Below are 72,089 nucleotides of genomic sequence, written 5' to 3'. Positions count from 1 at the left end.
CAACTGAAGAACTGCGGGTTCGGGCAGCCACAGCCTAGACACGGCTTGAATCTGCTTTACTGGTTTGCTCGTGAATACATAGCGTTCAGTAACAATGACATTTTACCCAAAACCAGTCCGCAAAGGGGAGACTTTGGCTTTCACAAGTTCCTCAACAGGATTGAGGATGACAACCACATTGTGCCTCTTCAGAATCTTCCGTACTATGAGGTGGGGAACCTGAATGCTCGTGGTGCAGATAAACTACCGGTTTATGTCAGAGCAAATAAGAACAGTGATGCTGACAGTAATAAAGATCGCATCATAGTGCGTATGGACAACTATGGTGATATTGAGAGAGTGTATATCACTGAACACAGCGACCAGAAACGCTTCGACAACAACAAAACCTATCGTGTCAGCAAGGGTCTCCTCCAGATTATCAAAAACATGACTCGAGAGCAGTATCTCAATTCTGTCTCCAATCCAATATACTATCAACACAGAAGTCAGAGTGGTGTTGAGCCGCCACCACCACAAAATGACTCGTGGTGTACCATTCTTTAAATAGGGATTTTATTTACTCAGCAAGGTTGTAGTTTAGAGTTATTTGCTGTTTTTTGGTATAATAAAGTATTTACGGTGCAATTTCAGGTAGATTGGGACACTTTTGGGATTTCAAAACTGAATAATATCTTGTTTTAAGTTGACATTAGTGTGTGGTGCATCATAACATACAGTTTTATTATGGACTTTGACAATATAATAAATATCCAATATAATAAACTCAATCTGCAGATAAGTTTTTTCTCTGGGTTGTCCTATAAATTGGATAATTGTTGTGTTTTAATCTTATCTTGCATACACACACACACGAAATTGTGTCATCATGTGTTATCTTTTACTAACCCTCAGGTTGTTCCACACCTGTATAAATGCATTTGTTCTGCTAAACATAAAATAAGATATTTAGAGGAATGTCTGTAACCAAACAGATCTCATCCCCCCATTTACTGCCATAGTAGGGAAAACAAATACTATGGGAGGATAGGGGGATGAGATCTGTATATATCTTCCTTTGTGTTTAGCAGATCAAAGAAATGTATACAAGTTTGGAACAATCTGAAGGCGAATAAATGATGACAGAATTTCATTTTTGGGTACTATCCCTTTAAATAAACTTGTCTTATTCAATGCTCTCATTCCATCCAAAAACAGAACTTCCAGTAAAATGAGAACCCTGAATGAATTATCTCACCTGAAAGACACCAGGTTTGGCCAACCATACCCCAGACATGGTCTCAGTTTACTGTGGTGGTTTGCCGATGAATGTGTTGACATCGACCAAAACGGCAGAATGTTTGCACTCTGCGACCTTAAAGAAGGACATTTTGGCTTCCATGAATTTCATAATGAAGAAGATCTTCTTCCAGATACTGATCTCACATACTATGAAGTGGGCAACCTGAGCAACCATCACCACCATCCGGGCACATTCCCTCATATTGTCACTCAAAATTATGATTCTGATGATCCTGACAGCAATACAGATCGAATTATTGTTTCCGTCGATTCATCCCGGAGGAAAGTCTGGTTTGAGCAGATTTATGTGACAGAGCATTCAGATGAAGATGGCTTCGATGAGAGCTGCACCTATCGCATCAGTCAAGGACTCATACGGATCATTCAAAACCTAGAACGGTCAGACTTCATCAGCGAAGTTATTATCAGACGGCGTCGTCGAAATCGCAGATAGCTATGTCTCTCAAATTTTACTTTGATTCCAATTACATAGATTAACCATAATCGAGTCTAAAACTAAAGGCCTGTGAATACAAATTGATAAATATGTTTGTTCAAAAAGGTGCAAAATAATTTCAGGGTACAAATTTATAAAGTAATGTTATTTTGTGTGCTTGAATTGTTTGTTCTGGATCCTTATGGAAATGTATTTTTAATCATCCCATCATAATAAATAAAATAATGTATGTAATAATTCCCAAACTTTTATTCTAACCTTAATTCAAAAGTTTTCCCTTTAAGTTTCTTTCTCCTTTTTATCTTTTTGTTATTCTCTTATGTGTGGCACTGTTTGCATGTCCACTTTAATTGGCTGATATCACTTCCTATTCATCCACTACGTTTTGTTTTGTTTTGTTTTGTTGGAGACATGTAACACCAAAGATATTTTTCCATGAAATGGTTTCTGACCTCAGAATAGAACCCACTTATGAAACCTTTATAAAGTAGTGTTCACAATAATTTTAGTCCTTGAACAACATCATTGGTTAAAATATGCTAAGGCTCCTAACTGAAGGAAAGTTTGGAACTCTCAAAAGTGTAAAACATGGCTTGAACCTATTGGTTCGGTCATGACTACATAGAAGTCAGAAATGGAATTATTAAACCTAATTTCCATCCTAAAGAAGATGATTTTGGCAGTGTGGGCAGGTGCCAAGTCTTGCTGGAAAATGAAATCAGCATCTCCATATGCTTGTCAGCAGAAGGAAGTCTGAAGTGCTCTAAAATTTCCTGGCTGGGTTAACTTTTCGCAAGGCTACGCTGTATCCGGGAGGGGGCGTGGCCAGCTCGAAATGCATTTTCAAGTCCACATTGAATCTTGCAACACCCAACGCGCTGTGTGTAAATGAAAATGCAATCCCAAATGTTCAACCTGTTAATGTTAATGCATTTAGGGAAAATAACATTTGAATTTTCATTTTGCTACAGTTTTGCTTGACTATCTTAAACATATATAATCAATCCGGGGAATGCATTTTATTTTTAATTTTGCAACTTAAAGAGCGTTAAAAATATCCATTGAAATAACATATTAAAACTAGTGTAGGAACTGACAAATGTAATTGATATAACTGAATTTTTATTTTCATTTTGCACTTAATGTTGCACATATGTTATTTAAAATGTATATTTAAATACACAATTGCATTGCCATTTTGCGTATTGCATTTCAAATTGAATATAGCAACCAATATGCTTCCATATGATAAGCGCTTGAGTTGTAAAACACGTCTGCAAATACAGTTTACATGTGGCTTTTCGAATGCTTTATATAACGCATATTTCATAGATTTTGCTCTTAGATACTGATTAATGATAAGTCATCAATTGGATTTAGGGATCCGGGATTAAATCAAACCAAAAGTGCATGCTCATGTAAACGCAGTGAGACACACATCTCACACCATCGATACGTGCCCATCATGCCCATTCAAACAGCACCGTTAGGTAGCCTACAGGTACATCTAAAAAAAATTGAATATTCATGAAAAAGGTAAAAAAAATGTGTTACTCATTTCAGAGAGTGAAACCCATATTTAGATTCATTACACATAGAGTGAAATATTTCAAGCCTTTATTTCTTAAAAATTTTGATTATGGCTTACAGATAATGAAAACCCAAAATTCAGTGTCTCAGAGAATATTAGATAAGATCAATAAATAAAAACATATTTCAGCCTGTGGCACTGCTCAGGTGTAATGGAAGCCCAGGTTGCTTTGATAGCGGTGTTCAGGTCATCTGCATTGTTGGCTTATATAAAAGTGAATATACCTCACCAGACTGAATATGATGTTATAGCCTACGAGTTCAAAGAAAGGTGAAACTTATCGCACTGCCGGTGTTCTATCGATTTAGGCTACCCGTCGAATTTTGCTACCCTCGTGTTGTGAATGGTTTGGGAGGGGTAACTTGGGTTTAGGGGTTGGAATGAGGGAGGGGTTAGTCCTGTTTTGTATGGAGGTAGCACCGGCTCTTTGGTCGTCCCCTGGTGGCTGGCTGCAGTAGCCTACAGGTCATAAACCCCTCCCTCTCATGTAATCAAATGGGACAGGAGCCACACTATAAAATCCAATTACACTTTACACATATGCACAGTATATACACAAGTTATACACATTAGACATTGAATACACATTAAATATGCAGGTGTACATATGTATAATGGATCAACCACATAGTGCAGATATTGGTATGCAAATTTGGTAATGGGTGCTTTGCATTAGGTGCAAATTAGTTCATGAAATTGTGCATGGTAAAACGAAGTGTGAGCGTGTATCAGTTTTTGATGTTGAGCAGTCTAATAGCCTGAGGAAAAAAGCTGTCGTTCAGCCGGTTTGTGCGGGAAATGATGCTCCGGTATCGTCTGCCCAAAGCAAGGAGAGCAGCCTGTGATTCGGGTGGCTGGAATCACTGATGATCTTCCTGGCTTTCCTCATACACCGCCTGGTGTAGATGTCCTGGAGAGAGGAAAGCTCATCTCCCACAACACGACAGGCAGTTCGCACAACCCCTCTGCACCGGTTTCTTTGTTTCTCCTATTCTACTCAGCCATTTTGCTGGGTGTGGGAGTCAATGCATACCCTCCTGTTGAAAAGACCTTTCGGCACGCCCAATTATCCGACCTGCAGATTCAACCGGTCTCTTAAGTTTCGATTCTTCTGCATTTGAATATAGTTGTCTCAAACACACAACAGACTCGAGACAGACGGCAAGACTGCTTTTCACTGCTCTTCAAGGAAATATAACAAAATCAACTGCAGATTTCTAGAACTGAATAATTTAAAAAACACATGTTGTGCTGTCAGTCTTCCCCACAAGGTACAATTTAAGTGCGTGTGTGTCATGTTCTCCTGTTTTGTGCTGGTGCTTGTTTTCTTATATAGCCTACAGTAGCCTATGTGGTTTCTGATGAGGGTTCGAAAAAAAAACATGTTTCAATTATAATGGGTTCTAATGCGTTTTTAATGTCTTTTGTCATGTCGCATCGCTTCGGTCATGTCCGGTATAGACAGGGTGTAAGGCGATTTTAATTGATTTTAATGGTTATTTTTAGATTGAACATGAGGTTACCCGTATACACAAAGAAAGTATTTTTTCCTACTTGTCAAATCATTAGGCTATTTAAAACATATAGAATAATAAATTGTAAATTATTACAATAGTACAATAACATATAAGGAATTGCCTTTCATAAATGCTTGCTTTCAAAATATGGAAATGTACAATTTGATATAGCTTGCAGCATATTATTCAGTAAATTCCCTTATATTTTTTTGCATAAAGGTAGTCTTTAGGATGCTTTTATCTGATCATTCTAATTATAAAGCAGACTCATTGTTACTATGATTAACTTTGCTTGTGGTAAAAATACTTTAAAATATTTGACCGTAATCTTTACATTTTTCCAGACACAGATTTGTCAGAAACATGGTGAGAATCCTGTACAATTTGTCTGAGCTGAGCGATTCCATGTTTGGTCAACCACCTCCCAGACATGGTCTCAGATTACTGTGGTGGTTTGCCAATAAATGTATTCAGATTGACTCCAATGGCTTTTTAATTGCACTGTGCGACCCAGTAGAAGAGGATTTCGGCTTCCGTCCATATTATAATGCAGACAGACGTCTTCCTTATATTAATAACTTTCCATACTATAAGGTGGGCAACCTGAACCAGCGTGGCTGCCAACCAAACCAACTGCCTGAATATGTCACAGAAAATTATAAAGGAACTTCAGCTGACAGGAACACAGATCGCATCATTGTTTCAATTTCTTCATCGTGGAATAGTCAAGACTACTTTGAAGACGTTTATGTAACTCAGCATTCAGATCAGGCTAATTTCGACCAGAATCGCACCTATCGCATAAGCCAAGATCTCATAAAGGACATTAAAAACTTGACCATGGCAGAATTCCTCAGACAAATGAAGAATGAGCCAAATCTAATTCATTACAATCAACATTACTACAGAAACCTTTCATCACAACAACAGTCAATGCAGGCTAAACCCTTTCACAATCCAGTATATGCTCAGCAAATGTCATACCCATTTGAGAATGGCATTATGGGAATTCTACTGCTTTTTGCTTTTATTTTGCTGTTCTTGTGTTTCCTTTGGATAAAGCATTCATTTTAGATTAGGGCATCTGCTAATCACTGATTCTCGGCTTTGACCCAAAAATGGGTTCAGGGTTATTGAAAAATGGGAATGCAATGCAATTTAATCTTAGGATAGCAATCTGTTTTGTGCAGTGAAGATGCATTAAAGCATTTAGCATAAATTGGCAGAACACCGGTGCAAGGCGTAGCTGACACTCACTCAGCCCCGCGTCATTCCCACATGGCTCTTGTCCCGCCTTGCTCGTCACAGGTGTTATCTTGTTTATTCTTGTCATTGTAATCTAATAAACATTATAATGTATCTGCTCTACTGATTGTTGTGCTTGTGCTGGTAATTCTTTAAAGCTTGCCTTTAAAGTTATTAATCACCCTGTACTACAGAATAACATTACAAAATAATGTAATTCAATCAACTAATCAATAAAACATTTTCTTGTGTTTGCATTGTCATGTGTGTTGCATTTAATTTAACCTCTTAAAAACAAAAAATAAAGCAACTATTAGTAATTTTCAGAATGTCAGTAAATAAAAAATAAACCAAAAATTTACTAAAATAATCTGCCACTAGCCTTTACATAGTTTCAATCCCATTTGGCCTTTCTTTCAGAGATTACAAAAGATGTTTTGCAGAATTCTTTGTGGGAATAAGAAAAGCATCATCCGTGTTCTCAGTATCTCTTGTGTTGCAAAAGTCATGCAAACCTTGAATGGAAACCTTGGCCAGTGTTGTTTTGGTTATTGAAATTTAATTTGTGTTCTGCAGAAGAAAGAAAGTCACACAGGTTTGGAATGACATGAGGGTACGTAAATGATTAAAATAATAATAATTTTTGGATGAACTTTCCCTTTGAATTGTGACTAACAAATATTTAAAAATATGAAAAATCTACTTTGCCTTTCAAATAGAATACTGTCAGAAACACTTAATAATTAACAGATAATCACAAATAATATATATTTAAAATTGTTTTCGATGAGGTGTATTTCTGCAAGGCATTTACTGCTAAGCAGTGTTGTGTGAAGTACTCATATGAAATCCTAATAATAATAATGTGCACATAAAAAAAAAGTAAATGTAAAATCAACATTCATCAATATATACTATAACACTTGTTCTTGCTAGTTTTTATGATAAGGTTCATAGTGCAGTCATTGCCAAGTGTGTCATCTGGTTGTGTTTAGACACTCCCACACAAGTCACCAGTCTGCTAAAGTTTCTGTTTCCCAGCTATTGACCTTATATCTCTTTCCTGTTCTGCGTAAACGCTGACACACAACACATTCCTGCTAATACAATGAATCTGTAAGAACATAAAGCAGAGGTATGTATACCCTCCTTCCTGTTTCTCTACATTTTTCGGTCTTAACATTTAACAAAATTTTTCCAAAATATGACTGTGAGATTATTGCACGTACTCCACCACTGTAAACAAACAATGCAGAGATACTTCTGAAGCTGTCTCAGTTTTGATTTTCTCTAAAATTATACACACATGTAAAACTGAGTGGACATTATGTTAATAATCTTTAGTCCACTACCTAAAGACGATGGTGAGAAGAATCAAAGATATATCTGAGCTGCAGGAGTCTGGATTCGGTCAGCCGTGGCCCCGACATGGACTCAAACTCTTGTATTGGTTTGCGGATGAATGCATTTCTGATGCATGGAATGACGACATGATCCTGCTGTGTGACCCGACAGGAGGAGATTTTGGATTTCACTTTTTTGCAAACAGATGCAACCGACCCAGTGTGAAACTTCTTCCGGATGTGAAGTTTCACTACTACGTGGTTGGCAATCTGAATTCACCAGGAGCCTATATGTTGCCAGATTATGTTAGGGAAGACAACACTCGCCGTATTGAGGACAACAGCAATGCAGATCGCATCATCGTGTGCTATCCCGGAGAGAATAAGTTTGGGAAGGTTTATGTGACCACACACAAAGATAAGTCAAATTATGATCCAAGCGCCACATTTCACATCACCAGGACCCTCATCTGGCTCATCAAAGCATATGATAGTATTAATGACTTTCTGAGGGACACGAGGTATCGTACACCAAACCAAACTGTGCCGACCAATAATCCAGTGTGGTACTACAACCCAGAACTTCGTCTGTGGGTCCCTACATTGGATCAGCAGGCTTCCCCTTTGCTTTTGCAGAATTATGATTCTGAGATTCGTATTGACGTGGAACCACCATCTACTTTTTATAACAGTGATGTCTCAGTGAATGTAGAAAATGACACAGAAGCACAAAACCACTCTGAGACGTTACCCAGAAAGAAGAGATGCTGTGAACGTTTCTGTACCATACTATAATGCCTTCATACTTTTAGCAAAATGACAAAGATTCATGGATATTATTTTTACTAATAAAACTATTAATCTGCAGCCATATTAACTGTAATGATTTTAAAGCTGTTTATTGAACGCATGAGACTTTGATGAATAGTCACCTGACCCTGTAATATAATTGATATAGTGCAAGTTTTTGAAAAACATTCATGTTGCGAGATCTAAATGATTTTTAAGTGAATTATGCTTATAGTGTGATGATTTTGTAAAACAAAATGACTTTCAGTAGCTTACTTTAGTGAGCACTTATGCTGTAAAATCATACTGTATGTATGTTATGTATTATCATAACCATTTATTATCAAATTAGAACAACCGAAGTAGTACTAATTTGTTGACTGACCAGTAGGCCTATAAATAATTCTCTATCATACGTTTTCCTTTATGGAAACAAAAAATATATTAGGTAATATATAGTAAAATATCATGCAATTTATCAAATAATACATATTGCAACCAAGTGCTTATATTTTTCATACATAAAAAGTGGAAATTCCTTAGGCCTATGTATTATTTAATATATTGTAATATTGTTATATATTGATAACAATACAATGTATTAATTCATATGTTTTCAAATATACTGTATATTAAATGTTTTAATATATTGGCAGTTAATATATAGAAAAATATATTGTCTTTGCATAAGAGCAGATGAAAGTTCATTCTGTTTAATGATTATATATCTGTGTAATTCATTAACCACCAACATACAAGAATGACAGTAAATATATACTGTATAATATAATCAAAAAAGCACAACAGTGCACACCCCATAAGAAAGAATAATGCACCTGAATATAAATGTCACTCTTATTAACTGTAACCTCATAAAAACTAGTAAGAAGTAACAGTGAGTAACATGCACTATTTATTAATTATTACTAATTTACTGTATATTATGCTAGTCAAGACCGCTAGAATTTACAGCGTGATATTAGAACCTGGAAGCAGAATATGTACAAAGAGAAGTGTGTGCCTTCTTATCATGAGAAGAATCACCTTATCATGTATAAGTATAATAACTCAGAAGCCTTCTAAATTCACCTCTTGTTCTGGTATGACACAACAAAGAGACAATGCTCAAGAAACTCAACACTGGTCACACTATTTTCACTTTCACTTTAGAAGAAACAGAACAACACAAATATAACGTGAACAGTTCAGCTCACTGGAAGCATCTTGGACGATCTGTCTTTGTTTTCAAGGTACAATTTAAGATTTTTTCTTAAATAGTTTTGAATTAAACCAAGGATGCCTTAGACAATAGGTTCTAATATCACGCTGTAAATTCTAGCGGTCTTGACTAGCATAATATACAGTAAATTAGTAATAATTAATAAATAGTGCATGTTACTCACTGTTACTTCTTACTAGTTTTTATGAGGTTACAGTTAATAAGAGCGACATTTACTTAAAACAATTAAGGAAAGGATTTGTTGACTTCTTCAAGTTATCTTACCAGAAAATGCTTAAACAACTCCAAAAACACCATCTTCACTTATTACAATCCACTTTGCCTTTATTTCATACAAAAGATGAAAACCATGAAATTAATAGGATAACACTTTACAATAAGGTTGTATTTTTTAACATTATGCATTAGCTAGCTTTCGAGGACTGTATGAGCAATATCATTTTTAGAGATTAATAGAGTTTAATAATCTTTGTTAATGTTAATGTCAATATAATTATTCATGTTAGTTCACTGTGCCTAACAGTTGATTTTAAAATGCAATTAATAAATGCTGAAATAAACATGACCTAAGATGAGTAAATGACACAAAAATATTGTTCATTTTCAGTTCATGTTAGTTAGCGAAAGTGTTCCCGGTGGAAGTGGGCTGCAGGGGCTTTGTTTCCAATTCCACTACAAGGCTACTTAAGAAAGTGGGGATCAGAGGACAGACCCAACGGACGGTAGTCAAAGAACTTGCAATTGTCGCTTAGAGAAGCAGCCACTGGCTGTGGTTGAAACGGAAGGACGCAATATGGGCTATATAACAGCTTTAGCCAACGGGTTGGCGTGTATGGTTGCGTTGAGTTTGGTAATGTGTAATGTTGTGCCATATGGGACCGGGGGCACTGAGTGCGCATTAACGGAGCCAGTGGGGCTATAACAACCTTAGCCAACGTGTTGGCATGTATGGTTGCGTTGATTTTGGTAATGTGTTGTAATGGTATGCCATACCCAGTGTTGGGTAAGTTACTCTGAAAAAGTAATTAATTACTAGTTACTAATTACACATTCGATAATGTAATTAGATTACTGTACAAGTTACTCTCTTCAAAAAGTATTTAATTACTTATTACTAATTTGAGTTAAGTGATTCAAGGAAAGACATGAAACGGCTCTTTTAATTCATTCAAATAAATCATATAAAACTACATAAAGTATTATTATTAATTACAAATGTGAAAATTATACATTAAAGCACGGATTTTAAAGTTAGACTTTGAATTTTGATGTAAATTCCTCTTCTGCACACACACATATTTACACAAAGTATTTAGTTTAATTACATCAGAAGTAACTGTAATTAAATTACAGTAAAAACAAGAGTAATCCCTTACTTTACTTTTTCAAGGGAAAAGTAATTAAATTACAGTAACTAATTACTTAGTAACTAATTACACCCAACACTGGCCATACGGGTAGTCGTGGCCTAATGGTTAGAGAGTCGGACTCGTGACCAGAAGGTTGCCGGTTCGATTCTCAGGGCCTGCTGGTAACGACTGCGGTGACTTTGAGCTGCAGTGATAGCTGCCCACTGCTCCGGGTGTATATGTGTTCACGACTTGCAGTGCGTGAGTTCACTACTCACAGGATGGATGATTAAATGCAGCGGTCACCACAACTGACAAATAGGTCACTCTCAGAGGACAGGTGGTGCAGAAAGAAGAAGCCACTGGCTGTGGTTTAGGCGGATGGAAACAGCATGGGCTGCCAGATGACCTTGTAACAATGCGACACACACCCAGGTCTGATCAACCTGCGGTGGGCCTCCCTTGGCTGAGGGTGTCATGTGATAAAGGGCCGAAACACCCAATGAGGCTGAGGTGCACAACTAACGATGTGCCGCATATAATCATTTATGCCCAAACACAGAGGATGCCTACCCGACGAACCAGTGAAACCTCAGACCTCCTTTACTCTATTCATATTCTTGACTGCTTCCCCCTCTCATGCATAAGACGTGGGAAATGTCCTATTGGGCAATTCAACTGTGCTGAAATAGTGGGATTATAACACCTAGTCCTATTAAGCGAATCTGAGTTAATGCTTTAACTAATGTTAACGAATACAACCTTGTGGTAAAGTGTTGTAAAGTAGTTCTCTTTCGGCAGATTGAGTAGTGTTTCACTCCGAACATTTGTGCGGGGATAAAGAATTTGATGAAATATATGAATAGCTGAAGTTGTTTGATTTTGTGGCATTTGGCTGTTATTAAATCAAGAAGCGACAAAAAATAATATTCAGTTAAATATTCAGTTTACAAATTAGTAAATGTTGTTCTATTGAAAATGTGGGTGTTGTGATGGACAAAGCGCTGTCATGTGTCAGGACTGCGACAAGGCGAGTAACATATTTTACTGATGTACTTTGGACATGAATGGTGACAATCGACCAAAATAATTCAGATGATCAGATTAACCCCAATAAACGTGAAATAAACTTGACACTTAATGTTGACATAAATAATTTAAAGTGAAATAACAAATCCTTTATAGCAGTATATACTTTGCCAAGTAAATGATCAGGTATACAGTTTTTTTAGTTACTATTGTGTAAGCATGCTACACTAAATAAGCATGTGCTAATACAACATACTTCAATTGTCTTTTCAATGTTTTAGGTTTCCTAATTAGAAAGACTTGAACCAGAAAAGCTTGAAATAATGTGTTTAGTTTTCATATACGACATGACCTTTTCAATGTTTAAATGTGTCTTTTTCATTTTTTTAAAAACAGTTTTTTAGGAGGACGTTATATGCATGATGGAAATGCTAAATGATTTGTCCAAGCTGAAAAAAACAAGTTTTGGTCAACCAGATCCCAGACATGGTCTCAGACTGCTGTGGTGGTTTGCAAAGGAATGTGTTCACATCAGTAATGGTAAAATGATGGCACAGTGCCGCCCGACAACTGGAAAGTTTGGCTTTAAACGTTTCTATAACAGAATTGAAGGCCATACAAGCAATGCAGGCAGACTTCTTCCTGAAAGCAATCTACTGTACTACGAGGTGGGCAGCCTAGAGCATCAGACGTCACTTCCTTCTAATATCACCAGCAGGGGTAACACCAAAAAACAACATAAGTGCAACAAAGATCGCATCATTGTTTCATATGATAGAAATCTAAATACATTCGAAGTGATTTATGTGACTGAACATTTAAACCAGAAAGGGAAAAGGAAACAGTTTGACCAGCATCACACCTACCGCGTAAGCCCAGATCTCATTGAGATGATTCAAGATTTAGAATTAAATGAATTTCTTCAAAAAACTATGGACAACGAAGAATCAGATTCCTTATCACAGTATGAACCATCTATTGATGAGGATTATCACCCACTTTTACAGAACTCTGAGGAAGAATATGAAGATTCAGAGTCACGGAACAGAGGTCAACCTCAACAACAAACACCAAAATTACCTCAACGTAGGCCTACATGTACATACATGCCCAAAGAAAAAAGCTGCATGGATTGCTGTTGTATTTTATAATGTTTTTCATGTTGTTTTTGCGGCTCTCTTTAATATAACAAATGTGTTAAAACAAATCATTATTTACTAATACTATTTATGTTACAAAAGTACTTGTTACTACTAACCCCTTTACAAATACAGCTGCGGAAAAAATTAAGAGATCATTTCTGCTTTTTTCTCATTCTGTTTTTCTGCTTTTCTACTAGGTATGTGTTTAGGTAAAATGGGTTTAAAAAATTGATTCCTTCAACTACTAACAATATTTTTACCAAATTTCAAATAAAAATTTGGAGAAAAAAATCAATTTGCATTTAAGCATTAATATCATATTCCCTTTTAAGCAATACACCTGTAATATTTCTACATGTATTTATGAGAGGTTAAAAAACATATTTTTATTTGAAAACTTTTATCACAGTTTTCATGTGTCTTGTCATGCTGTCAGTCTTTCACGTTGCTGTTGGATGACTTTGTCACTTCTGAGGTTAAATTTTGTTGAAATTCAACCAACACTGGACTGAAATGGCCACATTACATCTTATAAATGCTGATTTGAAATGAAAATTGGGAATGGTCTCTTAATTGTTTCTAATTTTATTTATATCTAGGTGGTTCGATATCTACTTTACATGATCCCTAGGAATACTCTATAGAACTTTAAATTCTGTTGTGTTGGTTTATGGGAGTTATTTTGTTTTCACACTAATAATAATGGGCTTATTATCAGGATAATGCTGGCTTCAGATAATGTAAGGCTTTGTCAGAATACGTGTTCACAAATAAGAGCTTTCCCAAAAAATTATAGTGTTCAATTATTTTCATCAAGTAGTATAAATAGGATGCAGAAAATGTCTTGTGAATGCTACATATCCAATCCGAGTTGAACCTTGTGCATATCATTATACAATTTGTAATTATTATCCCACTTATTATATTTTGTTTAGTAAACTGTTATCCTGTATACATGCTTGGTGTGGGTTTGATTATGTCATTTAAATGTAAATTGTCAATGCGATCGACATAACATGGTACTTCTTCCAACTGCAAAGACACCTTACTTTATAGTTGGCAATCTGAATTCACCAGGAGCACATTTGCTGCCGCACTACGTAAAAATATAAAACTTTGGCCAGTTTAGCTCTAAATGCAATCCAGATTGTATTATTGTCAACGTTCAGAGAAAGAAGAGGTTTGGGAAAGTTTGTGACCACACACAAGGATCAGTCCAATTATGATGCATGCAGCACATTCCACATCACCAGGAGCCTCATCGGACTGATCAAATCCTATGACTGTATTGACTTTCTGATAGTCACTGAGTTTTATTCATCCCATCAAGCTGTGATGACCAATGAATGATTTGATGATTCCGTCAAAGGATGATTGTGACGCAGAGTCACAGACTTCATCCAAAAGTGACAACTCAAAAGACTATATTGAAAAAACAACATTTAGTTGTACGTGTAGCTGTATCATACTTTAAAATGCTTAAAGGAATAGTTCACCCAAAAATATAAATTCTGTCATCATTTACTCACCCTCTTGTCATTTCAAACCGGTATGACTTACTTTCTTCCGCAGAAAACAAAAGAAGATATTTTGAAGCAAGTTGGTAGACGAACAGCACCAGCACCCATTCACTTCTATTGTATAAACACAAAACCAATGCAAATGAATGGGTGGCGGGTTAACAAGTCTTTAAAATATCTTCTTTTGCGTTCTTCAAGTTTGAGCACGCTTTCAGTGAGCATGTATATTTGCATTTCTTTGCAACAATATTTTTATGTATTTGTGCATTCATATTTTCATCACGTATTGTTTATAATCATTTTTTGTTTTGATTTAGTTGTTAATCAGTACATTTCAATAGATTTTGTCTAGAAAAATGCTGTTGTGTATTTCTAGCATTATGCCTAGCAAGCAGGAATGTTTGTTTCATGGATTGTCAGGGAGTTTCTCTCGGTGTCTGTATTATCTTGAAGGTCCGCTGATAAGGAAACTGCAAGATTACACTCCTGAAAGTTCCCAAAACACAGCTTTGCATGAACATTAGTGTTTCTAGCCCAGCTGTTAAGAGTTAGTTAATATCTCTCTTTGTAATTTTATATCAATTAGACCAAACCAAGAGGCAGATGTGTCTTGTCTGACATCACTGAACAACACCTTGAGGCCTTGAATGAAGAGACAACACCTTATCAGTCCATTCATGCAGACAATACAATATAAAATTTCACTCAGGATGCAATAAAGCTCATGTTAAAGTCACCATTAAACTGCCAATTATTGTTTTTATGAAATACACAAAAGTGGCTTAGTAAATATCACAAAAATAATGAGATATATTAACTCGATAAAAAATTTAAAAATCATTTAAGTGATTTTTTTGAAAAAACTGAAGTTTATATAATGAATTTTTTTAAACTAAGATTTAATATATGCTTAATATTTTTTGGTGAATTCTAATAGAAATATTTAGAATGAGTTATTTAAGATTGATGTAATTTTTTTCAATTTAAACAGCATATTTCATTGACTAATACATTTTAAAGCTGTGCATGAAATCAGTGTAAATTGTAAAATACCCAAAAAACAGAGTAAATGAGTTAAACTTAGGGTTTATTATAATTTATCTGTGCAGGTCATTTCTTTATCAGTGTGCCCTCATAATATTTCATCCAAAACATTCCCTTAAGCAAAGGTAAAAAAATTGTTTACATAACATTTTTATGACGACCATAGGCTACACAACACTGAATTGTGTATGTTATTTACATTTATGTGTGCACATTTATGCTAGCATCCTAACATTCCTAGATTTTTGGTATACTGTAATAGTGATACAGTTACACAAAGAAGCTGATAAAACCAAAACGCCACAATCGAACACTGATGTATAATAGAAAGTTTTAATTTCATGTTTTATCACAGGCATCATGTCAAGATTTAAAAATGAATAACTTTGTTTAAACCTTCATTTAAACTCACAAACACACTTGCACAGTCACTCTTTTGCAAACATACCTCAAGCTGCAGTGTTTAAGAAAAATTAAGATATTAATGTACAGCAAATTTCTACACAAAACTATGCGTCTATAAATAAGGTAGGATGTTTTCATGATTAAGCTGCTTCACTGGAAAACATCATCTGAAGAACAGCGACTGTCACATACGGGATTAACTTAGGTCACTTTCCTGGCTCCTCTGCTCAGAGTTGACCCCTATTGGAAGCTAAAACAAAGACCTGATCGTCTTTATCAGCAATGGCTATATTACCATTTAAACGTGTTTCTTAGCTATTGTAACTCTTAGAACAAGAAAGAAAAAGTGACGTTACTCTGTAGTACCCACCCTCACCCTCCAATACATATTCATACATAAAACTGCCTGTTCACGAATACATTAACAGTCTCCCATCAGCAGTGATGGCTGAAGGAACTTCTACCTGGACAAGGCCGTGATCCTGAAAATAAAGGAAGGAAGTTAATCTAAAGGCCCACACGACATTATAGCTTCCATTGTTTTCCGTCAACTTTTTCACACTGATCAGTGAACTGGGTGGTACATATACAGCCGCGGAAAAACACTGAGAGACCATTTTTGTTTTTCTGAATTTACTATCTTATAGGAATGCGTTTAGGTAAAATGATCATTTTTGTTTCATTCTGTGAACTACTAACAATATTTCTCTCAAATATATATATTTTTTATTTGCATTTATTTGCAGAAAATGAAAACTGGAGAAACAGGTCCAAATAACAGAAAAGATGCTCTGTATTTTTTCAGACCTCAAATACTGCAAAGAAAACAAGCTCATATTCACTTTTAAGCAACACAACAGTCATATTTCTACATGTATTAAGGAAAGGATCAAAAACATATTTTTATAGATGATAACCTTGATTTTGATCACAGTATTCATGAGTCTTGTCATGCGGTCAGTCTTTCAAATTGCTGTTGGTTGACTATGTCAATCCTGAGGTTTGATTTTGTTGACATTCTGACGCTGGACTGAAATGGCCACAGTAAATCTAAAAATGCTGACTACATGAAAATTTGGAACGGTCTCTCAATTATTTTCTGAATTTTCTTATATATATATTTTTTCTCATTACTATGTGCCTGGCCCTGCTATAGTATCTTCAAGTTTAAAGCTGTTGGATGAAGATCTTACTGTAGCTTTTCTTGCAGGAGCTCCAGTCTCTGGCGGTCTACATATCGAGAAAACAGTGAGACGAGGTTTGGAGGAGTGAACAGAGGGGATGAGAGAGCCGATGATGGGACCTTCAGAAGCTCTCTGGTCACTGAGAACACTAACTCAGTCCTGGAGAAAGATCAGACGAAATAGAAAGAAATTTGATTCTGACAGAAATTATGAAATTCTACAGCTCTGCACACACCGTCACACATGAACAACATGACAATCATACATTCACCATTTTAACTTTTATCTGTTGACCATTTAATTAATAAAACTAAATATAAGATATAAGAACAGCATACATATTTGAATCGTTAACCTCTATGCAGAATGATGCTTACCAGCGGTTATCATCCATGAGCTGACAGTTAGGATCAGAGCTCTGCATTCTCTCCCCCTCACTCAAAACCACATAGAGCACCGTCACACCAAACTGACCATCACAAGAACACAACGGACCAGTGTGAAATGAAGCACTATATGTTGTTCACCATATAGAAATACAAGTCATACATCAGTTCATCAGAGACATTAAAGTCAGGAATGCTGTACCTTATTTTGCAGCACCAGTGGAAGCTGTCCTTCACTGCCCTGCAGCTCCTGAAGGAGATCAGTGAGGGAGGTACTCGACATGGACTGGATCACCACGGTTACTGGCTCAACCAACCAACACAGTACCTACGAGAGATGGTTCACGTGAAATTTAAAAAGGAACTAGGACGACTCGCTTTCACATCTAAAACATAAAACACGCACATCTGTCATTGTACCTGGTCTTGCTTGTCTTTCTTGGCCAGGGCTGGAAGGTTCCTAGCAATTGCCATGATGACAGCAGCGGCCTGTTGCTGCGGCAGGAAGGGGAGGAGCCTGGAGATGAGCCGTTTTCCCTTGCGCACAGACATGATCATTAAGCACTGCTCATCGCTCACTCTGCAGAGGAGAGAGAGAGGGTTAATCATATACTGGATGTTTGTTATAGGAGTCCCTCGTATGATGATGGTCCTCACCGGTCAGCCCACTCTTTCTCTTTGAGCGAGCTGTAGAGTTGCAGCGTGTGAGATTTGTGTTGTTCAAGCAGAGCGTCTCTTTGGTGCTCAGGGGTCTGCAAGAATTTCTTCTCGAAGTCTTGCACCTCGAGCAGTAGAGTGTACATCTGTATAATAAAACATACACAGTTCTTGAACGTTTTATATTTATACATTGTTGTAACAAAAGTATTTAATATAAACATTGAGATTCACAAAAATCATACATCAAGATTTACTAATCATGTAAATATCAAAATACAGAGACAGCAGCAGTAATATTCATCTGTCTTACCTTCTCCACAGTGTAAAGGATTTGCCGTCTTTTATTCCAAACTTGTTTCTCTCGTTTCTCCTGTAAAAAGACAGAAACAAAGCACATTCTCATTAAGAAGTGACATGACATGCAACTTTGTATTCATGAGGCAAAGTTAAAAAGAAAACACATGTACATATGAGAAGTACTTCTAAAAAAAAAAACATTGGGAAATTAACAACAAAACGAAACAAAAATCTTCAAGTGTATACACTAGGGGTGACCCCGAATAGTCCAAGATACGTTCGATAGAAGGAGCCTGATTCGACTACCAATCTCACAGTCGAACATTCGCAGAGGTGTTGTGCAATGGGGATCATGCCATGTAGGTTATATAGGCAGTGGCATAGCAGACGGGCACACACTGCGAAGCTAAAAAAATTATTTATGATGTAAAGAAATGGGTATGGCTATGACCCAGCGCAGGATCGCGTCTCTCCACGTCTTATGTGCTGTGAGACCGGTATAGAGTAGACATGTGCCCGGTTAACCGTGGTTACCACTAAATCCTGCTGAAACCGAGCTGGCTGCGATAATGCAAGGTATTGATTATTTTATTGATGCATAGCTTATCCGTGAAGCACGACTCTGGGATCAGTAGGAAATGCTGCTCGATCTAAAAGCAGTGCGAGTTTGAGTCGCTTATAACATGCATTTAAAAAAGCAACACCCGTAAAACATGATCATTATAAATATACTTTATTATCATGAAAATACCTGAGGAGGCTTGAGGATCAGTGAAAAAAACATGTCCTTAGGCATTTCCTAGAACTACGAGTGTTATGGTCTTCTTCTGCAGTGCGTATTTGAAGTTTCTGCACGAGAGCGCCCTCTGGCTTTCGGATGCAGCAGCATTTTACCGTACTTCACACACAAGTTGTGCATAAATCACGTGATAGATATTTTCGGTTAACCGGGCATATGTCTAGTATAGAGAAGCAGCACGTTCTGCACGCACCCGCAGATGACTCGCAAATGAATGTGTACAACGTTTCCAAACATTTGTCACTTACCGAATGTTTGGGCATATACTGTAAATATGAATTAAAGGGGTCATATGGCGCGAACATTTTTCTGTGTCTTTGGTGTGTTATAAGTTGCCCATGCATGTATTAGACAAGTAAAATTGCAAAAAGTAAAGTGTCAAACAAAATATGCATTCTATCTAAAAGCAAATGCTCACACAGACCTGCCTGAAACGCCTCGTGTAACCACACCCCCACAAATCTACGTCAGTTCGTGGTATGAGTTGATTAAGACCACCCAAATGTATAAGCAAGTCAGTACTGTCAGTACAATTGCTTTGGAACCTGATGTTCCACATATGGTAAGAGGCGTTACATATCGTCACACGCTTGCAGTATTCGACCAGTCACTACGCACGGGTTAACTGGCCAATCATAGCATACCTCGCTTTTCAGAGCCATGAGCTTTGTTAAAACTCTGCGCGTTTCAGAGAGGCGGGGCAAAGAGGAAATACAAACAAGCATGGTATGTGAAAAAAATAGCGAATTTTATATTTAACACGACTCCTTTAACACTTAAATCTGTAAAATGCACTGTCTGTAAATGCACATGGTTCGTTACTTAGAGTGAACTTTGCGCTGCATGATACAAAAAATAATAAAGTAATATAACCAAAATCACCACATATAGCAAGCAAGACGCAGACTTTCGGAACTTGCCATTCTCTGCACTGAAAGCAAGTGTGTGCATCAGGAGGACGGAGATAGAGTGCGCAGGAAAAAAGGTGAAAGGGACTTTTTGACTGTTTAAATGGTAAGATGCTTTATTGCATTCCTCCTTTATGCGTTAAATAACGCAACTTTATTTGTAGTTCATTGGTAATGAACATGCTGTATTCCCATTTGTAAATAATAATTCATTATTATCAAGTAGTTTGAAAAATAGTTTTGAGGCGAGATCTGGTCTAGTATTGTATGGCACAGCATTGTTAAAATGGAAAATGTCCATTCATTTTACTATTTGTGGCTTGTGTTTTGAATATATGTTCCCTGCATTTCAGACATTTGACCTAAACACATTTATTTTGCACATTGTGACTTGAATCTGGCTTATTTCGTTTTTAATTTTTATTTATTATAAAGGTATATTCTGATCTAAAGAAATTCTGTAAATTAATGTTTGATTGTTTTTTTTGGTGCATCCATGCTGCGCTGCACTTTGAGCTGTACCCTTGTTAACCACCTGGTGTCGTCCCCACATGCGCACGCGCGCACGTGACTATCAGTTGACTATAGGCAAGACGTGACAATTCTGATTAAATTCGGATTTACCTTGTAAATCCTTAGTCGAGGACACCCTTAGTATACACAGCACAATATAAAAGTATAGCTGGCTATAGTGCTGACCTCATCGTCGCTGCGAGTGGTCACTACGGCATCAATCATTTTTCTGGGATTGTTCACGCTTGATACCGTGAGTTTCCCTAAAGAACCAGCAAACTGCACTGTAAAACAGACAAATACACAATGTTAGTTAATTCATTAACGACTTATATTTGATAATAATTTACCCACTTTAACCACAACATCACACCCTGACAAGAACACAACAATTTATTATGACACGGTTCAGAGAAAAAGGTTATCAATCTAAATAATGATGTGATTAAGACAAACAGCTTAAAACAGATGACTGATGAAAAGATTGTGACAAACATTGTCGGCAAGAGAGATCATTATTGTTTGTGTCCTAACCTATGCTGGACTATGAGGTGTCTTTACCTGGCCGATAGGTGTGCTCCAGCTTGGCCACCTGAGGAGTGATGAGTTTGGTGGAGTGTTCCTTTTTGTTGTCCCTGTCCCGCTCCTGACGCTTCTCCATCTTCTCATAGTAATTCTACCATCAAAGAAAAAAAATCAGCAACAGGGTCTCTAACAAATGATACAGACATTAACTGTACTCATGGGGCCGGTTGCACCAGCTGGACGTAAAAAGGTTGGGTGTAAGCCCAATGTCGGACATAACTACGTCCAGACTTGTGATAAATATTTACATCTAAAACTACGACCAGGCGCAGGTACGCTCAGCTTAGACGATACGCGTCCCCACCAACACATCCTACCGCACTGAGAGTGACATTCTTACACCGTGTCTACACTGGACGCAACACAACCGGTGTGGACAAAAATTAAAATTATAATGAGTTCTAATGCGTTTCTAATGTCTTTTTGTCGAGTCGAGTGTAATCCTACCTTGGTGGTGCAACAGGTCTAAATTCTACGCAGGACATAAGGCACATTTTACATCCAGACTAGTCTCACGAACGGGTGTATGTCCAGCTTGTGCAACCGGCCCCTGAAATTTTGTGTGTATTACCTGGTAATAGTAGTCATCCAGATAAGGATCTGTGCTTTGAAGTTGCATCATCTGGATTCGGGCAACCCATTCTTTTTCTCTCTGCATCATCAGATTGCTGTAGGGGTCTCTGTTTTTCCTTTCCAAAACCCCTCTCCCGCTGAGGTGATCCCTGAGCAGACAAGACGCAGAGAAAAATGAACAAGCATTTTACAGCGATGCTTTATCCTGAACTGTTGATGGTACCCACCCTGTGCCTCTGTTCTGCATCCTCAGGTTCAGCATCCTGCGATGCTGCGGGTGGAGGTGGGTGGTGTTGTGTCTGATGGGGACATGGCCAAGATGTGGGCCGTGGAGACCCATTCTAGGTCCAGACTGCCCAAAGAAAGGTCGGAAGCCGCCAACCCCACCCTGTAATAGTGGAGGTGGTGGACCGGGACAACGCTGAAACTGACCAACCAAAAGAGAGACAATGAGTTTGTTCTCAGTATGATGGAAACTCGCATATTTCTCCTACTATACGGTCTACTCTATTATATACTCTAATAATGAACTTTAATCCCATTTGGGGAGTTGTTACAAGTTTGACCTCATGACCTCACCTGAGCGTTCAACAGCTGTGCTCTCTGTATCTGAGAGAGAATAGGGCCAACACCAGGGAATGAATGATGAGACAATGGTGGGTTCTGAAGGAGAATGCAAAATGAGAGTCGATTGGTCCTTCTATACCACATTTTTATTGTAATAATGTTACACATTTTCATACAACCAAGTAAAAAGAATAAAGTAGAAACAACTGAACAAACTCACAGTGATGCTCAGGAGGTTGTTGGGAGACAGGCGCTCAGGGAAGGGAGGGGGATAACGGAGCGGAACAGAGGCTCTTACGTGAACAGCTGAAGGGTGATTATTCTGAGAATAAGAAGTGTGTGTTAAGTGAAAATGAACAAGGCGAAACTACATTTTACAGTATTGTACAACATGCATCAAACATTTTCAATTGGCTGCAACATCTGTTTGGGCCAAAAAAATATTGTGTTACCTGCTGAATGAGGATGTGACTCATGGGCTGCTTTGGAGGGGTTCCTATAGGCACAGCTGTGACAGGGGGACTGCCAATCACAGGTGAGGAGGAGCGAGGAGGCGGTACACGTTCAGACAAATCCCGCCCCTCTTCTCTGCCGAGGGCAGGAGGTCGCTTTGGAAGACCGACCTCTTTGATAATAGATAGAAGTGGACTATCCTGAGTAATAAAATTGAGAAAATGAGAAAAACAGCAGAGACAATACATAAAACATAAAAAAAGGCTGTTTTTTACCTCAGTTTGATTGACAAGTCCAGAGTTCACACCAACAGGACTGAAGACCATACTGTTTTCCCAAATACTGTGAGAGTTTATCTGTAGGTAGACAGGAACAAAACTATTGATTAGTTATATCGCATATTAGTTATGGAATAACTCAATTCACCCAATTCATTCTCATTTGTGCGTAGTATGATGTTGGATGCTTATTAACTCAGTGGTTCTCAAAATGGGTGCGGTGGACCCCTGGGGGGCCCCAAGATGGATCCAGGGGGACCACAGATTTTGTGGCATTTTATGAAATATAGAAATTTATCATAGATTTTATGCAATCAAACATCAGAAAAATGACACCAACCAAAAGAATTGAGGTTCCAGCATTGTATAACTGAATATGTTTTTGGTTTAATTAAAATTCTAAGTTTAAGATTATACATCTTTATGTGGGGGGCCGCAAAGCAATGCACTTAACACAAAGGGGGCCTTACAACGAAAAAGTTTGAGAACCACTGTATTAACTGATCAAATTAATTGCAAACAATTGCCTGCTGGTTTATGAATATCAATAAAAAAATCCACCAAATAAACCAAAGTTCTATTACATTATGGTGGCAGCCGATCAAATCACTTAATCAAATCTACAAAGCACATTTGGGTGAACTATTCCTTTCAAAAAAGGTCACTTGTTATAATGTAACAGTCCTATTTTAACAAAGTGGATTCCACATCAAGGAGCATCTGACATGGAGCATGTGAACTAAATATCATCGTTTTAAATCAATCTATCATCCACACCTGCGAGAGAGGAGCCGAGCCCCTGTGCAGGAGCTGCTGATTTTGTGGGTAGCTCAGCAGCAGAGGAGACTGTCCTGCTAATGCTGGAGGATGAGTGTGACTGGAGAGAACAGGAGGGAGGCGAGATCTATCCAAGCTGGCGGTGCCTACTCCAGCAATGGCGGGATCCGAGCCCAAGATGAGACGAGACAGCGACTCCGCTAGGTCACCCCCGGCCCGTTCCTCAGAGTACAGGGGAGGCGGTGGAGAGAGGGTGGAGCTGGTGACAGGAGGAAGCTCATGAGGGGCGGAGGGGGTGTCTTCGGCTGGCCCATCTCGCACAAGCTCGTCAAGTTCTGCGAGGCGGGCATGAGCTTCCTGCCAATCATCATCTAAAAAAAAGATTTATAAGGAGGTGTTGCTATATGTTTTGTGTAAGTTTCACACAGAATTTATGCCGGTGCAACAGATAATTTATTAACCAAACAATGCTAAAACCAACATGTACAACATATTGTTTATACAAATAGAAATATACAAAATGTTGGTGCACCTATCTAGGTTAGTCCGTTTCTTGATTTTTGGTGTTATTATTGTTTCTTAGGTAAGGTTAAGTGTTTAAACATTGCAACTCACTCCAATCATTGCAAGTATATAACAACATAACATTGTGGCAAATCTTGTAAACACCAAAACCACTATAAATCTATTTTACATTTCTGCTTTTCAAAACTATAGTGTGTCACCATGTTTCCTATCAAGAGCTTAATCAATTGTCCGATAATATAAAGTTACTACCTTTGCCATCAATCTAGATCACATGTCAAATACAAGGCCCGCGGGCCAAATCTGGCCCGCCCCCTCATTTTATGTGGCCCGCGAGAGCTTACAAATTATTGTATTGTTATTATACATTTTATGTCCACGACCTGAGAATGCAACTCAACTTTATTACCTGCGCGATGACGACATCTAGCCAGTAGGTGGCAGTGTCCGTATATATCGCAGAAATAAGCCCCTCCAGTGCGATCAGGTTGTTTCTTGTTTCACACTGGAGGGGCTTATTTCGCGATAACAGCCGGCTGCTTGTACATTATCCCGCTTATTACACGGGATACTTGCCACATGATAAAAAAACTTGACATGAAATGTGAATTTGTAATATTTGATTAGCTCATTTTTACTGAATGCAGACCTAACAGGAAAAGCTGTTTACTTTCGGTTTTAAGGTAAGAAACAACGTTCAAATGTCACGAACATTCAATTTGGTTTAATAATTTGTAAATATAATGTCATATATGTTATTAAAAGACATATTTATTTTTAATTTGTCAAAAAAAACCTGTCAAAATGATTTGTTGTGTCCGGGTTACCCTGTGTTATTAGTTTTGAGAGGTTATCTGGGAATAACGAACCTGCAAATGTCGCGACTGGCCAATCAGAATCAAGCATTCCAACGAGCGGTGTAATAAGTGAGTGATATGATATATATATATATATTAATTAGACACATCGTGTCAAACAAAGAAAAATTGATGCAGAGGGGAGGCTATTTCAAGAGGGATGGGAAAGCAAATACATGTTTGTGCTTAATGGAAACAAACCGTTGTGTCGTCTTTGCCAGGAGGCCATCCCTGTTAAAAAAACCAGCATATGCTTGTTTGGTATGTTTTGATGCTGGTTTGTGCTGGTTTAGTTGGTCTTTAGCTGGTCATGTGCGGTCCATAGCTGGTTTAAGATGGTCCAACCAGCATCAAAACATACCTAACCCAGCATATACTGTTTTTTTCAACAGGGGTGGCTGTGCTCAAAGAATACAGTACAATTTACGCTGGCACTTCGAAACCAAACACAGAGCAAAGTATGCTAACCTTAGCCACCTAGAAAAGCAACAAAAGGTACAAGACTTGAAAAAAACTTACATTTTTGGCAGAATTTGTTTGCAAATGTTTCTGCAAAAAGTGATGCAGCCGTGAAAGCCAGCTTTATTGTGGCTGAAGAAATCGCCCGAGTTACCAAGTGTTTTTCAGAAGGTACATTTTTAAAGCAGTGTATGCTGAAGATATGTTAGCAAGTGTGCCCTGACCACAAAGGCCTTTAAAAATGTTAGCTTGTCAAGAAACACTATGCAGACCGACTATGTGTTCATACAGAAACATATCTTTTTTTTTTTTTAATAAACTGTACAATAGTTGTACACTTGAATACACTTTATTTTACTGGTCTTTTACTGTCAAAACTAGGTATTAATTGAGTTATTACCAAAAGGAGTAATTAAATGCAGATGTAATTATGCAGTGTGATAAAAGAGTGGATACATTTATATAGTCTTACAGTTACAACCGGCGCTTTGAGAGCAATCATAATACTGATGTGGCCCGGGATGAAATCGAGTTTGACACCCCTGATCTAGATGTCGCTATCAAACTTACCGATTGCCCCTGCACCAAAAGTGTCATCATTGAACTGGTCAATCTCATCTTCCTCTACCAACCCTTCCTCCTCCAGGGTGCAGTCTTCATCAAATGACTACACAACAGAAAATGAGAACACACAAAAAATACATAACATACACAAAAAATGTTCATTAAAAAACAGAGAAAGACAAAAAACACATAAGGTAGCACAATTATGAATGCGTCATCTGTTTTATTACAAACGTTTATTAGCTTTAACAGTTAAAGCATATTGCCCTATCACTTCTTGAAACTCCTCATTGGCTGTATACATTTGACCAGCAGTCGTTATATAAACTGCAGTGCTTGTAATGACTAATATAATACAAAACTATCAAAAACCTGATTTGGCCTAATAACGTCATCATATTTACTATATAAATGTAAGACAATCGCGCAATCCTGATAAATGACATTGGCGCTAGCGCGTTTACATTGATCTGGTTAGTTGAAGCACTAGCACGGCCTCGCTAACATGCTAACAAGGCCAAAGGTTTAATATGGCACATCTGGACAACAATAAACGCGAAACGCCACGAGACAGACGTTTATTCCAGATTTTAAGGAGTAGAAAATAAAGCTTTTACAGCTTATAAAGGACAAACACCAGAGAAAAGCCACGATTAGGCACCACAATTTTAGCTTGCTAACAGCAGTTTCTCAAAACAAAGCCCAATATTTCTCTCAAAATCTGAATATTTATCTTTGAAATAACGTACTAATTCTCAGACATTTTGACTTTAAATAGCTATTATAGCGGTCTTAATGTCAAGGTAGGTAACATTTACCTGAAATCGGAACATGTATCTGTTTAAAAAGGATCCCGTGTAATTCTGATGCGCGAGACGCCGCGCGCGCTGACACGGACGGCACAAGATTCCGCGCGAGCTTAAAAGAGATGGCACGCGGCTTGAGTTAAGTAAAACCCCCATTTCCGCCCCAAATTTGATTTATGGTTATATTTTATTGTTTTATTAAACCCGTGATTTAACATCTCACACAATGTTTAGGAAAACATTAAATATTGTGAAGAGCAACAGTTCTGTTTTGAAATAACAAGGCTTACTGGCAAAAATCCCAAATATTATTTTGATATCAAGATTCACAGAATAATATGTTAATGGTATATCACTGATGATGACACAATGAATATTATTATACACAACGATTATTGTCGATAAAAATAGAATATTGTACAGTAAATGATACAATGTGACGTACAGGTAATCTGAAGGTTGTCCAGTAATTTTATCATTTCATTAATTTATGTATTTTGCTAGGATTACATTGACATTAAAACCTGAAAATCAACCAGTAAAGTAATCAATAAAGAAAGCACACAGTATTAAAATAATTAAAATTGTACATTTATTACAAGCTAGAATTATTTTGATATACATCCCGTTTTCATCTTAAAATACAGTAAATACTGTATTAGGTTACAGTATAAATTAGGTTAGGTAACAGTAAAAAGTTAACAATACATTCTCTTTTCATTTCTGTGGTGTAAAATCCACGCATTTAAATTATTGCATAGATTTTACATCCCAAAATCTGCGCAATAATTTAAACGACACTTACTTACTAAACTTTAAACTATTCTTTTTATTTAAGAAGAAACGCCCAACCCATTTAACATGAAATATAAAATCTAATTCTAGTAGCAACATATTACACGTTTTTTTAACGCCACAAATTGGATTTTCCCTTATAGCATACATGTGACGTCACGCGGGTTTGAAATCTCGCGATAGTGGTAAACCGGGCCCGTTTTGCGGGAACAGTGTCAACAGAAAAGCCGGGGGCCGTGAATGACGCGTGGTCTGCTCGCACTATTTGGGCAATATTTTGAAACTTCTTAATCAACCCTATCAACTTTTTAGTCTTTTCAAACTCATCGTGTCTGGAATTATCCGTGTTCATATTGAAATACGCGATTCCATCAGCATATTATGTCCGAAACAGAAGGCAACATGGAGCAGCAGCTAACGTTAGAAGAGCCGAGCCAACACGACCCGGCCGGTCCAGCAGAGGTAAGCGGTTCTTATCCCATCTTATCCCACTCATTATTCTCATCTAGTAAATTACATAGTATTTAAAAGCCCGAAATTGAGAAGCTAGAATGAAGGTGTAGATGTCCCTCTCGAGACGAGCTGAAAGTTTTTGTTAGCTTGTTGTATTGTTCCGGCTCAAATGAATAGAAGAGCTCATCGGCATCCATTTTCACACTCATTAACGTAAAGAATAGCATTAATCGCGCGTAAATTTGTTTTCTGACTCCGCTAAACTAGCTGATTTAAGGATAATGTGAGTCATATGAGAGGTTATGTGTTTTGTTGACGTTTTGTTTTTTAAATAAACGAAATGAGACCATTTTAAAAACATACAAGTTTACTTCTAAATTTCATTTTCCTTAAAGAAAATTAATGTTTTGATGGCAGATCATTTTTGCATGTAAATACAGTGACATTTATTAGTGTTATATTTATTTAAAAGCCATTAAACCGTTGGTATAATTAAGCTACTTGCTACGTTTACAGTATTTTAAAACCGTATTAGTTCTGGCGACTGCGATTTACATTGTGTCATCAAACGTGTATGAACGTGAAAGTGAAGCAGTTAGGCTTGAATTCGGATTCGTTCTAAATGACCAATTGCCATCGGGTATGTCCAATGCAAACTTTGTATCATCAGGTAATTTCTAAAGGCAAGAGTCTTTTTGTCTGTTACATCATATTTGTAATGGACAATGATATAGTGTCAACAATTGAACTTTGAAAATTATTTTTTTTCAAGTTATTGATGTCTTCATCTTAAAAAGTGATTGATTTGCCAAATGATGGGATGTAGTCAGTTGTCACACAGAACTGTTGTCATTTTAAGGATGAGATGTCAGAAAATGGTCGTGATGAAGTTTCGGATACAGCGCTGGATAGCGAAGTCCAGTCATCCTCATCTCCCTCAGAGAAAGAACAAGTTGAACAGTCGAGTGGATACGAAGAAAAAGTGGTAATGGATTTTGTCTTTGTTATTCAATTTATGCACACATTACTAGGGATGCACCGATATTAAGCTCATGTACTTGTATTTGTGCGCGTATAGATACACCGATACCAAAGACTGACACCTCACGTGACATACCTGACAGAACTGACTGAAATTTGTGCTTTCAAAGTTTGTGAGAAGCACGTAAAATTGTCTTTTTAGTTTTTTCATAATGTGTTTTGATGCAGAGTTATTAGTTTCAGTGTGTTGTGCTTGGAAAATTGCATCGGTATTGGTTGGTATCGGCGAGTACCAGAAAAAAATATCGGTATTTGTACTCCGTCTTTAAAAAATGATATCGGAGCATCTCTACATATTACTGTGCAAGAAGAACCTTGTTCTCCAAGTAGCTGAGACTTTGTTTGTATTGTTAACTTCTAATGCTTTGTTTCAACAGCAAACAGACCGAACCAACAGATTCGAGTACCTCCTGAAGCAGACGGAAGTATTTGCTCATTTCATCCAACCAGCCGCCCAGAAGACGCCAACTTCACCTCTAAAGATGAAGCCTGGTCGCCCTCGCATTAAAAAAGATGAGAAACAGAATCTGCTGTCTGCTGGAGAGTGAGTTTTCCCGTTCTGTTTCATACAGCTCCTGTTTAACCTTCCACTTAAAGTGATGCTTCACCCAAAAATGAAAATTCTGTCATTACTCACCTTCGAGTTGTATACATTTCTTTGTTCTATTGAACACAAAGATATTTGGAAGAATGCTTATAACCAGACAGATTTTGCCCCCCATTGACTACCATAGTAGGAAAAAATACAGTGGTATTTAAAAATGCCTCAAAACTGTTTGCTGTCCTATATTCTTCTATACAAAAGAAGACATTTTGAAGAATATAGGACAGCAAACAGTTTTGAGGCATTTTTAAATACCACTGTATTTTTTCCTACTATGGGAGTCAATGGGGGGCTAAATCTGTCTGGTTATGAGCATTTTTCCAAATATTTTTCTCTGTGTTCATCACAACAAAGAAATTTATACATATATGGAACAACTCGAAGGCCAGTAAATGATGACAGAATTTTCATTTTTGGGTGAAGTATCACTTTAAGTTTGTGTCATAGTTGTTAAATTCTTCAGTAGTAAAGTTTTAAGTCATTAATCAAACCAACATCTCTAGTGACTGATCTCTCCCGGTCTCCGTCTGATCTTTCCTTAGTAACCGTCATCGTCGCACTGAGCAGGAGGAAGATGAGGAGCTTCTAAGTGAAAGCAACAAGGCCACCAGCGTTTGCACACGTTTTGATGACTCGCCTTCATGTAAGCGAAACACGCACCAGACACTTGCAGTATAAACATAGTATTTAAAAATGATTATATAAGCGTTATGTAAGTGTTCTTTAGTGGTATTTTGTTTATTAACAGTCCTCTAACTTTTCTTTGTAATACCGTGTGTTGACAGATGTAAAATCCGGCAAGCTGAGAGACTATCAGGTCCGTGGACTCAACTGGCTCATTTCACTCTATGAGAATGGAATTAATGGGATCCTGGCTGATGAAATGGTAGGTCCAGGGTTTATTTTAAAATTGGTCACCTTTCTAGTTATTGTTAAAAATAAAATATTGAATTGCATACTCTTGTTTCATCGCCATCTGAAACATCACGTTGTTGCCTTTTCTTCTCAGGGTCTTGGAAAGACTCTCCAGACCATCTCTCTGTTGGGCTACATGAAGCACTATAGAAATATTCTTGGGCCTCACATGGTTCTCGTGCCCAAGTCCACTCTGTATAACTGGATGAATGAGTTTAAGCGCTGGGTTCCCTCTCTGAGGGCCGTCTGCCTCATCGGTGACAGAAATGAAAGAGTGAGTTATGCGTTTATTTAGTCATGAAAATAGAATAAATGTGAAAACTCTTTTGATTCATATTAATGAAGTTCAGAATCAAAAAAGCTCAAGTACCCTTTGTAAGTATTTAATTCACTGTATAAGCATTACCACATAGTTATTTATTATAAACGGTTTCTAAAGGACTCATTTGAAATTCCTGCTACAGAATCTTTGCATAAATATTTTTAGCATTACATCAGATTTCTCATACCATGATATAGGATTTCGGTTATCCTAACCAGTATGTCCATGTAAACTCTCACTCTTGTCTCCAGAACGCATTTATCCGTGACACGCTGCTGCCAGGCGAATGGGATGTGTGCGTTACCTCCTATGAGATGCTAATTATCGAGAGGGCCGTCTTCAAAAAGTTCAACTGGAGATACCTGGTTATTGACGAGGCCCACCGTATCAAGAATGAAAAATCAAAGGTTTGCAGTTCATTGTGTAACTGTTTTTAATACAATCTTTCACGGCCAGTTTTGAAGTGCACATGACATAACATCACAACAGAAATGATCAGATACCTTTGTACAAACAGCTAATCGCAGGGTTTGTTTCTCTCAGCTTTCAGAGATCGTGCGAGAGTTCAAGACGACAAATCGATTGCTGCTGACCGGAACGCCGCTGCAGAACAACCTTCATGAGCTTTGGGCTCTGCTGAACTTCCTGTTGCCCGATGTCTTCAACTCTTCTGAGGTCTGATTTGGCTCTGATGCCAGAGCGCATGTGCTTAAATGGATACTTCACCCAAAAATGAAATTCTGTCATCATTTACTCACCTTCGAGTTGTTCCAAATCTGTATACATTTCTTTTTTCTGATTAACACAGAGAAATATATTTGGAAGAATGCTTATAACCAGACAGATTTTGCCCCCCATTGACTACCATAGTAGGAAAAAATACAACGGTAGTCAAAGGAGCCCCAGAAATGTTTGCTGTCTTACATTCTTCAAAATGTCTTCTTTTGTGTTCAACAGAACAAAAAAAAGATAAATTAATTTTTCCTTCTATGGGAGTCAATGGGGGGCAAAATCTGTTTGGTTATATGTTTTGGTGTGTGTATCTTTAAATGCAAATGAGCTTCTGGTCTCCGCCCCCTTTCCAGCAGAAAGCGCAGGGCTGTGCGAGCTAGTACTTCTAACAGCAAAACTGAAGAGAATGGCCATTACGCGAATGAGAAACACGGTCTCATCTTTAAAAACAAAAAACATTGTTTTGTATAAGTGAGAGTACATAAGACAAACGTGTTATTTGTTTAAAAACTGAGCACGCTGTTTTCTGAGCGAATGCACAAACGTCTTTAAATCCGGCACATTGCTCTTATAAGTGACAATACACCGGACAAACGCATCATATCTATAACAACCGAAAACATGCTCTCTGTGAGTGAATGCACAAACGCGTTGTCTTTACAACTTGCACATTGTTTTTATACGGGACAAACGCGTCATATGTTTAAAGACTGAAAACATGACCCATTATGAATACAGCATTTTACTAACATTCGTTTGTGAAGCATCCCGGTGTAAAGTGACTTGATGTCTTCTGCACGTTCTGTTGCGAAATAAAACTAATCCACAGTGTCTTCAGAGGCTCAGATGTCGGGAGTAAATGAAGACTTATGTTCAGTCTTGCATCCAACAACAAAACACCTTGTTTGTTTACAAAACATACTTCTAGCTCACTGTTAGTAGTCCAGAGTGAAAACAATGGCGGACAGTGTACAACTCGATGAGGGCGGAGAAAGCGGAGTCCATCAGCAGTCATAGGGAGGGCTCAATCAATGTGATGTCAGGTTACTGAGAGAATGCCAACAGCTCGTTGAAGAGGACAGTTGAGGTTTATTGGGGATTTAAAAAAAATGAATGGGTGGATTTTACCACTAGGGTGTTCAAACAACATTTAAAAGTGCATTTTCCGGATTAGGGGTCTTTAAAGTTTAATGTCTAAACTAATGTTTTTTTCTTCATGCAGGATTTCGATGCCTGGTTTGACACAAATAACTGTCTGGGAGACCAGAAGTTGGTGGAGCGTCTACATTTGGTGAGTTTTTTTTTTCATTTGACTCCCTAAGCACATTTCTCTCCTAAATTTTCATGTTTACCATAGTGTGACCTTTTACTTTTAAGATGTTGTATATTTAAACTGTAAATAGACATGGCTGTGGAAAACCTATATGAGATACAGTATACATTGAAAGATCCATCTCAGTTGGGTTGCATCATATTCAGTGCAAGTTACACATCTCTTTTATACACAGGTACTGCGTCCATTCCTGTTGAGACGTATTAAAGCTGACGTGGAGAAATCTCTCCTCCCCAAAAAGGAGATCAAGATGTATATCGGGCTCAGCAAGATGCAGAGAGAATGGTATAAATACTACATAGCTCTATGGACATTACATTCAGCAGCATGTGTGTTCTATGGGAATTCAAATAATGGAAAGGAGCACTCTAATTTCTCTTTGGTTATTTGACTTCAGGTACACCAAGATTTTGATGAAGGATATTGACATTTTGAACTCCGCTGGTAAGATGGACAAAATGCGTCTGCTGAACGTTCTGATGCAGCTGAGGAAGTGCTGTAACCATCCCTACCTGTTTGATGGGGCGGAGCCTGGACCACCCTACACCACTGACCTCCACCTGGTTGTCAACGGCGGCAAGATGGTGGTGCTGGACAAACTGCTACCTAAACTCAAAGAGCAAGGTGAGAAATGATATCCGATTGCTCATGCTATATGAAATATGTAAAACCAAAACGAAAGATCGCAACGTGTTTAACGTTCTGTTTTCTGCAGGCTCTCGTGTTCTGATCTTCAGTCAAATGACCAGGGTGCTGGACATTCTGGAGGATTACTGTATGTGGCGGAACCATAATTACTGCCGCCTGGATGGACAGACGCCCCATGAGGAGCGACAGGTAATGTTTATGCTCACTCACTGGTGCTTATTTAATGTGGTACTGTAGTGTAACTGTTATTGATCTTCACTCATCTCGCAGATCTCCATCAATGCTTTCAATGAGCCCAACAGCCCAAAGTTTCTATTCATGTTAAGCACCAGAGCTGGAGGTCTCGGGATCAATCTGGCCACTGCTGATGTTGTCATCATCTACGACTCAGACTGGAATCCTCAAGTGGATCTTCAAGCTATGGTCAGTGTGGTGTAGCTTTCATATTATGCATGTTTAATTTTTTTTTTACATTTTTGTCTTAATTTTCATCCAAGCTGTGTTTTGGAGCTGAGCCTAATATTGTAACAGAATAGAAAAAAACTAAAAGCATTTTTATTTATAGTCATTTTGGTTAAAGGGATACTTCACCCAATAGTAGGAAAAATTACTCTTATTTTTTTTTTGTTCTGTTGAAAACAAAAGAAGACATTTTGAAGAATATAGGACAGCAAACAGTTCTGGGGCACTTTTGACTACCATTGTATTTTTTCCTACTATGGTAGTCAATGGGGTACAAAATCTGTCTGGTTATAAGCATTCTTCCAAATATATTTCTCTGTGTTCATCAGAACAAAGAAATTTATACAGATTTGGAACAACTCGAAGGTGAGTAAATGATGACAGAATTTTCATTTTTTGGTGAAGTATACCCTTAATTGTTCACTGAAGCAGTGGAGGTGTAAGTCATTGAATCAGTCTGGAACAGAATACTTGAATCATTGGTTGACATGTCTGTTGTTCAGGATCGCGCCCACAGGATTGGTCAAAAGAAACAGGTGCGCGTGTTCCGCTTCATCACAGAAAACACAGTCGAGGAAAGAATCGTGGAGCGTGCGGAAATGAAACTCCGCTTGGACTCTATTGTCATTCAGCAAGGTAAAACAAATATTGAGCTAGTACAATTTAAAAACAAGTCCACTACATTTGTGACGACAGTATTTGAAGTACTCAATCAAATTCCTAGCAAACTTTTACCTGTTACATGTGCTGTAATAGCAGGTTGGAGTTTCACCAAGTTCATAATTATTGCTCCCAACAGGCAGACTAGTAGATCCAAGTATGAACAAACTGGGCAAGGATGAGATGCTGTCCATCATTCGACACGGTGCCACCCACGTTTTCGCTTCTAAGGAGAGCGAGATCACAGATGAAGATATTGATGCCATCTTGGAAAGAGGAGAGAAGAAGGTGAGACCTCGTACCACAAAGTTGGACTACAGTTAACTAAAAAAAACAATTTTGCTAAATAACAATTAAACATGCTGAACGCTAAATGGGCTTTTATGATGCCTTTTAGACCATGGAGATGAAGGAAAGGCTGTCCAATCTTGGCGAAGGCTCACTGAAAAACTTCACTGTGGACACGGAGAACAGCGTGTACAATTTCGAGGGTGAAGATTACAGAGAAAAGAAGAAGGTAATGCATTACAAGTTTAGACACTAATGGGCCAGTCTGTTGTCACTGCCGTACCTTATTGACATTGGTTTTGCTCAGATTGCGAATGACTAGACTTGACTAGTATCAGTCAGAATGGCTTACATTATTTTTTTGTACATTTTCAATTTCAGGTCATCACTAACTGGATTGAACCGCCCAAGAGAGAACGCAAGGCTAATTACGCTGTGGACGCCTATTTCAGAGAGGCCCTGCGTGTCAGCGAGCCCAAAGCACCAAAGGTATTATGGGAAACATCATGCCTTACTGTATTTTCTGTAATCGGTATCTAAATCAAGCTGTTGTAATGAATCGTTTCTCCTGATCCCCACAGGCTCCTCGTCCTCCCAAACAGCCCAACGTTCAAGACTTTCAGTTCTTTCCTCCTCGGCTCTTTGAGCTGCTAGAGAAGGAGATATTGTATTACAGGAAAACTATTGGCTATAAGGTGTGTCTATGTTCTGAAGTTTAAGTTGGATCAAGATCAAGATCAGAATCAGAATTTCTTTTTAGAAACAATCTTTCAACGTTTCTAATGTAGATTGTTACAATTCTAACAGGTGCCAAGAAACCCAGATCTGCCCAACTCGGCCCAAGCGCAGAAGGAGGAACAGGCAAAGATTGATGAAGCAGAACCACTTAATGAGGAGGAGCTAGAGGAGAAGGAGAACCTCCTCTCACAGGTAAATATTGCCTAACAGGAATTTATGTGCCAATGTAGTTACATGAAGTAAACACTCCTAATATCCCATTACTTACTGGAAGGTGAAGTATATTTTTTTAACTCAACTCAACTTTATTTATATAGCGCTTTTACAATTTTCATTGTTACAAAGCAGCTGTACATGAGACACATTGACTACAAGCAAAACAATCAAAGTTGTACCTGCAAAAACAAGAAAAGGTTGAAAACACAGAAGACCGACACACCCACACACAAAACACTCCACACACACAACACGCACACACACCAACACACACAGACACACACGTACGTACACAGACAAGTACGCACACACACACACGCTCAGTGAGAGCACACATTTAGGATAAAGGAGAGAGAAGCACAGGTCAAATATAGCAGATAATAAATTCCTATATGCAATATTAATTAAGTAAAACTTTAAGATTCTAAATATTTAATACAAAATATTGACTCAAACATCAGTTTGGTTTGCACTGCTTGCTTGTCCAAACAATGGAAGTAGTGTAGAATTCGAAAGCAATCATAATTTTTGTCTTTCAGGGCTCCAAGCTAACTTTTTTTACTAGGAGCACTGTAGCCCCTGACTGAAATTTTTAGGAGCGCAAGCGGAACATTTAGGGGCACACCTTAAATCAGCCTGCAATGCATTATTGACATTTTTCCCCAAAATAGCTGTATTACTGACAAATACTTTGATAATAAATAGACTTAACTCACAGAAATTACAATGTGCAGTTTTATATATGACATTACTCAATATCCATGCAGGGTCTTACGAAATCTGCAGACTTTTTTGTTAATTCTGTTCTGCACTTTTATCTTTACGCATCCTTCATGTTTCAGATGATGGTGCTAATATAGTCCTTTTGTCTCTTCTGTACTTAGGGTTTCACTATCTGGACCAAGCGAGACTTCAATCAGTTCATCAAGGCCAACGAAAAGTGGGGAAGAGATGACATAGAGAACATTGCTCGTGAGGTAGAGGGAAAAACCCCAGAGGAGGTCATGGAATATTCTGGTATGTTTGTGTTCTCAGTAGGGGTTGAACGACCTCAGCTTTTTTGAAGTCGACTATTATGTGATAAGTCGCTTCGATGTCGACTAGTCGATGACGTCATTAATAAATAAAATAAGAGCGAGGGAATGAATGTTTTGCAATGGGATTTGATGGGAATGGGCAGTAAGACACTCGTGTTTGCGTGCGGGCTGAAGGAGAATGGCGGATCTCCCGCATAATAGCCTCTAAAAATATAGTATACAAATACAAATGAACTGTTGTTCATCTATTGCACAAGAGCAACAAGAACTAGACGTAAGATAATAAAACTATTTTAAAGCGCGAGGTCGGTGGTAGTGGCGCTATGCAGTATAAGAGCAGCAGGTGGATCTCTACAGTAGCCTAACGTTACTTCAAAGCTGAAGCGTGTGTACAGACCAAACTTCCCTTGCATTTACAATAAGTCAACTGAAAGGGTCATGTGCACTAATAGATGAAACAACATAAAAATTTGTTGAGTTTGTTTGTGACGGCCTATGACTTTAGAACAACGTCAATATATTTATATGCCTAATGCAGCAGACGCTTGATCATACTTACAAACGCAGCACCTCAGAGACACAGCAGCCAATATGAGAAACATTTTTATTTATTCTGTTTATGTTTTATTAAATGGGGAACAATTACAAAAATGCGTGTTGAAGCACAGCGCACTGAAATCTATGTAACGTTAGGCTTTACCTGCGAGCTTTTGCGGCTTCAGAGCAAATCGTAAATGTTGCGGACGAAAACAGGACACATTGTTAATGATGCGTGCGGAATCAACATTAACATATATTATTGCAGGGAGTGTGACAGAATCGCGCTGAAGTGGGTGGGAATGACATCCCCCGCGCAGCTCTCTTGGAACAGCCTCTTCATAAAGGTACAGTGTCAAAATCACATGACCCGCTACTAGTCGACATCAAGCTTTATAGGTTGCATCAGAGCATTAATGTCGACTAGTTCGTTCAACCCCTAGTTCTCACATTTTTGCAGATGAATGGCATATAGAATGTGAATGAGATCCTTTCTCCTGTGTTGTGCAGCTGTGTTTTGGGAACGCTGCAATGAGCTTCAGGACATAGAGAAGATCATGGCTCAGATTGAAAGAGGAGAAGCCAGAATCCAAAGAAGGATCAGCATCAAGAAAGCACTGGACTCTAAAGTGAGTTTTGCCTCCTTTTCCCAAAAAGGGAAATGAAATTTACGATTGACTTTAAAACGTTTATCAGACCTACTGTGAAAAGCTAGTGCCTAATATTTCCCTGGTTCTCTAGATCGGTCGGTATAAGGCACCTTTTCACCAGCTCAGAATCTCCTATGGCACCAACAAGGGGAAGAACTACACAGAGGAAGAGGATCGCTTTCTCATCTGCATGCTGCACAAGCTGGGTTTCGACAAGGAGAGCGTTTACGATGAGCTGCGTCAGTGCATACGCAACTCTCCCCAGTTTCGCTTCGACTGGTTTCTCAAGTCCCGCACGGCCATGGTGAGCTATCAAAAATGATAGATATGATAGAAAAAAGATTTACATATTCATTTAACATCTTAATGTGTGCGCAGGAGCTTCAGAGGAGGTGTAACACCCTGATCACACTCATTGAACGTGAGAACATGGAGCTGGAGGAGCGAGAGAGGGCAGAGAAGAAAAAGAGGGGACCTCGAACATCTTCGGTAAACACATTAACGCCGGTGTTTGTCATTCTCATCACATCTGTTGAGAGATGATGTTTTAAAACTGTCTACATTCTTATCCTACAGGCCCAGAAACGCAAGCAGGACGGGACTCCCGACGGTCGTGGTCGCCGGAAAAAGCTCAAATTGTGAGCTGATGTCAGACCTCAGTTGGTGAGGACCTTCAGTACAGGAATACTTGCATTTGTTGGTACGGGTCCCACTGATGAACAGTATAAATCTGCAGCACTGATCCTCGCCTACAAGTAGCTTGACCTCTTTTAGAAAGGCGTAGAGATGTACATTAGATCTGTCTTTTAGGTAAAACAAAATGTACTACGGCTGTGCTGTCAATGTTGGTTTTTTTTGTATTTATGCTTTTTTTTTAAACCACATTCCAGTTGCTTGGATAAATGATTTGTGCTCTTTCATTTTTAGAGCATTCAGTAATGTCTGTGTACCCTTCATTTGAGTAGTCCATTGAACATGTGACTAATAAATGTCATTGTTTTTATAAACATTTCTCCATATTTTTTCTTTCAAATAAACATATGTTTGCCTTGGGCCTTGATGTATTGGTGTGCTCCCTGGTAAAAGAAAAATTAGGTTTACACATTTTGCATTGAAGGGAGGTGGGTGGAAACAGCGTTTAATTCATATTTTTACAATTTTTAATTACAATTGTATATATCAACTCTGTTCAGATGAGTACTCATGTGTTCCATGTTACTTTTACGCTGTTTTTAGTCTTGTTTTCGCGGGAGAAGTTATTTTGAACAAGTGAATAAACTTACCTACCATTATAGCACATGTACATCTGAGAGACATCTATTTGATGTCTGCATTTTCATCTGCAAGACATCTGGCAGATGCTGTTTGCTCATCTGCCCTACATCTCTGAGACGTCTGCTGTCAGATGTCATATAGACCTCTAGAAGATGTCTGTAAAATGTGTGATTTAGAATGGGTGTACAACAGCTCTTTTTGAGATGTTTAGCAAATGTTTTTACACAGCAGATGTTATCTAGATCTCCTGATCTTTGGCAGACATCTTACAGATGTACCTGTGCTATCTGGGCAATGTCACCACTCACCGGCAACATGATAAAACTAACTGAAAGTAACTGACATGCAACAGAAACGGACCTGTACTGAAGCAATGCAGAGGATTTTAAACATACATGCACACCGAATACCGAGAATTGAGTGACATGGCATTGAAAAAACCTCCTATTCGAGTTTTTTTCAACACTTTGTTACCAGAAGAAGTACAGAGCCAGACTCATGGACGAAGAGTGTGTCTAGTCCTCGGGTGCCTGCATCGCAAATATATTTTGTGAGAATATGCACACTCGCAATAAAGTTAACACGTGTTTATTTTTCATTCATTTCACACGTTGATCTTGTATTTGCAGAATGTTCTAAATGATTATGTCGTCACAATCACCGACGCTACTGGAGGCTATAAAAAGCCACGCAACGCTGAGAGATTACAGTCTTGTGATTTTGCTCTAAACGGTAACTTGAATTACTCGTAGCTCTCGGCAATTGACTGACACGATGTTTTTTTGCTGTTGCAAACAACGTAACGTTAGTGAGAAAGTTGAGAAGAAGGAGAAGGTGAAGAAGGAGAAAAAGACGTCCTGGTGGCGTCGATTCTTTAAGCGGAGATCAGACAGAGGATCTCCGAAAGACACACATTCAGTGGAGAATGCAGGTACATTTTATTAAAGCACCAATCCGTGACACCCTTAAATGTAAGACACGTGTCATGCAAAACTGATATGTAGTATTAAAATTACATTTACTTTTTAAAGTGTTTCTCAAATTTGAAAAGATGTGACGCGAAGAGTTGAACGTGATAGTCCTGCTCATGTCTTGACGCTTAGCAACAGACACGCTAACTTGCATCGCTGAACACAGTGTTTATATTTATTGAGAATTTTGTTGATATTTCAAACGAATTATTTCTTTATATTTATAATCATTTAGTGTATAATTTGTTATAATGTTGAATCAACCGACACATAGGAAAGAATTAGACAGTAATTGAGTTTAAATGGCTGAATTTGCGGAATTTGTTTGTATACGTTAGCAAACTTGACTAACCGCTATCACTGTTTTAACTTCGTTTAAAACGAAAAAAGTCAAATTTCTTGTTGGTTGTTCATCTTTCCCCAACTTTATATCTGTTCTAACTTGTAAACTGTGCTTCTGGTGGCTATTTAGACAAAATGTTGTGACTAAATGTTATCATTTGTAGGTCGCTATGGATTAAAGCGTTTGCCAAATGGACACATGTAAATATTGTAAGACAAAAATGACATTTGATTGAATATTGAGCTCATTTCATTTCAGAAAAGCCCAACACTGAGAAGCAACGGAGTCTGAAAAACGACTACAAAGTGGGCAAATCGATAGGTGCAGGAGGATTCGGAGCAGTTTATGAAGGGACGAGAAGATCGGATGGTCTTAAGGTGGCAGTGAAGTTTGTGAAAAAGAATCATGGGCTGCCATACGTCATTATTGTAAGTAAAATTGTAAGATTCTCTGTTTCTATTGAATTCCTTCACCCCTCTTCAGCACCGTCGCCCAGTTTGAAAACTTTTAATTTGTTGCCTAATCAACATAAACTTTGTTTTCTCAGCCTCACCATCCCATCCCCATACCGACAGAGGTGGCTCTTTTGATCCTAGCGAACAAAGGGCCCAGAGCACCTGAAATAATAGGCCTCATAGACTGGTATGATGAGCCTGACAGGTACATCATAGTAATGGAGCGGCCCCCAGGCTTCAAGACTCTGTCCAGATTCGTGAAAAAGTTTGGATACATCACAGAGGAGACAGCACATTGCATAATGCGCCAAGTCGTACAAGCTGTGCTCGTCTGCACTGAAAGAGGGGTCTTCCACCGAGACATCAAGCTTGAGAACCTGCTGATCAACAAGAAAACCATGGAGGTCAAACTGATTGATTTTGGGGCCGGTGAGCTCCTCTGGCCAATTCCTTATAGGTCATTCATAGGTGTGTATTATCCCTGGAAACTTTAGTATAAAATCAACACAGAATATATAAGGTTTAGATATAAGTACATCTGATTAAATAGTAAAACTGCCGATGTCTTTTTATCAGGCACAGATGTGTACTGTCCGCCCGAATTGAACATCAGAGGGAGCTACTACGCTGAGCCAGCTACAGTATGGTCCTTGGGGATTTTGTTGTTCCGGCAGGTGATGGGGCGCTACCCAAACAAAACAGACCACGCGAAGTTTGCCAAAGATAGGTGGTCCTCACATTTGTCTGCAGGTGAGACATAGAATAGTAATTTTAAAAATACATCTCTCATGACGTTTTAGGCAAAGAAACGGGAAGAAAAGCACTTGTATGGGTAATACAGGAATTATTTTCTCAATTGTTGATGGATGAGTTTATATTGTTTTTCTGACTTCAACATCTGACCCTCATCAATGAGCGACCAGGTATAAAGTCTATGGTAGTATTCAGATGTCTCTTTCCTTTCTCTGAACAGAATTCCGCCATCTGATTGGCTGGTGCCTACAGCAGAATCCAGACAACCGGCCTAAGCTGAAGGAAATCCTCCTACATGCTTGGTTTCAGGAATCACCTGAAGATCAAAGTCATGGCCCAGCTGCAAGACAAACAAATATTCCTGTGCCAAAAATGGCGCAGTTACTGCGCGTTCACACCGCCAGCGACACCCAGCGACAATGCGAGGCGATGCCATTCATTTCAGTGGAGGGCCGGCGACTTCCGGCGACACGAGCGACAGTGGCTGTATTGGCTAGAAGGGATACAGCTACCTCCACTGGGCATGCGCACTTCAATACCGGATGATTTTTGTCACGCTGACAACAGTTAATTACTTTTTCTTTAAATTATTTTAAGGTTAGGTTTAGGGTTGGGGTGGGTAATTCTATGACGAGATTTTGCATCACTTCCGGCCGTAGCTGTATCCCTTCTAGCCACAACCGACAGTGATCGTCGGCGACAAGAAGTGGACGTGTCTAGCGACGCGACAAAGATGAGATTTGTAAAGTTTGGATGCATCACAGAGAAGACGGCACGTAATGCGCCAAGTCGTACAAGCTGCGCTCGCCTGGACTGAAAGAGGGGTCTTCCATAGAGACATCAAGCTTGAGAACCTGCTGATCAACAAGAAAACCATGGAGGTCAAACTGATTGATTTTGGGGCCGGTGAGCTCCTCTGGCCAATTCCTTGTAGGTCATTCATAGGTGTGTATTATCCCTGGAAACTTTAGTATAAAATCAACACAGAATATATAAGGTTTAGATATAAGTACTTCTGATTAAATAGTAAAACTGCCGATGTCTTTTTATCAGGCACAGATGTGTACTGTCCGCCCGAATTGAACATCAGAGGGAGCTACTACGCTGAGCCAGCTACAGTATGGTCCTTGGGGATTTTGTTGTTCCGGCAGGTGATGGGGCGCTACCCAAACAAAACAGACCACGCGAAGTTTGCCAAAGATAGGTGGTCCTCACATTTGTCTGCAGGTGAGACATAGAATAGTAATTTTAAAAATACATCTCTCATGACGTTTTAGGCAAAGAAACGGGAAGAAAAGCACTTGTATGGGTAATACAGGAATTATTTTCTCAATTGTTGATGGATGAGTTTATATTGTTTTTCTGACTTCAACATCTGACCCTCATCAATGAGCGACCAGGTATAAAGTCTATGGTAGTATTCAGATGTCTCTTTCCTTTCTCTGAACAGAATTCCGCCATCTGATTGGCTGGTGCCTACAGCAGAATCCAGACAACCGGCCTAAGCTGAAGGAAATCCTCCTACATGCTTGGTTTCAGGAATCACCTGAAGATCAAAGTCATGGCCCAGCTGCAAGACAAACAAATATTCCTGTGCCAAAAATGGCGCAGTTACTGCGCGTTCACACCGCCAGCGACAAAATGTCAATCACATTTACACACTGCCTCCGATATTTACGTCCGTCATAAAAAAAAAGCATTTTGAGAGGCGTTTTGACAATCCAGAGAAACCGTACAAACAAGCGCCAAATACGAAAAAACGCATATGAAATTTTCGGACTGTATGTGCAAAGACCTTTACTGCAGAGTTTGTTTACAAATGTTACTAGAGCAACCAAAGCTAGGAATGCATTCTAACGACCTCGTTGCATGAGACTAGCGACAGAGTTGCTGGCGGTGTGAACGCACAATTAGACTTTCCGTTTCATCAATGCAAGTGTTTGAGACCGGAAACGCAAGTCTAGACTAGTTTTCACGGAACAAATATAATTCTACTAGTTTTAACAGAACAAATATAATTCTACTAGTTTTAACAGAACAAATATAATTCTACTAGTTTTAACAGAATAAATATCTCATTTTTTTTAAGACAACAAGGAAAAGGTGCTTTCGTTTGAAAAAACTTGCAATTAATGTGAAATTTGGTAAGCCTCACTAGACGCTCTCTTAAGAGTCTACTTAATAAATCCGACACTAAATAAAAAGTCTCGCTCTGTTAGGAAAACTGAGTAACTCTTGTCCATTACTCACAGAGAGATTCAACTCTTTTGTGAGTTAAGGCAGGTGCAGAAGACAAAGTTATGATAGAATAAAATAAACAGTATTAAATAACCGTAGCTGTGTTTCAATGTTCATTCTGACTTCATCTGACTAGAAACAGACTTACTGGCAAATTTGAGTGTTGCTTCACAACACTGCCCTGTTAAACCTTGAGATTGAGATATCTGTACTTGTGAAGGTATAATACATACTCAAAATAAGAATAACAAGAGAGTAAAGGGAAATATACAAAAGTTTCAGACTGTCAGTAAACACTGTTTGATTGCTGTATTTTAGATACATAAACATTTTTTACCATGTTTACCATATTGCTATGAGTTATACTGTGCTCTACAGCATAGAAATCATAATAGTTATAAATGCTAATAATAACAGTGTCTTGTTTTCCAGACACAAGACCATACTGTCCGCTCAAGTATTTTAACAGATGTGAAAGCAACGATGAGCCAACTACAATGTGGTCCTTGGGGATTTTGTTGTTGTGGATGGTGCAGTGGCGCTTCCCAAACAAAACAGAGTTTCAATAATCACAAGTGGTTCAGCAAAAACCTGTTGAAAGGTGAGACAGAAAATACATTTTCTGAACTTTTCATTTTCTTTAATTTACTCACCCTCACACCAGCCCAGGTGTATATGACACACAAGGTGGCACTGTTGCTCCTTTGAAAGAGAAAACACTGGTCTAATGTTTTTAGTGTTATGCTGCAGTCATGGATTACTATGCTCTTAAATTGTTTTACATACAATCAGAATTCTTGACAATGGGGAATTTGAAATGAATCCTCATTTGAATTATTTTTTGGATGTGTGTCTGCACAATTAAAAAATGGATATGGGTCAGCTGATCACAGATCTGACCTGCTGGCCTGAACCATTTAAGCCCACTGTAGTCCAACATCCTTTATTACATTCTTTGTAAGTGAATATAGATGCAGCGCAGAAGTCATGGTTGAAAGAGGAAGCAATGATCAAACACACCCCTGCAATGTCTATTTCCACTAGTGCTCAGAAAAATGGTTGAGGCTGGAGAAGATTCCAGCAGGAAGCACTAATTTTTGTGTAACGCAGGTCTCCTCACGTGCTAGTGCGTTTGTACATATTTGCCATTTCCCGCTACCCAACTGTGACGGTCTCTCCCTTTATCTTCTTTGCAGTCACCTGTTTATAATGAATAATGCAGCTGCAGTGCTGTGTGCATCTTTGAAAGCACGTTTGCCAAGAGGATCCTCAATCTTTGCTGACCACATGGTCCATTTAGTTACGTCTTTAAAAACAAACTTTATTAAACCTTTTGGCTCTTCTCTTGGGTCCTCTGGCATTTACTCTAGTCAAAGCAGGTTTAAATATAGCAAGTGGCCAGAGGCAACGAATTGAGAATTCAGGTGTGCAGTCATAGTTTGGGTAGTTTTTAGGCCTGGTTGTTTGGTCATTGATCAGTATTTTATCACGATTAACCATATGTTGGTTCAGCTGGTGCGATTGTGATGGAAGTGTTGAGAGATCTGTCTGTTTTTTTCCTATGCAAGTAATAATTTCACAATGTATTCTGTGCATTCTTCAAATCAAAAAGATTCTTCTAGAACGTTGTAAAATTTTGAGTTTTTAGAGTTTATTTTGCTTGTTTATTTATCATGATCTTGGTAGAAAGAAAGTCTCAAAATATAAAGAGTATAGTAAAAAAAACACGGAATCAGTATTCAAACATTATAAAGGATTTGTGTGAATGTATGGAAGAGGCATAATGTCATAAAACGGCAGCGTTCATACTCAAATATTCACTGTTTCTCAGTGGAATAAGAATGAGAAAATTCCCAGAGGACACTTGCGTTCCTCAGCGGTTTCTGTCTCGTAGCTTCATTAGAGTTCTCGATTATGGTTCAATTAGTATTGGTTGTTTCTCCTGAAATTCATTAATAGACACAAATGAGATCATTATTGACACACTGTACAGTAAGACCATATGAACAGGAGAGCATAGCCCAGCACATTTGCTTTTGGAATTGTTGTTTACATGCATATTCTAGTAGACTTTGTGTAAAATATGTAAAGGGTCATCAGGCCATCCGAGATGTAGGTGACATTGTTTCTTCAGTAGAACACTAAAGAAGATTCTTGGCTGAAACCATGTTCCTTGATTCCCATCTCTGCTTTTTGGCTCTCAAACATTTGCTTCTCAATTAATCTCATTGCAGTTTAGGGAAAACAGATGTGATATTAAAGAGGTCTCCTTTGTATTTGCAAATTGGTAGGTTGGAACATTGTGCTGTACAAACGATGCTTATGAATGACACATCAGATTCATGTTATCAAGCAGATATCAAACAGAACAACAGCACGAAACAAGCTGTTGATGTCCTCATTCAGAAAAGTAAGTGCCTGGTTTTCTGTAATTTAACTCTTTGAGATATTTTTCCTCCAAGCTTTGCTGGTGTGTGTCCTGTTTAATGGGCTGCAAGTTTCACTGGATTTACGGCGCAGTCTTTAAACCCCGAGATCTTTTAAATGGCTGTCTCAGGAGATGCACACATCTGATAAAATCCACTTAGTTCTACTAGTCAAGAAAAGGCGGTATATTTGCATGCCACCTCATTAACGTTTCCTTTTTGCCCTCCTTTTTTCTTTTGCTTATGCTTGGTTTAAATATATTTTTCATCTGTCTGTGTTTTCGTATTTAACATAAGCCACAAAGAACCTCCATGATATTTGTATATGCACATAGTGCAACTAACTGGTTGAAATTGAAAAGTTAAAAGGCCTATTAATTTTTCCAAGGAATGTAAAGATATATTCTTTATACAGCTGCAGAAAAAAATAAGAGACTAGTTTTTCTGAATTTACTATTTATAGGTATGCGTTTAGGTGAAATTATTTCAATTTTTTTGTTTCATCTGTGAATTACTAACAATATTTCTCACAAATTTAAAATAAAACGATTATTTCTATTTGCATTTATTTGCACACGATGTATTGGTCACAATACATCTAGAAATGCTTATTAAATAAAAATTGGAAAAGGTCTCTTATTTTTCTGTGGCAGTATAGTTGACTTTAAAGGTTGTGGACTGTATTCGTATTGGACTGTAATGGATCAAACTTTGCTTTTTATCTTACAGGATAGAAAGTAGCCCAAAATGACAGATGCCAACATGACCAACTACACAAGGTAATGTGACCCATTGTAGATATGTTCATTTAGCCGTTTTCTCTTACTTTATTTTTTCGAAGGAATTAGAAAGCAAAATCGATGCTTCCAGTTGATTAATAACTGGAACTTTGAACTTTGGTTCCATGAACCTCTGAACAATAACATGAACCTATGAACAATTCAACATTTAAGGTTTATTTCAGAACCCCTAAAGTTTGCAATTTGCAAAGTTTGAGATACAAACAAAGGCGTAATTGCAAAGTCAAAAGAGCAATTTATAACAAACAGACAGAGGCTTTAAAGCCAATAATTAATGTAAAACCAATGACTTCATTGTAAGTGAGAAATAGAAAAGCAAAGAGTAATTACAAGCATGTGATTGGCTAGTCTCAGCTCTCTGATTACAGTGACCTCTGCTGGTGAACTTGTGACATGCTTCCTTTGAATTTGACAGTATTTCACAGCTCACTGACGTGTGTATAATTAAATGCCCTGTTAGGCAGCAATCCAATGGGAATACTTGCCACGCTAGTGAAAGAGCGAATACAGTCCACTAAATGAATAAACTTTTTAATGAGCTCTCGTGTTCTCATATAGCCATTGGCTGATAAACGTTGCGGCCCGTGTCCGTTTAACTTCTTAATAGTGCTGCTCTTAAATTAAGCTGCCCGCAGTTTGTTCGCCAATTATTTGAAATGCTCTTAGAATGTGTGTGAGCAATTTTTAGCTGTTGTTTTGAATGTAGTATGAGACTTCTAGTAAAAAATTCTAATGCAAAATAAATGTTTTTGTTACAAATTTTACATCATAACCTCATATAAAGTTTCCCATGTCCTGCTTATTTTAATCCAATGCACATGCAATTTGGTCAATTCATAGATTCCTATTTCTTTTAGTTTAAACTTCACCTCCCTGAAGCAAGAAAAGTGGGTGTTTGTGTTGGTTTCGCATCGTAATCGTCATTCATACTTTATTATTTCGCCTGAAGCCTGTTCACATTAGCTTGTTTGTGTTGACATCATTGAGAAAAAAAAAAACGGTTAAAAGCATAAATGCTTGATAAGACTGCATAAAGGCATAAGTATTTATGAGTTTATTCTCTCAACGAAACGGCCCGCATTTTGCCGCTTACCGCATGTTTCCCTTTGAAAATGAACTAGACAATCGCGACTGCCGCATACGGTGTGAATCCGCCATAAGGGGCGTGGCTACATACGCGTGCTTCAGAAATTACACATTTTATCTTTAATAAAATTAAATGAATAATGCAGAATGCTGCAGTCTGACCATTTTCCAGGGAGTGTGTATGTTACGTTATGTTACCAACGCAATTCATCATGTTTTAGTAAGTATGCTGATGATTTTCAATATTAATGTTGCAATTAATTCAGTCTCGCAGTCAGTAGCAGTTCACTGGGGGGGAAATAATCCTGTTGTACAAAAGGAACGTGTGCTTCAGGCAAGCACAGATTCTACAGGTGTCTTCTCCTGATGAATTTCTGGTATCTTCTTTCGCCGCCTTAATTTTATTTTGTCCAGTTTACAGGCTGACAGACAAAGATGTTGTGACGTTTTCGCCTCTTTGCCGAATGAGATATGAAACGCGCTCTGTAGAGCAGTTTGTCCGTTTAGGGCTACTGTAGAAACAACATGATGAATTCCATGCAAGAGGACCTGCGGTGTATTTACATTGAAATAGCTCATTCTAAGGTATTAAAAACACAATGATTCATTATGTAAGATCTTTATACACCTGTGAAGACATTGTTATGTATATTATATTGTATTTCTGTCAATAGATCCTCCAAAAAAATGACACATTGGACCTTTAACAAAAATATTACGACGACAAAGCTGAGATGGAAGATGGAGGCCGACAAATCACCACCATTAATCCCAAACGAAACCTTCAGTTTAGCAAATCCGTTCCGGCCCTGACGGCAGTCGGCCCTTGAAAGAATGAGATTGGATGAGGTTGTTACAGTAGCTTTCACTTTGCTGCGAATCTACAGCCAGAATTCCTCTTTCATGAACATGTTTGTCTTAGAAATGGGAAAATGATGTAAAGCCAAGTTATCTTCCTCCTCTCATCTTTCACTCTCAGCTCGGAGAAAATGGTTTCTCTGAACTGTTGTTAACATCCTCGGCCTCCCATCAGAAAGTGTTGATGCAGAACTATTTGCAATTCGTGAAATGAAGTAACGGGCAGCGTCGTAAATACAGCGAAAGATGAGGGAGGTTATTGCTTACTGCGGCAAAGAGGAATCTGCCCAGATCATTCTGGATATGAATTAGTCTGACAGGAAATTACTGTTATTTAGAATCAAAGTAGTTCGGAAAGTTTTTTCCCCTCTTATGAATATTCTAATTAGCCATATATTTGTACATCAGAGTATTATAATTTTGTTGTATGCCAATTTAAAGAAATTACAATGTATATATATATTTTTTTGTATTATTTTTGTATTATTTATTGTATTTATTTGGCCAGAGCCCTGAATGTGGGCAGCAAGAAAGTGCTGGTGGCATCTCCTTAGATGGTTGAAGACCAAACACCACAACATTCATTGGTCTAGGAAGGCCAGAAGACCTCTTGACCAGGAGCTGATGATGGATTTGGATCAGGTAGGCTGTGATCTTCTTGATTCTATCTTGGCTGTCTTGGTTTGTGGTGTCTTAAAGGTATGCAGAGCATCATTTCAGAACACACCACCACCATGAACTTGTGTAGGGTTGTTTTCTTTGGGCCTTCCTAACTTCATAATGTCACTGAAGTGCTAGTATCGTGCTCAGTCAGGGCAGACGTGAAAATCCGATGATTCACTGTGTGGAGGGCAGCGCACAGGTCTAGTAAGATAAGGAATGATGATTTGGAGTTTCTCTCCAGCCTCAGGGTGTCCATGACGGACAGCAGGGAGGTCTCTGCGGGCTAGCGGCTTTTAAGGCTGGATTGGTTATGGAATATATATGTCTATATTTATAGCACCGTGCTCATTGCTAGGATTTACTCCGTTGTCTTGTGTTAAGATTAATCTCCAGTGCCTGCCCTTGCATTTTTCTAGATATTGTTTAACGCCTTGAACAATTGCGCCTCTGAGAACAATGTTTCTGAAACCCATAAATATAGCCATTTGTCATGTTTCTCCCCGAATCAAAAGCACAGAAGCTCGGCTGGCTTAAATTCAATGAAGGGAGAAAAACCGTGGTGGCGGTTGGTGGGCGCCATTTGTAAAATTCACTCAATTTGAATGAATTCACATGAAATAAATGTTAACAGTCCTGACAGGTCATTAATATAGTGCTGTGTTGTGATTTAATGAGGGAGCATTGAAATGGCAGGGGGAGGCGGCGGCGGCGGTGCTCCGAGGATGAGAGAATTCGTATTTCTGGTTAACTGTTGTCTGCTTTCCAGGTGCGCGCGCTCTCTCTCTCTCTCTCTCTCTCTCTCTCTTTCTCTTCTCTTCTCTTCTCTTCTCTTCTCTTCTCTTCTCTTCTCTTCCGCTCTCTCTCACGCACACTCTCGCTCTCACGCACGCACACTCTGCTTCCCCATTATAAGCAATTCACATTTGTAGATCAGCCATCACTGTTAAAGCAAATGCTTGTACATTTTTGATGCATTAAGAAAAATGGCCTGATAATTTTCCAGGGCTCAAAATTATTATCTTGTAACTTTAAACAAGCTCAGTGTAAAGGCCAAAAATGTTTCTGACCTGTATTCTGTTTTTACTCATGCAAGATACAAGGAAAGTAAATTGAAGTGGAGTAAGTGAACTTTATAGAGCGTTCACACTGACAGGAATTTGAGGTGGCAAAGTAAAGTGGAATCTTTGTCATTTAGGATTGGCATTTGTAGATGGAGAATGTGTTGTAACTTTACCAAATTTCAAATAAAAATATTCTTTCTATTGCATTTATTTGAAGAAAATGAAATCTTGAGCAAAATAACAGAAAATATACTCTTCCTTTATTTAGTCAGACATCTGTAAGGCTCCACGAGCTGACGGAAGGACGATGCCACACTGGGAACTGAAGGAGACTGGTGATGGTTTATTGCAGGGAGGAACAGGTAGGGTTGCCAACCATCCTGTATTATCCGGGACGTCCCGTATATTGAGCCTGCCTGATTTGTCCCGTACGTGACTTCCCATGTCCTGTTTATTGACTGGTCCGTGGATTGAAGCAACAGCAGCAGCAGCGGTGGTGATGAAGACACTTGCGAATGATATTACTGACACCTGTCATCTAATCACAGCCCCTCTGACACGCATCAGTTACGTTAAAGTAGGACAAATTGCGGCATTGTTTCTGAATCTGCAAAGCATGCATCAGTCACTCACATTCACAAATACGAAGCAATGACGTCTTGCCTATGCTAATTAGCACTGCTGCAGAGATCAGATTTTGTCCCGTATTTCATAGTAACAAAGTTGGCAACCCTAGGAACAGGTGAACAGAAGACAGGTAAACAAATCCGAAACAACAGGTAACATCCACAGGTAACTTAATAGCGAGCCGTCGCTAGAACAAAACATAATACAACTATTATACATTTAGGCCTGACCGTGAACAGAACAAAACACAAGGAATATAAAGGGTCCAGGGAATGAAGATCCGGTGTGGGTGCCATCATGAGTATCGGGTGCGGGTGTAATCAAAGATGGTTACGAACTGGTGCAAAGGATTATGGGGAGTGTAGTCCGTGACTGTTAAAGATGCGGTGAATAAGAGTCCATGGAGTGAAAACACGGGGAAAGCTGGCAGGGGAACACAAGGGGTCAGACAGGACCGTTACAACATCAAATACTGCTTGGAAAACAAGTTCATATTCAATTATAAAGAGTACATAACTAGGGATTTTTAAGGTCCTACTTTGGTTTATGGAGTGTCCAACAACAAGTTTATGTGCATAGAAGGTATAAAAACACTATTCTTTCGTAATAACAGGCAGTTATTCTTACCTTACTTCTCGACTGACTCTCAAATGATTCGCTCCGCAATTCATCTGTCTAATCCCCTCCTTTCCGCTAGCCTAGTCTGATGTGATTGGTCAGATAGTCTAGTCTGATGTGATTGGTCAGATGGTCTAGTCTGCTGTGATTGGTCTACTGCGAATGAGGCTCACGAGCTACAGTGTTTGGGGGAGAAGAGTGTTCGAGTTTTCGCGGGCAGTCCTAGCAAAACATAGGTGGGGACTGATGTATGTAGTGACGTAAATCTGCGGCGGTTCGCGAATCGGACTAGGGACGACTCGTTTGCGTGATTCAGAGTCGACTCCCTTTTTTCCAAGCCAATAACTTTGTTATTCATTCACCTTCGGATTTACAACTTGGCAGACTGCTTACTTTCAAACACGGCAACATTACACACTACATGAAATGTCATTTTCATGATCTCATGTTATGTACTCTTTAAGCAATATGTATTTATGGAAAATGTATTTAGGAAAAGTAAAAAAAAATGTATGTGATAACCTCGATTTTTATCACAGTTTTCATGTGTTCTGTCATGTTCTCAGTCTTTCACATTGCTGTTAGATGACTTTGTCACTCTTGAGGTTTGATTTTATTGAAATTTAGCGAAGACTTTGTCCTACGGAATAAGAATCTTTAGTGGCAAAATAACTGGTTCTTAGTTTTTTTTAAAAATTAGAGTGACATATTTTTTACCAGTTTTTCAAAAGCTATGGACACGTCTGCAGCCCATCAGTAACATTACAGCATCTTGCCATGGAAACGCCCAATATAACTACCAACAATACAACCACTCGATAAAATTGCCATTTTACCAGCCTGAACTGACCAAGAGAATGTAAAGAGTAATTGTAGAGAGAAAGCCAGCCGCCATACAGTCCCTATAAAAAAACATTCCGCCCTCTTTTGAGGTAAAGCATGAGACCAATTATCTGGGTCTCTTACTGTTGGTTATTTCAAATGAGTGATTCTCTTTGACTCGACTCCTTTTTTTTTGTGGCGACGTTCTTTCTTTTCAAGTGGTCCTGTAAACACAGACCAATTAATGATGTTTTTGAGAAACGTTTCTGAATCTTTTAAGTGTTGGGATGTAAAAGCTATGCTTTTTCACTAAATGCGTCCCTGCCACCCACCTATAACTTCTGTTCCTGTCGCTTGCCTGCTGATCGTTTGATCTTGTTCACTGTTTTTTTGTTGCTATCTTACAAAGTCTCTCTTCGCCTGAATGAAAAAGGAAGCTAAAATCCTCTGGTGTATTCAAGATGGAAATGGCTATTTTCATTGCTTCATTAACAAAGTTTCAGAAAGAATATTATGGTGCAGTTGTCTTTCGGATAAGTATCATGATGGTACCTTGGAGAACCATGTACATAGATAATAAATCATGACTTTTCATTCATAAATCAGTCCAAACATCCAAAATATGAATATCAAGATACAGTATAATTTCTTTGAGCTAAATCGACCAATTGTAATAGCCGCTGGGGGGTTACCAGGGTGAGAGCTTTGTGAACTGGCTTTGACTTTGTTAGACTTTGGTTTTATGGTCTGTGACGAATGAGGCGACACTATCAAGAAAAGAGCTAATAATTTTGTGAGTTAACTGGCTCATTGCAGTAAAACAACGGGGAAAACCGCTTTTGATTCTGCCCAATTAAAGGAGGTCGTTTCTCTTGAAACCACAAAGCTTTAATGCTAAACAAGATAAACAGCTTGATATCTTTAAAACCGTGTTTTAATCCTTTTTGATATTTACGCCTTTGTCACGAAGCCAATACGTTTTAAAGCTTTAGTAATTTTCACACAATTTGTTGAAATCCCCTAAAAGTTTTCTTTCTTAAATGCTGTGGTATTGATGTTTTACTTAGTGCAAAAATCTCATTAGAAATTTCCAGCACACTGAGCTATAGCCTATAGCGTCTCTAAACTTTATTAAAAGAACTCGCTTTGGTGATGCGAAATTTGCCACTGCTACACGTGTTACAAATGCCAATGATTTTATAATAAAAAAAATTTTTTTTTCATGGCTGTACGCATGTGTGTGGTTTTTAAGTGTTCTTATTATTACATTTATGACAGTCATTAACTCTGACAATGAGCCCATATAATATACATGTACTGTATATTATATGCTGTGTATAGTGTTATTTGTAAGATAAAGATTTTGTGGGCTGTAGCTTTTTGGAGGGTCTCTCTGGCCTAGAATCAGCGCACAAACTCTTGATTAATGAATGCGGTCTGAAGTTTCCATGATTTTGTTCCAGCTTCAAACCCTTAATTGCTGTTATAATCAGGGAACATAACACTGGTTCCTTGAATTTGTATTTTGGTAGTTTTTCTTTCCTAAGTTTCAGAATTGCAAACTATTACAATGCAAAGCGACAAAATACAGTACAATCAATACAAAAAAAAAAAGTAACAAATGAAATAAAATAATACAATAAAATAAAATGGATTATTTAAAAATATTCCGTTTTTGTTTATTATTTTATGACACTTGTTTCCATTAAAAATATTTAACGTCTGCATTCTTGTGTTTATGAGACTGGCCAATACAGTCTCATTGGAATTTGTACGTATTTTACGATGTGGCTAATTCTTATGAATGTGTACGATATTATTAGTACGTTTTAGTACAATTTGGTTTCACGGGTTAGATGAGGAGCTTCAATATAGTTTTTTTTTTAGATGAACCGATACTAAATTTCTTCACCGATAGCCGAGTGATTTCTGCAGATACCGGTTCTGAAGATTAAATTAATATTTCTTAATTTTTTCATATTAAACATCAAACTGGTGATGTTTCTTAACATTTTCTATGTACAGAGCACAAATTCATTGCATTTTCCTGTCATCTTTTGATTGACAGGATATATCGGTCATGATCATAGGCTGTTTTTAAACTGTCGGCTGATAATGTGAAAACTAGCTTTAATCGGCCTATGTGTTTTTTTTCTATTAATTGAATGTTTTTGTACGATTCACATTCTATGAATTTATACGGATTAGCCACCTTTTAATTAGCACCTAAAATACGTACAAATTCTTGTGAGATCAGATTGGAGTGGCACACCATCCTTTAATGGAACGGTATATAGGGAGAATCTGTTATTGGTTTGCGTAAAGTGTTTATGCAACGAGAATAACAATTCCTTTCAACGCTTCGTCTATTTCTTTTCACCCACCTGCATCCTTCCCCCTTTCCTTCCTCCTAATTTCCTGCATTCCTCTCATTTATGTGATCGATCGTCTTCATCCCTGTAGTTCTTTGAAAATATATTTTCCTGCTCTTTGTGTGTCTTGACAGAAGTCCCGCCCCTGTGCCTAATCGTTACAGCGCCTGCCAGAGGGAGGCACGAATCTGTTCGGATGCCAGCCATGTCATCTTAATAAACCTGAAGGCTTTTACTCAAGCAGTAACGTGGTAAAGAGAGTCTGTCTCACATCAGCTCGAATATTGACGAAACAGCTCGAATATTACTGTTTCCCCTGTTGCAAGCGGGGGAAAACCTTCCATTTCCTTATATTGATTGTCATTTTTAAGCATTTATTGTAAAAAATCAAAATCAGACTAGCCATGAAGTTTAAGACATTGCCAATCTCAGTATTATTTATAAAATATTATAATTTTTTTGTCTAATTTGATATTGTCTTCAGCCACCAGAAAAATGTAATACCCTAAGTTCTGTTTAACTCATGTTATTGTGTGTAAATCTCCTCCACAGAATTAGCACAGAAGATGTGGAGCCATCTCATTGGTCTATAGCTTGTTTAATACTGCGTGTGATTTACTTCCTGCAACAGGTCGACTTACTTCCTGTGTGATCGACTCTCGTCTGACTGGGTAATTGTTTAACCTCATGAATAAATGAAGCCCCGCCATTGACGATGTTATAAAACGCTGGATTCTTCATTGTTCGAGGTCTCTTGTACATATTGGTATTTTGTAGTGTATGCGAATCTTTAATGAGAGCTGTTCTCCATTTGTGTAATATATTACCGCGCAGTCAATAACAACATCAGTTTTGTAATGAATTGCGCAGTTGTCATGGGGCACGGGGAATACAATTGATGAATCTTGTTTTTCACCGTGTATACCGCATTATTGATTTAGTTTATTCTCCTGGCATGGCGTGAACGAGCTTGTTAGGCTCATCAGAAAATAGTTAGTGTAGACTTTTAGATAATTGCATGCATAGCCGCCCTGGTGACGAGCGACAGAAAAACTGAAACGGTGTCAAAAATAAATAAATGAAGGCAGAGACTATTTGCACTAGCTACGCCCACCAATATGTGATTGGAATAGAGAAAGTGTAAACATGACGCCACTTTAAACAGCGACTCCAGTGGCGTAGAATGTATAGTCTGTATAGCTTTGACACTGGAGACTGGGGTTCTAATCCACCTCTCGCTTTTTTACCTTTTTCTATCACATTACAGATCATAAAGGCATTTGTTTTCAATAAAATATATTTAAGACTTAAAAATAATTTTTATTCATAATGTTTAGGTTAAAGGTCTTTGCACATACAGTCCGAAATTTTCATATGCGTTTTCCGTATTTGGCTCTTGTTTGTACGGTGTCTCTGAATTGTTAAAAAAGGCCACTCAAAATGCTTGACGGATGCGAAAAACGCATAAAATCGAACACGTTACGAATTTTTTTATGACGGACGAAAATATCGGAGGCAGTGTGTAAATGTGATTGACATAACGTGAGGTCGTGAGGTCGTATTTATAAATTTCGGACTCAATGGGCTTTAGGGTAAGGTTAGGGTTAGGTGTAGAGCTTTAATATCTTTTAATAATAAGTTGCCATCATTTTAATAATTTTTATAAATATAATGATTTACACTCTGTTATTATTGCATAATGTTTAATGCACAACAATACTGAGGTGCAAATAGTAATCTGCCACTATTTATAAGTACCAAAAGCATCTACAAAGAAAATACAGCTATTTTCGGTTAGTGTAAACAGAACCTACTGCTATATAAACTTAGTGTAAATAGCATCTGTCGCAATTTTCACTTGGTGTAAAAAGCATTGCTGCCTTGGGCTGGCTATTTGTACTCCATGTAAATAGAAACTCCGTGAATGAAAATGTTTTAGCAAAAATAAATATAATTCATTTGATTAATGTGTCTATTCACTAACTTGTCCAAATGGCGCGAAAACGAATTTCAGACTTTTTTTACTGAACATTGATGTCATCATGCAGGACTTCAGCAAGGTCAACCCAGAAGAAAGGCCACTTTAGGAGTTTTGCATGCAGGCCAGCAGTAATGTAAGACAGTTATTTCTTTATTTGAGATTGTGGCTAATAGGTCTACAGGCAGAATGTTACGGGTTGATTTCGATGTGCTGTCGCCGTGCAGCATGCAGTTGTGTTTAATCGTGTGACTGGTTTGCCCATGGTTTATTATAGGTTGATGTTTGGGTGGTGAAGATGCCGCCACAACAGATTGTGCTTTGGCTAAAGGCATACATGTGTTTATGTGTTTGTTTTTATGCTGTATCCTGTAATAACACCATCCTTAACAAACTTAAGCGGCTCGCCCATGGCACAGTCACAGCACCCCCTGCTCAAAATACGATCCTGTGGCTATGATTGCATGAATGAAGGCGGGTCACTTTAAGAGTGTCTTTGTGTTGAAATCACTAAAGTAACTTGTAACCTCATACATTGTACATCGCATTAGAGCGAGGAGTTGAAAACTGTCTTGTTCACATTACAGGAGTTGAGAGTTTGTTGTTGACTTCACATCCAACAGAAGTGTGATCCTTCTCATCTCGGGAAAGAAACCTGACTTTTCCCTAAGCATTGCTTCGAAACATGTTTTAAGATGCGTTGAACTTTTCAGATCACGGACGAAACGTTTTCTCACCTTTCTCTGCACAATCATATCAAATGATCTTTAAATAAGGGGGTTTTGTCAGCGGACCTGTTGAACATCCCAAACACTCGAAACGTGTGTCTGTCACCGAGAAGGAGCCTTGAGAGTGAGAGATAATTGGCAGAAGCCGAGCACCATTTGGTGCCTCTGGGGATGTTTGAAAAGTAATTGGATTTTCTCTCACACTATAGGGAATTGAAGAGTGCTTGGAGAGGAAAGAAGCGTGGACAGCGGTGTACTCGTCTCCGATTGAAAAAGCAGGATGGATCTTCCATCGCTACAAAAACACCCTCCTCCCTGGAAGAGTTTTCATTGGGTCAATATCTTCTGTTGCCGTAGCTATAAGAGGGAAGGATAATACAGACTGCTGTTCTCATAAGCAGTCGTAATTATACAGTATTTACAAATGGTGTTAGTGCTGTAGTGCTAAGTAGATCTTAAAGGGATAGTTCACCCAAAAATGAAAATTCTGTCATCATTTACTCACCCTCATGTCATTACAAACCTGTATGGCTTTCTTTCTTCTGCAGAACACAAAAGAAGATATTTTGAAGAATGTCAATAACCGAACAGCGGTGGAAGCCATTGACTTCGATTGTATGGACACAAAACCAATGCAAGTGAGTGGCTGCCATCGCTGTTCGGTCAACATTTTCAAAATATCTTCTTTTGTGTTCTGCGGAAGAAAGAAACTCATACAGGTTTGACATGACCAGAGGGTGAGTAAATGATGACAGATTTGACATTTTTGGGTGAACTATCACTTCAATAGGGCTGTCACAATTTCACACTTTTACTACACAATTATTGTGGTCAAAAGAATTTATAATAACGCTAGGGCTGCACAACGATTAGTCGTGACTAATCGAAAGCAAAATAAAAGTTTTTGTATACATAATATATGCGTGTGTGTACTGTATATAATAATTATGTATATATAAATACACACACATACGTGTATAATTTTAAGATTTTTTAAAATATATATATTAAATATTTATAGTACAGCCCTACTATTTTCCATTTCATATATACAGTAAAATGGGTTGTAAATGAAATAACTTTATTTTAATTGACAAAAAAAATTGTAAAAAATAGTTTTCCTAAATTTTTTCTAAAATATCACATGAAAAACATTTAAAGGTAGAGCAAGACGCTCTACTTGTGACGTGTTTGGTCGTTGACTGTCATTGAAGGTGAGTGACTACTTCATATAATTAGTTTGCTGAAACTAAATGTGATTACTCCTCGACCCTTCTCTTGTTCAGGGTCTCCCGACAGCCAAGCAAGCTCCAGTAACCTTGAAACGTCAGCGCCACCCTGAGAATTTCCCCACACAGAGCACCGTAAACGCACTTCGAGCGGCTTCTCCATGTCACAAACTTTCACCCGCTGCATTGTGCATTCTTGTTTCTCCCCTAACATCAGGAGACACAAAACCAGCTCGACGGGCAGGTGAGATTTTTGTTGCCATTGTGTTGAGAAGGTCAGATCTACTGTGAAGGGGGACTGCGTCACGCTGTATGTACCTGCGATGTTTTGTTTCTTTCCTTCTGACCTCTGAACCCATTCAATTATGTAAGCAAGGCTACCTACGGTGGCCAGCTGGCTAAGTGATTGATTGTTAGGTTGAAAGCCCATCTTTTATACAGCCTTTCTAAGCTGTTTGTTATTCAGGTTGTCTCTCTGAAAGGGGAGCAGGCGTGCTGCTGGCAGTATCGTCTTTGAGCATCAGTACCCGGGAGAACTTCTATATCAGATACAACTCGTACACACAGTGATGCTGGTGCATTGTGTCATCGTAATCCTTATTCCCTTTATGCGTTTACACTGATGCTAACGTACAGTAGCAAAAGTATTTTAGTATTGTGCGTTAGCATGTAGATAATTAGCAGATGTATTTAGCCGCTTATAGATTACAGTTTGCCAAACAAGAGCTGGAACATCAGCAGTATCACACTGCCAAGTTTGAGAAATAAGATGGAGTAGAATAGAATAAGAGAAGACAAGATTATTTTTAAGGTATTCCTCACCTCATCTGTTAAATTTTCTTCTTGGCTCATTACGAGTCAAAAGGAGACTGTTTTCGGTTGAGCAATTCAGTTCAGGTCAGACATGTCCGACGTTTTTCGGTTCGATACGCATGAAAAGTCTTTCATAAATTGTCACGTTCAACTTAATGAGACTGTTTACGTAACAACAGCGTTATAAATGTATTCTCTTTGTTTTGTGAATATGGCCTAATGAATGTACCAATTCAGTCTGAATCATGAACAAATCTCGAAAACTTTTCGAATTGGTTTAATTGATTCGTCAATAGACCTCACCCAAGAATAATTTGCTTACAAAACAGACATTGCTATATATAAGAATCAGGGGGTAATGTTTAGAATATAATATTTATATAATATTGTAACGAGGAAGGGACGAGAGCCGTGAGGGAACGGTGCGAGGCCGGTGACGCGAGTGATGATGAGTGTCAGCTGCGCGTTGCACCGTTCCCTCACGACTCTCGTCCCGCCTTCCTCGTTACAATATAATTATATATAAATTATAATTGTAAATAAATTATATATAAATATAATCATCCTGTTTTTACCTTGGCCTTGTTCTAAAGAGCTTTTGAAATATCCACAAATACTTCTTTTGTTAAGTAGATTCATTTGATCCTTAACGTAATAAAATGAAAAATGACAATTTACCCAAATTCACCCAAAAATGAAAATTCATTTACTCACCCTTATGTCACGATATTTTGAAGAACGTTGGTAACCAAACAACATTGCCCCCCCATTGACTACCATTGTATGGACACAAAACCACTCGAATTTTATGAACTAATAAAGAAATTTCTGTAGGCCTGTTACGCACTCGAAGCAAACACCTACGAGCGTCACTGCGAGATACATTTCTAGCACGAAATTTGCATGTTTTTACTGAAAGTGTATTTAGTTTGAATATTTAGTTTAGAATATTTAGAGCACCCTGCGTAAGTTATCGCCCATCAGGGGTTTGCATGTGCGTGTGGGGCTAATAGATGATGCGGTGGGTTTCAAAGTATCCTTAGGAGCAACTTGATAGGATCCTGCCGGGTGTTTGTAAGGCAATCACAGATAGTGCTGTGTTTTCAGCTGACTCACGGCATCTGCAGTTTATCTGGGAAAATTTATCCTGCTCCTCCGATAATCATCTGCTGTTTTCTTTGGCTTGAGGAAAGCGCAGTTATCTTAGATGACAGCACACACAGTCAGGCGGAGAATATACAAATAGCGCGCTAGGTTACGCATTCAAAACAACAGGTAATTGGTCGCATCAGTTTTTGAGAATGCATGCATGAAAAGACAATTAAAGGGATCATTTGAATGAAGACTTGGCCATTATGTTATTCCAAACCTGATGTGACTGATGTAAAAATGGAAAATAACCTCCATAAATTTTAGATTGCCTTTATGTCTGCTGGCCTTCTGTACTGTACAACCTCCCAATCTGTCCTTGTAACCATGCGTTTCAAACATACCAAGATCACACTTATGTATTGACGGATTCACTGGTTCCCCTCATAAAACATGAGCAGATGGTTCACATCATCATAAGATTCGGATGAAAAATTAATTCACTGAAGGCTTTCTTGAAAGGGAGAAGAAATGAGAGATGCTTTGACGGAGAACATCTTCAAAAATAAAGACATTCAGGGAAAGCTGTTGAATAATTCAGGGCTTGAAGGAGGAGAGAGGAGCTTTGCCTCAGAGCGGGAGGTTTAACATGAGAGGAAGCAGATTCAAATGACACAAACGGCACTGCTGTGACGCGCTTAAAGCAACAGCACATCCAAAATAACAATTCTGTCATCATTATGTCCTTTTCAAACCTGTATGCTTTTTTCTTTCTGTGGAAGACGGAAAAGGGAGTAATAAACCTCATATTAATAGTGACCACGTTTGTTAAGCTTTGAAATGGAAAATAAGAGCCTTTCGTTGTCATTTTTGGAGGCTGATATACATGGTCTGTCTGAATTTTGTGCAAAAGTCTTGCATTGCGAATCTTTGATTTTTATGTTCCACAGAGAAAATATAAAGGTATGTACACATCAAAGACAGTAACTTTAACTATTACGTTTTAAATCGTTTCTAAATCATTCTAAATTTAAAAGAATAGCCACACCACAAATAGCCTTTAATAATCATGGAAAAGAGGAACAATATTGTTGGGAACGCACATTGACTGCCAAATAAAATCCTTTTGAATTGAAAGGTATCACATTAAAAATATGCATAAAACAATTCTGCTGTTTCTTTGACATTAAAAAAATTTGATCTTCCAGTTACGATACAGCTTGACTTCGACTTTACCCTCATGTTACGAACATGGCTTAAAAGCAGTACTCGAGTTGTAAAAAAAAAACAGGGGGGATGGTGGATTGGATTTAACGTTTAGGGACAGATCATTTGTGCTGATGACAGCGCATGTGGTGGGAGACCAATGGTGTACCCTTTTGATTATTGTTTAAGCACAAAGATAATTATTATATTATATTACTCTAAAACAACATGCATGCTATTGATATATTACGTATCAGATACTCCTGTCATTGATCTTGACCAAGGCACCTCAGAATTGGAGTTGGTCCCCAGGCTGGCATGGCTACCACTGCTCCTACATAGTTAGGGTAAATACAGAGGACACATTTTCCCACTGGGAGCAAGTGCAACTTAGGGTTAGGGTTAGTACTATCATACTCATGATACCTATAAATCTATTAAACGTTGAAACAAAACCTCACAAAACATTGTAAATGAACATGAATCCTCTCAAGTCAAGTCCATTTGAATCGAATTGCAAGAACAAATGGATTAAACAAATGTACCATTTACAAAATCTGAAAATAATACATATAATACAAATGCATAGCATCACCTGACATTTCTTAAACTTGAGGTGGCCAAGCAAAAGACAAAAAAGTGGAAGCAAAATTAATAACTGATCAGTTCAATGCTGCAATTCTGCCTACCCCATTCTCCCCTACAGTATCTCATAGAAGCTTCCAAAGAGTTTCATAATCATGCAAGGAAAAGTAATGGCTAGTAATGGCTTTCCTTGCACTTGCCATTTTATATGTTGTAGAATGCAAACGATGATAGATAGCGCGATGACATTCCACCAGATGCCGCTGATCGGACAGGACAGAGTAACACGGCAGATAACGCTCATAAAAAAAGATGTTTTTGCTAATAAAAAAAGTTTTCTACTTAGGCTAGTTAAGGAGCCAGGCGTGTGTTGCTTAGGCGGCCGCTGTAAAGTGCTGTGGGAAACCCTGCAGTAAGATATTCCAGGTGAAACAGAAACCAAATCTTACATTAACTCGGTGAATGTAAAGTCTAACCTGACGTTAGCTAGCTAGCTGGCGTTAGCTAACAAGAAAAAAAGCTCCAAACTAACTAACATCGTTAACTGTGTTGTTATCGCCTCTGTCCAGAGATTCCGCCTTAGGTGACATATCAAAAGTATTCCTGACTCTTGACTTACCTTCAGTGCTACTTCTTGCCCTCTTAAAGCCGAAGTTACTCAGGTAAAGCTGTCCGTGTCGCTTGGCCATGATGCTGAAATCACCGGCACCAGCACCTGCGCTGCTATGTCGCTGACTGATGTGACGTCAATTTAAAACAAATCGTTGCGTCATTATGTGCACGTTCTCCTCGTCCACAGTATTTTAGCCTATTTAATATTCGCAAAAATAATAGTGGTAAATTACCACTGGTAATATTTACACATTCATTGATAAAATAACAGGGGATGGGAAGGGGGGATGGCCGTTTTAGAAGGGGGATGATTTTGATCATCTTTAATTCAAAGGGGGATGCCATCCCCCCTCAACTCGAGTACTGCTTATAGACCTTTGAATTGTTCACATTTAAATGAATGCTGAGAGAAATGGAGTTTTCTTCGCTGCATGACCTACATCAAAAGAAGAAATATAGCGATTAATGTTACAGAGCTTGCGTAAAATCCCTCAAGCCATTTTGTGCTTTGAATCAGGAACATCAGAGTAAAATGTGTTTCATATGGTATGCAATACTTTACCTGTGATGTTAGCACCCCTCGTTTGTGCAGGATCTTTCCATACATATGAGGGCTGGTGTGAAACGGAAGATTTATCTCGATGCCTGCGAGCAAAAACACTGAATCTCTAAATGAGATCATTACTGTAAACATTGTGTTTCACCTAAGATAGTGATATAGATACTGTAGCCCAGCTTTACATTTTCTGCTTTGAGGGGAAAATATGCAGAATTCTGCAGAATGAATTGAAACGTGGTATAATGGAGTATCAAATTCTTATTGATGGCTGAAAGCAAAGTCAGCTTTGTAAATATCGGTATTAGAGGTCGACCGATTGATCGGCCGGCCGATAAATCGTGCCAATTTTGGGGATTTTTAAATTAATATGCATCAGCCGATTGTGCCGCAAATTAGGCCAGGGTTTTTCCTGCATAGAGAATTTGGAGGCGGCCGCATCCGTCAAATGTCGTGCCGCCTCAGGCTCTCGCCAAAATTTTGTTGCGAGTCTTCACAAGAAATACTGCGTTCATTTAACAGACTGTCATTTGTAACTGCAGTTACGACATTACGCCACAGTAGGGGCGCTGTTTCGTTATCAGAACACTGAGGTGCTAAAAAGAGTTGCAGAACAAGAGCCAGCCTGTGTTTTTCACGGCTGTTTGTTTTGCATCCAAGTACGTTTAATTTCTTGAAATGTATTTGTAACAATGTTCCCATAAACGGGAAGGAGGAGGCGGGAACCGGCAAACGTTAAACCAACTTTACTTTCGTTTTGTTGTTTATTTATTTTATTAAAGTGCTGACAGCTCCCTCACGGTCGACTGCCGGCCACACAAACATAATAAAACATAACATAAAATCCAGGCCTGGTTCTCTCTCGACCTTCACTGCTGTACTGTACACAGCGAGTTCGCCAGTATGAACGCACACTGCGTTCAGAACGACTCGCACATGAATGACTCATTCATTTTAACTATTGAACTTTTCAGTCACTAGCGAATATAAGAGATCCTTGAATCATTTAAAGCGAACCACAGAGAATGCAAGATGTGAATGAGCTTTGCTCATTTAGTAAGACACCCCACCCCACCCCACCTCACCCCAGCAGCATCGGAGCGGATCTTCTGTCTGACAACATCTCAAAGACGCTACGCACTGTTTGACTACGTCTCCCACCAGCAAGTCAAAACTTTAACCATAGTCTGTGTTCCTCCCACTCAACTGTTATAAATGTTACTGCTTCCAAATGCATAGAGACCGTATCTGTCCCCCGAATAATACTACAAAATAATAATTTAGGCAAAACTCAGAGAAAAACTCTGATCGTGATTAAACCTGAAGACAATGTAATAAACGACCAAAACCAACTCATAAAGTTCGGCCTACTTAATATTAGATCACTAAATTCAAAGGCAGTTATTGTAAATTAAATGATCACAGACAACAGTTTTGATATACTTTGCCTTACCGAAACCTGGCTTAAACCAAATGATTATTACGGTCTAAATGAGTGTACACCACCAAGCTACTGTTATATGCATGAGCCACGTCGAGGTGGTGGTGTCGCAACAATCTTTAGAGACTTTCTTACTGTAACTCAGAGAACCGAGCATAAATTTAAATCATTTGAAGTGCTTGCGTTGAACATAATTTTTCCTAACAAAAGTAAAAAAACATTGCTTTCTTTTACTTTGACTACTGTGTATAGACCCCCTGGTCCCTACACTGATTTTCTGAAAGAGTTCGCAGACTTCTTATCAGACCTATTGGTTAACGTTGATAAAGTACTAATTGTCTGAGATTTTAATATCCATGTAGATAGTGCTAGCGTTTACAGAGTTACTACACTCTTTTGGAGTAACGCAACACATGGACCCACTCATCGATTTAATCATACACTAGACTTGATTATATCTCACGGAGCCGATCTAACCAATACAGATATTATACCTCAAAGCGACGATTTCACCGATCACTATCTTATAACATGTACACTGCGCACTGCATAAATCAGCCGTTTAACTCGTTATTGACAGGGTAGAACAAAATACCTCTACTACTAAAGATAGTTTCGCAAAGAGCTTGCCAGATCTGACTCCTTTAATAACCATACCAATAAATACAGAATCACTCGGTGACGACCAGCAACTTGGGCACTATGTTCTCTTAATACATTAGAAGTTTTCGCACATATGAAGTCAAAAAAAGATTAATGAGAAAAACGTAGCACCATGGTACAATAGCACGACTCGCGCCCTTAAAAGAGAAACACGGAAACTGGACCGCAAATGGAAACAAACCCAATTAGAGGTCTTTAAAATTGCGTGTAAAGAGAGTGCAAACTGTTATAAAAAGGCACTAAAAGCAGAAAAGGCTGAGCACCTCCGTAACCTCATAGAAACTAACAAAAAACAATCCAAGGTTTTTATTTAGTACAGTTGCTAAATTAACAAATAAACAGACATCACCTGACCTGGGTATTCCGCCGCACCTTGGTAGCAATGAATTCATAATTTTTTTTTACAGAGAAAATCGAAAACATACGAGACAAAATAGTAAAATCTCAACCTCAAAGTCTGTCCTATAAATTAGTACCAACCATCGCCCCAAAAGAAAGGCTACAGTGTTTTAACCTATAAAACAGGAAGATTTAATTAAACTTATTGCAACATCTAAACCTACAACTTGCTTATTAGACCCCATACCAACTAAATTATTAAAAGAGTTATTACCCGTTGCAATTGAGCCCATTTATAACATTATCAACTCGTCAATTAATCTAGGCCATGTCCCAGGACCCTTTAAGCTGGCCATCAATAAGCCTCTTATCAAGAAACCAAACTTAGACCCCAATGAACTAAGAAACTATAGAACGATTTCAAATCTCCCTTACCTGTCTAAAATACTAGAAAAAGTAGTGTCCACTCAGTTATGCTCTTTCTTACAAAATGACATACACGAAAAATTTCAGTCAGGCTTTATGACCGCATCATAGTACTGAAACTGCACTTGTTAAAATTACAAACGACCTGCTTATAGCATCAGATAAAGGTAACATCCCACTCCTAGTCCTGCTTGACTTAGTGCTGCGTTCGATACTGTAGACCATAAAATACTTCTAGATCGCTTACACAATTATACCGGTATTCAGGGCAGGCCCTAAAATGGTTCAGATCTTACTTATCAGACAGACATCAATTTGTCCATTTAAATGGAGAATCATCAAATCTAACGCAAGTAAATTATGCATTACCTCAGGGATCGGTTGTAGGACCCTTGCTATTCTCCATATACATGCTGCCCCTTGGAAACATTATTTGAAAACATGGAATTAGCTTACACTGTTATGCAGAAGATACTCCGCTATATATCTCATCAAGACCAGATGATTCCTTCCAGCTATCCAAATTGGCAGAGTGCATCGAAGATATAAAACATTGGATGACTTGTAATTTCCTTCTTTTAAATTCTAATAAAACAGAAATATTACTTATCGGACCAAAGACACGTGAGCAGAATATTTCGGATTATAACCTGCAAATTGAAGGCTGCAGTGTTACTCCAACAAATACTGTTAAAGATCTAGGCGTTATATTAGACAGCAACCTGTCATTTAAAAACCACATCTCAAATGTCACAAAAACAGCCTTCTTCCACCTTAGAAATGTTGCCAAATTATGAAATATTCTGTGTTACTGATGCAGAAAAGCTTATTCATGCATTTGTGACCTCAAGACTTGACTACTGTAATGCACTACTTAGTGGTTGTCCTGCATCATCAATAAACAAACTACAGTTAGTTCAGAATGCAGCTGCCAGAGTTCTAACCAGGTCCAGAAAATACGATCACATAACCCCAATGTTATCAACCCTTCACTGGTTACCCATTAAGTATCGTATTGACTTTAAAGTTCTTTTAATCACTTATAAAGCCTTAAACAGTTTAGCCCCTACCTACATAACAGAGCTTCTACCACACTACAACCCATCACGCTCTCTAAGATCTCAAAACTCTGGACTTTTGATAACACCTAGAATAACTAAATCCACCAAAGGGGGTAGAGCTTTCTCATACGTAGCACCTAAACTCTGGAATAGCCTTCCTGATACTATTCGAGGGACGGACACACTCTACCAATTTAAATCTAGATTAAAGACACATCTTTTCAGCCAAGCATTCACTTAATGCAAAATATGCTAAACAAACCACCGGGAGACTGCATTTATTATATTGTTTACTAGAATAATCTTGCTTGTTCCATAAACACCATGCACTGTGCTGTGTTTTACCTTTTTTGTGTTTTTCAGTTTTTCTTATTTTCTCCTGTAAAGCTGCTTTGGAACAATGCACATTGTGAAAAGCGCTATATAAATAAAATTGAATTGAATTGAAGTATATCTGCTAAAAGCCTTAGTACCGCGGGTCTTAAGGCGTCTTTGCTGGAAAGTCTTTATAATATTAACACAGGTCCTAGCTCCTGCCTGACTTTTATCATTCTTTTTCAACTTAAAATCCACAAACCTTTTATTTTATGTATAGCTCTTTCTACAGTCTTTCTAATGACCGCAAAATCTCTTCCCTGCGTCAACATGAGAACGATATCTTTTTGTACTGTGGTGGCCACCGTCGTGTTTGGACTGAGTGATTCGTTGCAAATCTATAATACAACACTAGTGGCCGCTGTTAATCAAGAACTTCGTCTTTAAATGATAATCTTTAATGAAAAACGTTGACCTCCTCCCCCCTCAAAATCACTTCCTGTCATGAGGAATGGTGTGAGGGAGCTTTCTTTATGGGAGGGTGCCGATCGTGAATCTGGTGGGGAATAATCTGTCATGGTCCTGCCTTCTTGTTCAGGATTTTATAGTCTTGTGGCAGGATCGTGACAGATCCCTTATGTTTAGTGTGAGAAAGCCATGGGGTGTTTATCTTTTGATATTCCATGTGTTTTCTCGTGTCTTGAAACACATGCCCCGCCCCTCTCGTTTCCCGTATTAGTTCCCGTCCGTGTTTCATTACCCTCACCTGCCCTGTGTTATTATCCCTCGTTTGTGTTCCCTTTAATAGTCCTCATGTTTCATTGTCTTGTTGCTCGTGCATTGCGTTCTATGTTCCCCGTATTGCCTGTGCCTCTTGTTGCTGTTTCGTCTGTCATAGTAAGTGTTTAGTTTAGTTTAGTCTATGTCAAGTGTATGTGAGTCTAGTGTTTAGTTAGTTTACTTCCCCATTTCTTGTATTATTATCTTGTTCTTGTTTACACCCCATCACGGGTTTTTGTTTTGTGTTCGTTTAATAAAAGTCTTTTGTTCTCCCTGTACTCCCGCTGCCTGCAATTGGGTTCTTCCGCTCGCTGTCACACCCTCCCCGGTCGTGACAGCAACCTTGACATAATCCTCCACGATTGACTATAAACTCGCATTCAAATCTGCCTCCATTTTGTTAGCAACGCCCCTCTTCCAATGATGCAATCAGTTCTACCAGAAAGACTCAGGAGACATAGAACGATAAATAATATTTATTAACAAAAGATGTATAATGTAAGATATATTGAAGATCTTTGGCGTAGGCCCCGTCCAACGAAGGAATCCTGGTGATAAGGATTCTAGATGTTCCTGCCTGAAGATAAAGGCAGGGGCGGAGCCTACCCCAAAGGAGAAGGTAAAGGGGAATTAACCCACCGGATGAGGTATCTCACTGATGTTCCTAGATGAAGAAAGTGAAAATTGGTCAGATAGTTGAAATCATGAACATGAGGTTACAGCATGAGTGACTTCTATCATGGCATATATGACATAATTAAGAGTAAATAGTTGAATAGCATAAATTTAAACAAAAGCCTGCAAAGGCAGATTTGAGGCTTCAACAGCCGTGCTATAGATAGGCTGCGTAAGCCATCAACATAATTAAGAGTAAATAGTTGAATAGCATAAAATTAAACAGAAGCCTGCGAAGGCCGAATTGAGGCTGTAAAAGCCATGCTATAGATAGGCTGCGTAAGCCATCAACCATAATTAAGAGTAATAGTTAAATATCATAATTAAAACGGAAGCCTGCGAAGGCTGAATTGAGGCTGCAAAGCCATGCTATAGATAGGCTGCATAAGCCAATAAATTAACAGAAGCCTGCAAAGGCCGATTTGAGGCTGCAAAGCCAGGCATTAACTAGGCTGCGTAAGCCTTATGCATGGTTAAATAATTAGTCAAACAGTAGCCTGCAAAGGCTGAATTGAGGCTGCGAAGCCATGCTAAAGATAGGCTGCATAAGCCAATAAAATTTAACAGAATCCTGCAAAGGCCGATTGAGGCTGCAAAGCCAGGCATTAACTAGGCTGCGTGAGCCTTAAACCACAGTTAATATCAGTTGAATAACATTAAAGTCAAATGGTAGCCTGCAAAGGCTGAATTAAGGCTGCAAAGGCGTACTATGGATAGGCTGCGTAAGCCATAAAAGATGAATAGTTAATTAAGCATTAAATCTGTAACCGAAGTCTGCAAAGGCCAAATGAGGCTGCAAAAGCCGACATAAATAGGCTGCACGAGCCAACCTAGAAGATATGAAGTACAGACTGCGTAGCAGAATACGTTAAAAGTCTAGATGCGCAGCTCCCTACACTGTAAAAAATGACACAGCTATTTACTTAAAAAAATTAAGGTAACAGTATTACACAAAATATTTTTAAGTATTTTAAAGCATATTTTTAACGCAATATTCCACAAATAAATCAAGTAAAATTACCTAAAATATTTAAGCACGTCACATGATAAACTTAAAAAAATCAAGAAGAAATACCAATTTGAGCATTGGAGATAACTTCTTGATCTTTTTTAACTTCAGTTTAACATTTATTATTGTTTATAACATATATGATGTACAAGTAAACTGAGAGTTGACTCAGTACTGACATTAGCAGCATTACTATTCACTGTGTGAAAAAACAAACAGCTTGAGCTCTCCCATGACCTAAGCACAAGCACCACTCTTCTGAACGATGGTAACCACGAAACTCAGAAATACAAACAGAATATCTTCTAAATCTTAAAGACAACTGAACAATAAACACTATCAAGTCTTTCATTTTATTCTAAAGCACATAAAATAGCACTTTTTCACAAAAATGACCTAATGCTGTCGCATGCAGAGCATGCTGGGAACTCTAAATTCACTGCTCAGTTAGGGAAATTAACTTAAATAATTCATGTAGTTCCACCACAAAATAATTAAATAAAGATCCTTTATCCAATTTTAAGTGGGTTGAACATGATAAAATTAAGTTGAATTCACTCAATTATTTGTGCATTTAGAATTCCAAGATATTTCTATCATTTTAACTTAAATTTTGGTTAAAAAAAAACAGGGACACAATTG

General features: G+C 38.3%; 4 protein-coding genes and 2 long non-coding RNA genes across 8 annotated transcripts; 5 read left to right on the top strand and 1 right to left on the bottom strand.

The window, feature by feature from the left end:
• The first annotated feature begins 7,156 nt into the window (after nt 1-7,156).
• Nucleotides 7,157-8,723, top strand: wu:fc75a09 (uncharacterized). Of its 2 annotated transcripts, none has more exons than XM_057331309.1 (2): nt 7,157-7,226; nt 7,450-8,723. In XM_057331309.1, exon 2 carries the CDS (start codon nt 7,453-7,455, stop codon nt 8,227-8,229), a length of 777 nt encoding a protein of 258 aa, XP_057187292.1. In that variant the 5' UTR covers nt 7,157-7,226; nt 7,450-7,452; the 3' UTR covers nt 8,230-8,723. The 2 variants fall into 2 exon arrangements, with proteins under 2 accessions (XP_057187292.1, XP_057187291.1); XM_057331308.1 differs by having other exon boundaries at nt 7,180-7,226; nt 7,436-8,723.
• A 6,858-nt stretch (nt 8,724-15,581) lies between these two features.
• Nucleotides 15,582-27,247, bottom strand: patl1 (PAT1 homolog 1, processing body mRNA decay factor). Its single transcript, XM_057331279.1, has 18 exons — nt 27,156-27,247; nt 26,344-26,440; nt 23,933-24,303; nt 23,153-23,233; nt 22,877-23,077; nt 22,645-22,746; nt 22,437-22,520; nt 22,085-22,284; nt 21,856-22,006; nt 21,261-21,375; nt 20,886-20,983; nt 18,493-18,552; nt 18,180-18,325; nt 17,943-18,102; nt 17,725-17,850; nt 17,514-17,605; nt 17,146-17,295; nt 15,582-16,434 (listed from the first exon to the last, which is right to left on the bottom strand). The coding sequence occupies exons 1-18, from the start codon at nt 27,168-27,170 to the stop codon at nt 16,413-16,415; spliced, it is 2,271 nt and encodes a 756-aa protein (XP_057187262.1). The 5' UTR covers nt 27,171-27,247; the 3' UTR covers nt 15,582-16,412.
• An 884-nt stretch (nt 27,248-28,131) lies between these two features.
• smarca5 (SWI/SNF related, matrix associated, actin dependent regulator of chromatin, subfamily a, member 5) lies at nt 28,132-39,638 on the top strand. Its single transcript, XM_057331260.1, has 24 exons — nt 28,132-28,400; nt 29,251-29,376; nt 29,810-29,976; nt 30,579-30,679; nt 30,822-30,922; nt 31,046-31,225; nt 31,525-31,680; nt 31,817-31,948; nt 33,228-33,296; nt 33,514-33,623; nt 33,736-33,962; nt 34,054-34,175; nt 34,257-34,409; nt 34,952-35,084; nt 35,248-35,396; nt 35,506-35,625; nt 35,778-35,885; nt 35,978-36,091; nt 36,204-36,326; nt 37,235-37,367; nt 38,435-38,553; nt 38,666-38,878; nt 38,953-39,063; nt 39,151-39,638. Exons 1-24 carry the CDS (start codon nt 28,320-28,322, stop codon nt 39,214-39,216), a joined length of 3,114 nt encoding a protein of 1,037 aa, XP_057187243.1. The 5' UTR covers nt 28,132-28,319; the 3' UTR covers nt 39,217-39,638.
• Nucleotides 39,639-40,623: 985 nt separating this feature from the next.
• LOC130553040 (serine/threonine-protein kinase pim-2-like) lies at nt 40,624-43,108 on the top strand. The gene is made up of 6 exons (XM_057331778.1): nt 40,624-40,780; nt 41,422-41,591; nt 41,711-42,086; nt 42,195-42,368; nt 42,592-42,878; nt 43,046-43,108. Exons 1-6 carry the CDS (start codon nt 40,624-40,626, stop codon nt 43,106-43,108), a joined length of 1,227 nt encoding a protein of 408 aa, XP_057187761.1.
• A 342-nt stretch (nt 43,109-43,450) lies between these two features.
• LOC130552763 (uncharacterized) lies at nt 43,451-52,694 on the top strand. The gene is made up of 5 exons (XR_008962784.1): nt 43,451-43,598; nt 43,822-45,210; nt 47,765-47,814; nt 50,288-50,421; nt 51,776-52,694. It is a non-coding gene; the product is annotated as an uncharacterized LOC130552763 (long non-coding RNA).
• Nucleotides 52,695-55,608: 2,914 nt separating this feature from the next.
• On the top strand, nt 55,609-60,107 carry LOC130552766 (uncharacterized). 2 transcript variants are annotated; one of them, XR_008962787.1, is made up of 4 exons: nt 55,609-56,193; nt 56,574-56,613; nt 58,858-58,982; nt 59,935-60,107. It is a non-coding gene; the product is annotated as an uncharacterized LOC130552766 (long non-coding RNA). The 2 variants fall into 2 exon arrangements; XR_008962786.1 differs by lacking the exon at nt 59,935-60,107 and having other exon boundaries at nt 58,858-59,100.
• Nucleotides 60,108-72,089: the final 11,982 nt, after the last annotated feature.

Source organism: Triplophysa rosa, linkage group LG4 (assembly GCF_024868665.1).
Source record: "Triplophysa rosa linkage group LG4, Trosa_1v2, whole genome shotgun sequence".
Taxonomy (NCBI): domain Eukaryota; kingdom Metazoa; phylum Chordata; class Actinopteri; order Cypriniformes; family Nemacheilidae; genus Triplophysa; species Triplophysa rosa.
This window is presented reverse-complemented; position numbering and strand designations above follow the sequence as displayed.

Coding starts and splice junctions, on each gene's coding strand:
- wu:fc75a09 (XM_057331309.1), top strand. CDS start 7,453: ATGGTGAGAAGAATCAAAGATATATCTGAGCTGCAGGAGTCTGGATTC.
- LOC130553040 (XM_057331778.1), top strand. CDS start 40,624: ATGTTTTTTTGCTGTTGCAAACAACGTAACGTTAGTGAGAAAGTTGAG. Junction 40,781..41,421: donor ACATTCAGTGGAGAATGCAG/GTACATTTTATT, acceptor ATTTCATTTCAG/AAAAGCCCAACACTGAGAAG. Junction 42,879..43,045: donor TATTGGCTAGAAGGGATACA/GCTACCTCCACT, acceptor TATCCCTTCTAG/CCACAACCGACAGTGATCGT.
- patl1 (XM_057331279.1), bottom strand. Junction 22,521..22,644: donor ACAACCTCCTGAGCATCACT/GTGAGTTTGTTC, acceptor ATTCTCCTTCAG/AACCCACCATTGTCTCATCA. Junction 20,984..21,260: donor GGAGCACACCTATCGGCCAG/GTAAAGACACCT, acceptor TCTGTTTTACAG/TGCAGTTTGCTGGTTCTTTA.
- smarca5 (XM_057331260.1), top strand. CDS start 28,320: ATGTCCGAAACAGAAGGCAACATGGAGCAGCAGCTAACGTTAGAAGAG. Junction 31,681..31,816: donor TCAAGAATGAAAAATCAAAG/GTTTGCAGTTCA, acceptor TGTTTCTCTCAG/CTTTCAGAGATCGTGCGAGA. Junction 38,879..38,952: donor TCAAGTCCCGCACGGCCATG/GTGAGCTATCAA, acceptor ATGTGTGCGCAG/GAGCTTCAGAGGAGGTGTAA.